The sequence below is a fragment of the Protopterus annectens genome, chromosome 5.part0 (genome assembly GCF_019279795.1).
Source record: "Protopterus annectens isolate FY-2018-M chromosome 5.part0, PAN1.0, whole genome shotgun sequence".
Lineage (NCBI taxonomy): Eukaryota > Metazoa > Chordata > Ceratodontiformes > Protopteridae > Protopterus > Protopterus annectens.
This window is the reverse complement of record NC_056735.1, coordinates 786,999,112-787,071,200: the sequence shown is the minus strand read 5'-3', so window position 1 is coordinate 787,071,200 and position 72,089 is coordinate 786,999,112.

The following is a 72,089-nucleotide window of genomic DNA, read 5'->3' as shown; positions in this document are numbered from 1 at the left end:
CCAATACACACACACACACACACACACACACACACACACACACACACACACACAAACAAATACAAGAAAGCGCCTGCTCCTTGCACTACAAACACATATGCTCAGGTGTCTGATAATAATGCAGATTTTTATGAGTTCTGGAAAGTAAAGTCAAGATTCACCCCTCAAGCAATATTTGTAAGGTGAACATCTTAACATATGTGTCACAAATATGAACTGCTTATTATCAAGCATGCACCTGATCATAATCCTCTGTACAGAGCACACTATTAGATTACATAATATGAGTCTCAGATGGAAAGTGTAATGCATTCTGTGTGAGTGTTTTAGTATGTACAGCAAAAATTCCTGTTATTCTGCCTTCACTCTCCAGCTCACTAGCCCTACAAGCCATTGACATAAGATTTACATCTGATCTTAAGTACTCTGTTTTTGAAATGGATGCCATTGAGCTTTAGTACAAGAGCATGGTGGATTTTTTTGACATCTATATTTCAAAAGTGCACTGCATTTGCAAATGTCATACAAACAGCTGCCCATAATCCTCTGATGTAGACCATTAAGTTACACTGTCGTGGTTCTTGTTATTGTGCTCTAATCCACAACAGCACATTATTGCATTGTACTGCCAAGAGATTCGGAAGGTTCTTGTTCTTCTAATTTAATCTAATCTAATCTAATCTAATTTAATCATGGTTCTCAGCTATCCCTGTCTAATTCTGAAGAACATTTTACCCTGATTTGCAATTTTCTCTCTGAGGTTTTTAGTCATTTAATAATGCCAGATGTTAAACTTTCGTAATTTCTATTCACTAAGAAATGCATGTCGGTACAAAACTTGTTCTGTTAACTTTCCTCTACAGCAGACCATTACATTACCAACCTTATTTCATTTTCTTTCTCTCAGTCTCTCTCTCTCTCTCTCTCTCTCTCTCTCTCGTGTCAAATTTTAATTGATGTGTAGCAATGCATTTGATCTTTTAAATGTAATAATAAATAAATAAAGTGGCTATTGACCAAGTGAAGGCAGGACAGGCAGAGATAGGCTAGAAAAACAAGAAGCGATATCCTGGGGATCCAGAAGCTTTATTGTTCACACTAAATTACGATAAAAAATACGATAAAGAATTATAAACAATTCAACTTAACATCAAATACTGAGCGCTTTCACCCGCTGTAAATAATGCGGGTTTCTTCAGAGTACAAATGTAATATCTTTGCACCAGCCTTATATGGTAGTAAAATTAAATACATTGATTGAATAATTGTTTAATTTTTATGCAACGCTTTATTATTTCATTAATAATTAACCCTTAATTAAAACTGGTATTCCTTAAAGATATAAGAAGTTTGTGTAAGATTTGTATAAAGTTTGTAAAGACTGTTCATTCATAACGTACAATACATGAGGGTATGAAACTTAAAATTGCATATGTGTATATGTCTACTTGAAGAAGCTATCCACCGGGTAGCAACAAGCTAAGTTAAATTCATAGATATGCACAATGCTTGAATGTTAAAAATAATCACACACAAAAGTATTTCAAAAATGTTCCCACATATAATGTATCTTGTTTTTATAAAATTGTTGTATCTAATCACATAGAAATGTATATGTGGGCATTACTGTAGTGCAATTATATTAAATACATATTAAATGTGTGTGTATGCATTACTGTAATGCAATTGTATTAAATAGATATATATAAAAAAAGTTCTAAATATACTTTTGATTATATATATATATATATGTATATGAATAATAGTATTAAATGTATACATAAATAAATATATGAATAATTAAATAAATATAGGTTTGTAAATTACACATATAAATAACATATATATACAAATCCATAAATATTTAAACATAAATATGTGTAAAAAAATATGTATATAAAAAAACATTTTTTGTTATTAAAAATGATTTTTTGAATTCATAATTCTTATATATAGAGAAATAAGTATGTAAATATTTAATATTGAAATGTTGATATTACATAAATGTTTGTGATAGCAAGAATGCTGATACGTAACCATGTTCTTATTAATGTAATTCAAACTCATATGTAAAATGAAGTAAGATGTATTAATAAAAAATCATTTAAAATTTAATTAATAATGTAATGTGATAGTAGTATTGTAAAAGCTGAAATTAATATTTCAGCATTGATGTTAATAGATGAACAAAAAAATACCTTATGTATCATAAATAACACAATGTTTTCTGCTAACCACTCAATGTATAATGTTTTGTAGATTAATAATTGAAAAAACATATCAATGCTTTTCACAGTTTTACTTCACACACATATTTGTTCATAAAAATGTAATCATATGCATATTGATTTATACTTTAAAATACTAGCAATGCTAATGTGTCCATTCAATCTCGGTGTGGCGCTAGCATTAAGTCTAAGTTGCCACAGGCACTCTTTGGTTAGCAATAAATTGTCTAGGTCACCTTCCTTTTCCCAGGGGTTGTGTATTCTATCTATAATGAAAAAGATGAATCTTTTAAAGTTGCAAGAGATAGGCTAGACACTGAAAAGTGGTTGCCAAGTGGCAGAAGCTTCCATTGCACAGGATTCTGCATGACACTTATTATCTGAACACAAAAATGATAATATACTATGCAGCAGAATGGGTTTGTGTGTCAGCATTATCCACAAGACATTTCTTCATACCACAATATTTTGGTGAGCAAAGTCATAAGGATTAGCATAATAATAAAGCTGGGTGTACAGTAACGTTATGGCATGCTATGACATATTATACTGGAAGTTACTGCTCTGTTCTTTATATTTATAGCATCATTTAATCCAGGATATTTATTGCCTTGTAAATATAATTTAAAGGATATAAATTAAGGACCTAGGAAGAAGTTTAAAATTGGTAAAATTGTTTTCTTGATCTCATTTCATGACAAGACACAGGGTTTGATTTTTATCTTTGAGGGAAATTGATTAGGCTTAAAATAACGCACAACAGCAGCTAGCCTAGTCCTTAACTATGAACCTACATGATTAGTATTATTTTTTATTGCCATGTCTTTTTTTTTCTTCTCTCTAAACCTGAAAATACACTGGAACACTCTCAGATCTTTTTTTTTTCTTGTTTTGAAAAATGCATATTCCTGCTGAGCTTGAGACAAAGTCTGGTGAAGCTGCTGAAAATCAGTTCAGATAAAAGATATTTTTCAAAAAAAAAAATCCTTGTTTTCTTCTAAACTAAAGACAGAGTGCTACAGTTTCACAATAGAAATATTCAGCAGGACTATGGAACTAATCTGTCACACTGCCAGCTTATATAATGATCCTCCCACCACTACAAGATCCACAGATGGATAAATATACCAATAATAACAGCAAAAACATACAAGCGCCCCAGACAGTCATAAGAAGAATACTGTATATAGCAGCATGACAGCGTAGGATTGCTGGTTAGGATTGTTTTCCTTTATTCATCTGCATCAGACAAACAGCACATGAATAAGAAAATATATTGCTACAGCAAAGAATAAAAAAAGACATTGCACACTTTTCAGCTGAGCTAAGTATTGTGAATGATTTCTGACTAAATAATTGGTGGCTACTGTTGGGTAGAAGCTGTTTAAGTATCTGGTGGTCCTGCAACGGATAATCCGATATCTCATGCCTGAAGACAGTTGTATAAACCAGCCATATGCAGTGAAAGAGGGGTCAGGAATTATTTTGGGTGCACATTTAATGCTTATTGCTGTGAAGAGATCCTGGATTGATGGTAAGTTGGTGCCCAAGATTTTTTCGGCAGCACACACCATTCTCTGTAGCTTCTTTGTTTCAGCTATTGCACTGTTCCCAAACCAAACTGTGAAGCTACTAGTGAGAATGCTCTCAATTGCTCCTCTATAGAATGTTGTGAGAACAGTAGGTGGGAGCTTTGCTTTTTTGAGCCTTCTGAGAAAGTGGAGATGTTGTTGTGCTTTTCTGACAAACTATTCAGTGTTCACAGTCCTAGAGAGATCCTCTAAAATGTGAACCCCCAAAAACTTTGTAGATTTGACCCTTTCCACCTCTTTACCATTTATAATGAGCAGTGAGTGTGTTGTTGACATTTTCCTGAAGTCTATAATGATTTATTTTGTTTTATTGACATTCAAACCAAGGTTTTTCTTAGCACACCAGTCAGTCAATGAGTAGACCTCATCTCTATAAGCTCTTTCATTCTCCCCTTTGATGAGACCCATGACTGTAGTATCATCTGCAAACTTAATGATGTGATTGGTGTTGTATTTTGTAGAAGAGTCATGGGTGAGGATAGTGATCAACAGAGGGCTTAGCACATGACCTTGAGGAACACCCGTTAAATATTATGCATCCTGAGTTGTGGTTGCCAGCATGTTTTCTGCAGTCTATTCATCAAGAAGTCGAGGATCCACTTGCACATGAGCTTACTACCTCCAAGATGTACAAGCTGGTCAATAAGCTGCATATGAACCACTGTACTGAATGCCGAGCTGAACTCAATAAACAACAGCTCGACAAAGTTGTTTCTTCCCTCCAGATGATCGAGTGAGAGGTGGAGTGCCATTGAAATAGCATCTGCAGTGGCTATGTTAGTCCAATGAGCGAACTGTAGAGGGTCAAAGGTGGATGGAAGGTTTGCCGACAGATGCATTTAACTAGTCTCTCAAAGCATTCCATGACATTTGAAGTTAGAGCAACTGGCCTGTAGTCATTCAGGCAGGCTGGATTAGCTTTTTTGGGGAGAGGGACAATATTTATCACCTTGAAACAAGAGGGAACTTTACCAAGAATAAGGGAGGTGTTGAAAATATCAGTTAGAACTGAGCATAGTTGGTCTGCACAACCTTTAAGTACTTTATTCAGTATTTTATCAGGACCAGCAGCCTTCCTGGAATTCACCTTTTTAAGCTGCTATCTCACTTCATTGGAGTTAAGGCTGAGCACCCCCTCTTCTTGGTTGATAGGTAGCTTTGTAGCACTCACATTGTTCTTTTCATCAAATCTGCCAAAGAAGGAGTTCAACCTGCCCAGGAATTTACTGTTGTCTTCACAGTGAGCTGACCTGGTTTTACAGTCAGTAATCTGTTGCATCCCATGCCAGAGACTCCTGGTTATACAAGATATACAAGAGTTCCTGTTACAGAACAAAGAAACATTTTCAGAACTGCCTAATAAGATGAATCAAATCAAGCATTAAATTGAAACCAACTAGGGGAAAAGTTAAAGTAAACCTTTAGGATTCATAAATGTCAAAGGAATGTAGATCAAGATGAAATAAAAAAAAAGTCATGTATGGAGCATTGAATAATCTACCACTGAATGGAATAGCCTTATAATTTTAGTCCTAAGATCATATGGAACCATTAGGTCCTAAAATGACTTTTGCAAATTAAACATTGTTTCTGTGTTCAGTAGTTACCCTATGATTAGGGTTGATGAGCTAATTGAATGGCTATGGATGGCTAGTTTTCTAACTCTACTGGACTTAACAAAAGGCCACTAGCTGATTCATATTTTGAAGGAAGCTGAGAAGAAGACTGCTTTTGTTTTCTACTCCAATGGACTATTCCAATGGTTGTCGGACAGGATCCTCAGATCATATATCACTGTGTCATTACATACTTTGATAATCTCATCATATATGTTGAAAGTTGAGTTTCGCATCTAACCAAAGTACAGGCTGTATTAAGATCAATAAGGTAGACTTTTAGTATGGTTGGGAGATTCCCTCTGCTCAGTTTTAACCTCTCAGACACTGGGTGAAAGTGTTGTAAGTTCAAGAATTATACTTCGCAAACACTTTAATGCCAGTAATGAGAGAAAGGAAGAGTAAAATGAAGAAAATTAGACAGTACAGTGAAGGAAAGGAATTCATAGTGCGAAGCATGGGAATATAGATACTCCATTGCCCTACCACCGAGAAGAAGGACAGATTATGCTGAAGGACATCTTTTGAAAAATAAAATTTATGAACTCCAGATCTGACTCCTCCATTAAGAAGAATCATAACATGGTTGATGATATCACTGAAACTGTTGATAAGCATGTGGAGGCAATCCAGTCGATCATCCAGTTGATCATCCAGAAGATCATCCAAAAAACTGTCCTGTTGAAAGCTAAGCTGAATGTGGCCGATGCATATGTGGACTTAGTAGAAGATGTATAGGCAGAACAAGAAGATCGAGCCAGGTGCAAAAAAAATTAGATTATCAGGACTGCCCAAAAATGTAAAGGGCAAAAGCTGGTGAAGTGGACAAAAATCTCCAAGGGAGAACACCAAATAGAGCATGCTCACTGTACTCGTTGGCTTCCTTGGAGAGCTCCTCATGCTGGATGTAGGCAAATAATATTTATACTCAGCACATACATTATTAAAGAAAAAGTCTTGTCAGTCCTCTGGAAACTGGATCAACAATTTCTGCATGGTGGGGATGGTGTACTTTTGATGATGATGATTCTCACTTATTTGAAAAGAAATGGAGTATAGATTGCTTTACTGCAGCAAACACATATGAAGGAGAAGGAACACTGGAAGCTTGGTGGGAAAGACTAGGATGTTTTGGAGCAGTATGCATATAAGGGTGGAATGAAAAGAGGGGTCATAAGTCTTGCCTCAAAAAAGCTTCAAATAAGAGACAAATGTTATGGTTATACAAGGGGGTGGATGTCTGTCCATACAGAGGGGAAGGATGAGGGGGGGGACACAGTTAATACTAGCTTCAGTATGTATATCCCGCTGTAAGGTAAATACACCAATAGCGAGACTTATGTTACAAAAATCTATATGTTTTCAGGAAGGATTATTAATAACAGCAGGAGACTGGAACACGGCACTGGGAAATAATCAGAGAGAGGAAAGACAATCAGCTACAAGAATGTCAAAAGTAGAAAAGGATACAAACTACTTATTGAAAACTTGTGGACTGGTGAATGGATGTTCAATAATAAGGGAGGAAAGGGAGTGTCCAGCATATACTTATTTTAGCCCCATCTGGAAGAATTGATCTAGAATAAATATTTGTTTGTTTGTTTTGTTTTGAAGAAACAAACAAAGATAATGAAAGAATTAAGAGTCAGTCCAATAATGCATTCAGACCACATGTTGATCCAGGTAGAATATAAGCTGGAATTAAGGAAGCAACTCTCTAAACATCAGAAATTCCATATAGGCTGGCTAAATAATGAGAAATTTCAAGGATGGCTGCTGGAGTATTTAACTAATAAAATAAAGGTGCTTACAAGAGATTAATTTGGATACTGGGGACATACGGAAAGCAGAGGTGAAACAAGAAACAGGATGAGAAATGACAGAAATGAAACAGGAAGCCAGGATAAGAAGAGAAGTTGTTTGTCAGAGGACTAGGACACCACAATTAAAGAAGACAGCCACTAAGGAGGAGTTAAAGGAACTCATGAAAAATATACAAGGCATAGAAGATGATAGGATCTGAGAAGGGTGAGAACATTCACTGAGCTACAGAAGTCACATACACCTAGGGTGTTAAAGCCTTGGCTGGCAATTTAAGACAGAAATCAGTGGAATTAAATATATTCCAAATAAAACATGGAGAGGCCCAAAACCTAGTGAAGGAGGAGAGAGAGAAAGAGAGAGAGATTCCTCAAACATCCAGGAAATATTATGGGGAGATCTACATCAGTGATGAAAAGGAATGTATGGAAGGATTAGATCTCCACAAATTAAATGAGGTCTCACAAGAAGGGATGGAGAAGGAGATAATAGATGAATGCATAAGAATAGTTTTTAACAAACAAACAAGAAGAAGAAGAAGAAAGAAAGTAGTGGTATGGAAACTAATGACCCAAGAGGTAATCAAGATTTGGAAAAAGCTATTTAATGAGGTGTGGAAATGGGGTCCCTGCCAAGAGTCTTGGAAATAAGGAATAATAGTGGTAACAAGAAAGGAACGGAAGATCCAACTTTCACAGCATCATAATAGACCCATCAACATATTAAAGCATGATTATAAAATTTTCTTGGCCATGATTGCAAAGATATTTCTTATAGTGGTACAGAAACTAATAGAGCGGGACCAATCAGGCTTTACAAAGGGCCATACCTCTCAACTGTCCACATCTTCACAGAATTTCCAGATTTGTGCTTCACATTTGTGGTCTGCTTCACATAAAATTGTATTTTTCTAGCAAATCACCAGCAAATCATGGAGGACTGAAGTAAAAAAATAATGGCAGACATTTGATTTTTCAGACTTCATACCCTTCAGAAAATTCATGCTAATGTAAAACCTGCCATTTTATCAACTTTCTAAGTTTGTAAGAGCAATATTTTATGCCTCCCTATTTCTGGGCCTTTTTCCTCCCATTATTTGCTTTAAGAGGTTGAGAGGTATCAAAGGGCAGGTATACGTAAGGCAATATTATACGCACATTGCTAATGATCCAGGATGCTCAAAGTAATAGGAGGAAGTTGGCACTGTATTCCCTGGATGTTAAAATACATTTGATAGGGTAGATTGGAACTACATGCAGGAAGTATTAAAGGCATTTGCCTTTCCAGAGCAAATCAGGAAAGCAATAGCGAACATCTATACAGAAGCTTTGGTTCAAATAAAGAGAGGGAGAAACTTATCAGACAAACTAGAGATTACAAGAGGTACATTGCAGGGCTGTCCCTGCCCTAATGTAAATGCTGCACATCCACAAGTCAAATGGCACAAGAGTCACTCACTCTAGGGATCCCAACTTATCTTGTGACATTAACAGAACATGCTGGAGAGACAGATATGTCTCTCAGAGACTGTCTGACATTTCTCTGGAATAGATTTCCTATTCATGTAAAACAGAGCTCCTCACAGACTCTAAACAAACTCAACCAAGATAATTGGATGGGAGACAGCCACGGCCGGTGTTAGCATTTTGGGGGCCCCCAGCAAATATCAAGTTAGGGCCCCCCCTGAGCACTTCTTGTCTAAGTATCACCCTGTCACTACTAGACTTCCTAGCCATCCCTTTAGCTCATGCTGCAAACTTTTAGGAGTAGTACACACAGTATGGCCTGTAGCTACCATGCTCTTACATTACAACAAGCTTATGTACCACAGTATGTTGGCCCTTCTCACATAGGGACATTCACAGTTATTGTCATTTAGATGCAACAAGGATACGTTACAACAACTCTGTACACTGCTGGACTTAGGTGAAATGATGCCCTATGGCACTGCCTACTGTTTCAGCCCCCCAAAATACACATACATCCTCCAGTGCTCCCCTTTGTTTCTCCCCATCTTGGGTTCCCCACACCATGCAAGTTACTTTTTTCTTCCATTTCTCATATTTTTCTTTTCTCTTCAGCTTTTTCAAGAAGCCATGACTTTATATATGTTCTGAAGTGCTTTTAGGTCTTTTTTTTTTTGCACAACTTTTTCATCTAATGACGACTTGAAGAAAAATTATGATTATAGAAAGAAATGCGGTGTTGCTGCTCAGCTTTAATTTTCTTTGTATCCTTTCAACATACCTTTCCTCACCAAGACAGTGATAACCATTTAGGAAATAACTCAAGCCACTCTCCCAGGAGCCATATGGGGTTATAAATGCTCTAGAATGCATTTCAAAGCATTTCCCAAATGTTTAATCCAACAGTAACTTAAACAAAATTCATGAGTAAGAAAAAATTTTAGTCTTACTTTTTATTTTAGTGAAGACATAAATTATGTCCAAGGCTTAATGTTCAAAGCTGATAAAATTGTAGCTCACAATAAACTAACAAGCCAGTTTGTTGTGAGGATACACAGATCCTGTCTTGGAATACTGCCTTCCTCCCTAATCTTCCCAAAAAGACAGTCACTGCCTATCCATCCCTCTGGTGTTAGATTGGGATGAAAGCAAAGGTTCAAATGACCACAGTCATGTATTTCAAGATGATTGCTGCAATATATATATATAGCATGCCTCCTCACTCCTCAACCCTAACCCCCAAAGACAGCCACCTGTATACATGTCTGATGTGTTCATAGGTTCATAGGTTCATAGATTAGTACTAGGCTAACTGCTCTTGTGAGCCATTTTAAGCCTAGCCAATTATACCCTGTGAGATTCAAACTCTGTTGTAAGACAAACACCTTAACCATTAGGCCACCCTCCCAACCATGTGTGATTGTGAGGAAAGTGGATGCGGTTGACAGCAGAGGCCATTATCAGTTTTATCCTAACAAGGTCATATCACAGCCCTGTTCAGGTTAAAGAGCATAATCAGAAAATTAAATAATTTTTATTGCCTCATTTTTGCCCAACCAGAAGCAGCTTTTGTGGGGCCCCCACACAGTCAAGGATGAATAAGGGACCCCCTCTGTCTGTATCCATTTATACAGTCTGGGGAGTGGTGGGGGCACCAGATTCCTAGAAGATCTAAGTGTCTGAATGTTCTCTGATATATTTTATGCCTTACTTTTAAAATATAATTACCTGTTAGCTGCCTTTTTTACTGATACCCTGCAGAAAAATGTGTGTGGCCCGGCATTATTAGATGTGTGCACTGATACAAATAAGTGATATTGTTTTATACACACACACACATGCATAAATCACAACAATAATAGTTTTGTACTTATTTCAGAAAATAATACATTGTGCAACACTGGTACTGCCACATCAGATCAGTGACTGCTGTTTAGCAGTCACCAAACAGCAGGAGTAAGTCACTTTATCTCATTGAGAAGTAAATGAATACTTGTCACTGTCCCTGATTTCACAGATATTCCTTGATTTTGCCTCATAGTTTTGCTCTGTCCTTCATAAAATAAATAAATAAAAAGTTTTATTTATAGGCAAATCATTTAAGATTACAAACGGTCAGTAAATCCAGGCATCGTAGTTTTATACTTCTTATTGTCCAAAAAATGCATGTTGATGCAAAATGTGCTATTCTAGCAACTTTTTAAGTGGATTAAAGCAATATTTAAAATGTGATCCTCATTCTGGGCCTTTATTCTGCTATTATTTTTGGCACTGAGCAGAATTCTTCAGCAAAGACATTGACAGTTACAGTATCTGGTTTTCTGGCAGCATTTATTAAACTCCCTGAAAGAGAAACATCCCTGAAGATCAGAAGCATTAGCTCTTCTGAAACTCTGTGGTGTACACTGAGATCAGTCACTTGGGCTGCTGATCTCTCTCTAGTTCTGACAATATTCATGTTTACTATCAGCTTTATCCTAACAGGGTCATATCACAGCCCGGTTCAGATTAAACACTACAAGCAAAAATTAATTACATTTTTTTCTCCTCATTTTTCCCCAACCAACAGCAACTTTTGTGGGCCCCCCCACACAGTCAGGGATGACTAAGGGGCCCCCCTGCAGCCAGAGGTAGCTAGGTTTTAGTGGAGAGGATGTCTACCAGCAGGGTTTAACTAAGCTAGGGGAATTACTTCAGTAGTAAAACATTTAATGGAATTGTGAAGCTTGTTAAGTGACAAAACACTGTTACTATAACTAAAGATATTTGACTTTTGAAGGAGATAAAAATAAGAGTTATTACCCCCCCTCCCCCATTTATTAAGAATACAAGATTGCTGTACTAGCTTTTGTGGTTTAACAGACATGTTACAAAATAAGACAACTTGCTGTGGTTGTGGGCTCTCCAGAACCAGGGGGCCCCCAGCGACCACAGGGTTTGCTGGTGCCTAAAGCTGGCTATGGGAACAGCAAATTCGCCCCTGGGATACCACCCATGTCCCTCATGGACACATGTTTGCCAGTCTTGATCACAAACTAGATCTGCTCATAAATTCGCTCTGCAAACTACCTAAAAAGAACAAATGGGGATACTTGGGTTAACATCTCTAAGCTTATAAAGGCTATAGGACTGCTAGCCTAGTAAAGTCCTATGAACCTGACCATAATACTTAAGACAGAGAGAGATACAGTTGAAGGGAACTGAAGCAGGCTCCAATAGGTGTGAAAGAAGGAGAAGTCTAACCCTGCAGGTGGCAAGAGATTGCTGGAAAAAGACACCCCAGTAAAATATTGGCAGAGCATGTATGATGAGGAGCAGGTGATTTAATGGGAGCAGGCCAAGTGAATATACAAACTGTAGGAAAATTTTGAGCTACCATGCAATCTGTTAGGACAGAAAGATAAGCTCCAGCAGTGGGCTAAGATGCAACAAGGACACTGGCCCACAATCAGTAAATGTCTAGTCAGATTGTCAGAAGTGTGCATGAGGTGATTAGGAAAATAAAAAGACAAAAAAAATCTAATGAATTAATGGGAAACTGAGCAGAAATATTGGACTTAACTACAGAGGAAAAACAATAAATGATATTATGCAAAGGGATGTGGAAAACCATAAAGTTAAGGAAATTTAGGATATTCACCTAGAAGTACCAGTGCAAATACTTTTATATGCCAGAAAGACGCAACTGAATTCACTCAAGTGCAAATGCAGGTTGCTGGAGATGTAAAGAAGGACTTGTACATGACTAGATAAACATTTTGGGGGGAATGCACATTACTGCCACAAATTAAAAAAGAATTGAGTGAAAGTGTAGAATTTATAGATAGGGCAAAGACAGTGTTGACAAAAGTCCAGTGGTTTTCAGGCACAGACATAAAATGGGAAGCGAGGAAAGGGCAAGAAATGTTAATTGAGTTGCTACTCTTAGTCACTAAAAAGATAATTCATCCCACGATCATGGACCTAGTAAAAGCTATGAAATTATACAGAAAACAGAAGGAGTTACAACAACCTTGGGAAGAGAAAAGCAAGGACAAAATGTAGGAACTTTGGCAAGAATACTTGCCTATGGAGGTTGACCAGGAAGATTAGTGAAGGGGCAGGCTCCTGGAGTGGGACAAAGAGAGGTGTGGAGATATTGTGTGTAATGTAAACGATTTACAGGTGGGATTCATAAAATGTCATTTTATAATGTCATTTCAGAGAGCAGAGATTCTTTGTAAGTTGAAGGGAAAGTTACTCTATTTACAAAAAGCCGATATATAATGTAAAGTTGAAAGTGTGTTTTTCTATACTGTTTTATTTATTTATTTTAGTTTTAATTTGTAGCATGATGAGAATTTGAAACAAAAAAACAAGCCCAAGCAGCTGTAGAGTCATCACACTGATTTAATAAAATTCAACACTTGAAATTCAACACTTGAAGCGCTTTTCATCTGCAGATTTGCAAACCTCATCAAAAGTATAAAAACACATCAATAAACATTCTTTAAGTAGTCACTTGATCCAAAAAACGCGGGACAATTAATTAGTTACTTAAAAAAAAATTCCAAAACTACATATAATATAACAAGATTTGTGTAGCAGACATTGCATTTGTATAAGTACCATAGACTAGATTAACAAAGGTACAATTAAGAACTTTGTACATAGTAAAAACTTTACGTGAACTTAAAAACTAAAAATTATATCAAGAGTTTAAATAACAAGATTTTACCTCTGTAAACTCTTAAGTTTAAGAATGCTACTTATAGAGCTTGCCTCATTTAAACCAGGAACGTTGTATGCATTGAGTTTAATCTGCCACTTTAATTCTAATTCTTCAAGTTTGAGAGGGAAAGGACCCCCTCTAATATCGTGCCTAACACAATCAATGGCCAAAAATTTAAAATAATGATTCGCATTCATGTGAATATGTTTTGCTAGTGCATTATCAAGCGTATTGTGATTAATAGCATACAAATATTCATACATTCTATCCCAGAGTCTACGCTCCGTTTTCCCCACATAAAATGGAGGACAGTGTGTACATCTTGCCAAGTAGACTATAAATCTAGAATTGCAATTAAACCTTGATCTTAATCTATGTTGGTAACCATTAACAGTAAATGAGTTAGTCACATCTACATGTTTACAATTGCAATTCTCGCATTTGATCATACCCACTATTCTAGGGGGCTTATAATGTTGCTTTTCTAGTAGATCTTTAAGATTTCTACCACGTTTAAATACTATATTTGGGAAATTACCAAGTTTGTTAAACAGTGTCTGATTACATCTAAACAATTCCCAATTTTTCTTTACTATTTTAACACAAAAGCTACTTAGTGCACTAAATGTAGTTATAAAACTACAACATAATGGTTGAATATTATGTGGTACTAGTTCACTTTGAATTGATGCCATTGATGTGTCTAAGACCCCTAAGCTGTCATTACCAGTTGGTCTAACAACCAAAATGGGCTTAAAAGTAAAATTTGCTCTTTTATAATTTACTTCCTCTATTAGAGTATCCAACAAAGGTTCTAGATAAGCACGATGTAAAAACTGTTTTTTTTCTAAAAAGATACATTCCTCGTGAAAATCTTCATCCTGAGTAATGATACAGGAAGCCCTAACCAGTTGACCTTTTATGACCGACCTTTTTTGATGAAAAAGATGACAACTGGAAAAGTGAAGAAAAGAATTAGAATAAGTGTTTTTCCTTAAAATTTTAGCAGTATAGCAACCCAATGTTCTATTTTTAGAAAGCCAAATGTCCAAATATGGTATAGCATCAGTGCTGAAATTAGAAGTAAAATGCAAAAATTCAGATGACTCGTTAAACTTATCCAGTAACTCACGTCCTACCTGTTCGTCCCCTTTTAGTAAAACAAATATGTCATCCAAATATCTAGTGTAATAAGCCAAAAATCTGGAGACATATTTATCTTTAAGAACAAATTCAGATTCCCAGTGTGCCATAACTAAATTGGCTACACTTGCTTCACGTGGGGAGCCCATTGCTAACCCTACTTTTTGCAAATAAAACTGATTGTTAAACATGAAAAAATTATTAGAGAGAACCAGATCTAACAGTTCCATCACTAATGAAATATCTGAACATGAGGCACCATGTTTCTTCATCATTAAAGCTACCCATTCTGTGCAAACATGGTGTGGGATACATGTATAAAGGTCCCTGACATCAATTGTCTGGAAATTGTGGTTTTCAGAATAATCCAAGGTGTTTATTTTGGCCAAAAAAGACCAAGAGTCCTTACAGACGTGGTCTTCCAAAACCACATATTTCTGTAACATTGAGTCCATGACCTTGGCACAGGCATAGGTTGGAGAGCCTCGACTGTCTACTAGTGGCCTCATGGGTGGATTTACTAAGTCCTTGTGAATTTTTGGAATACCGAACAAGGACAGGTAGATAGGAAATAAAGTAATCATAAAATTTAATAATGCTTAATCTATACAGCCTTCAATAAATAAGTTGTTAATACATTCCTTAATTAAGTTGTAAGCCTTGTTAACTTCAGACCTAGAACTCATCTGATAAGCATCATTACTCAATAACCTGTCCATCCGTTCAGTATAATCATTAATATCAAAGACTACTAACCCAGCCCCTTTATCAGGTTTGCAAACACGTTATGTCCTGTGATTGAATGTATTTTAAATAATCATGTTCATCATAGTTAATGTTTGAACTAGCATTAGTTCTTATACCGTGCCCCACCATGTGCCTTAGATCCAGTTCGCACAATTGTCCAAAAGTCTGCAAAACTGGGTGCAATGGGGGATTAAATGTACTAGATGTACGAAACACATGAGCCACATCTGAATTTGAACTGTTCTGAAACAATAGCTGGAAATTTAACTTTCTAGTGAAAGATTTTAACTAAATAATTGTTTTAACAATGTCCATCTGGTGTTGGGGTACATAAGGGTAACCTTTAGCTAAAAAGTTCATCCAAGTCAGATGATATTACACTTGTAGAAAAATTGTACACTTTAAAGTCATTGTCTTTGTTAGAAATAACAGAAGGACCTATTCTTGGATGTTGTAGCTCCTCAACACTATCAGACAGGTGAGCCATAATATTGACATCATTGTCCACAAGGACTTGGGAACATGTTACAAAAGACAATGATGGACAGGAAGAAACACCAGCAGAGGAAGCAACTACCTCATTAGGAGAATCTTCCTTGTTCATTAAATTGGATTCCCGGTTAATTTGGGTTTGCTCCTGTTGCCTTGAAAGGTTCTTTGTTGTTTTGGCTTGGCACCTGCATGGTTGACTTGCTGAAAAACCTGATGTTCGTTGACATTATGGTTAAGTTGCTGTCTGTTGTTATTGTTATAATACAAACGGGGGCCATTTGGAAGCCTCTCACTCCTTCTAATTTCTGGCAATACAGGGCTGTTAACACCAAGGTCACCAATATTAGCAGTCCCCACCATACCACTGTTAGAAACATTAACACCTGGAGTCAACTGTACCCCACTAAAATGGGCCAGTTGGCTTGTATTAGAGCAGCTAAGCTGGTTCATATCTGCCCCTTGTTGTTTAGGCACAGACTGGTTAGTGTGCCATACTTGAGCAGAAGAAGGTGGTGGATTAGCTGCTCCTTGGCTATAAGCCTTACTGTCCCAATCCAGCTTTTTGATTTTGTTCCCTTTGAGCTTGCTCATATGCTGATCAATGGTGGTAAAAACCTTGCTGTATTCGAATTTGTATCTTACAAACTCTAAGTCGTTAAGCACTTCTTTATAAAGTTCCAGCACTGTATTTGATATAGTATTAACAAAAATAGAGTAATGCTTAATCATTAACTCTAAGAGTTCAAAACCTTGCCTGTCAAAAAGCTGAATTAATTCGACATGAAAGGGCGAGTCTTTGACTAACCCTGTAGGGTACTGAACTCTGTGCAAGCCTTTTGGAATCACCTTCTGAACCAAGCATTCTTTAAAGTAAGATATCTCAAGTTGTGTTTTCTTAAGTTTCAACAAGTGAGCATCTAACCGTTTCAAGTTATTAACAATATCAGAGGAATCAGAATTATTATTGTTACCTCTCGTTGTTTGAAACCCATCAGTAAAAGGTTGATCTGACCTAGAGAACGAATAGTTATCCGAAATCCAAGCTGCCAAAACCAGTAAATCACCGGCCTGATTTTGTAAAAAAAACGAACTGTCTTGTCGGTCAGCAGGTACAACTGATTGAATATTCCTTTGGTTGTTGTAACCCTGAGATGACCCTTGCAGTAGTTGATTAGACGGCTGGCCTACTATCGACCTGGAAAGTACAGTGGACCCAGCAATTAGTCCTTGTGCTGGAGGTGGCGTACTTACATCCGACTGGTTACCATCGTTAACAGCTGCCTGCTGTCTTAACTGCTCAGTGTTCTCAATAGCCAATATCGGAACAAGAGAACCACCTTCTTGATGATTAACTCTGTTGCCACTAGTATCAGCTAGTGGCAACATATTAGCAATATTCGTATTGAAAGGAATTAGATCTTTTAAAGCCCGCTGATTATGATCAAGTTGGTTGAGTCTCATGCATATGGACTCGATCTTGCTTGCCAATAATAAAAGTACATTACTGTTTGTTAAAATAGAATTTGCATCCAAAACTGGAAGGCCGGATTCATTCATATCACTTAAAGGAGCTGCAATAACTGCAGATTCTTCCTGTGTGAACAAACTTTGACTCAAAGCCGGACCAGACGCCATCACAAACTAAGAAAAATCAAGGCACAGGCAACTATTCAAAACAAAAAAAAAAACAAGCCAAAGCAGCTGTAGAGTCATCACACTGATTTAACAAAATTCAACACTTGAAATTCAGCACAAAGTGCTTTTCGTCTGCAGATTTGCAAACTTCATCAGAAGTATAAAAACACATCAATAAACATTCTTTAAGTAGTCACTTGATCCAAACAACGTGTGACAATTAATTAGTTACTTAAAAAGACATTTCCAAAACTACATATACTATAACAAGATTTGTATAGAAGAAATTGCATTTGTATAAGTACCATAGACTAGATTCTATAACTAAGAAAGGTACAATGAAGAACTTTGTACATAGTAAAAACTTTACGTGAACTTAAAAATTAAAAATTATATCAAGAGTTTAAATAACAAGATTTTACCTCTGTAAACTCTTGAGTTTAAGAATGCTACTTATAGAGCTTGCCTCATTTAAACTGGGAACGTTGTATGCATTGAGTTTTATCTGCCACTTTAATTCTAATTCTTCAAGTTTGAGAGGGAAAGGACCCCCTCTAATATCATGCCTAACACAATCAATGGCCAAAAATTTAAAATAATGATTCACATTCATGTGAACATGTTTTGCTAGTGTATTATCAAGCTTATTATGACTAATAGAATACAAATGTTCATACATTCTATCCCGGAGTCTACGCTCCGTTTTCCCCACAAAAAATGCAGGACAGTGTGTACATCTCACCAAGTAGACTATAAATCTAGAATTGCAATTAAATCCTGATCTTAATCTATGTTGGTAACCATTAACAGTAAATGAGTTAGTCAAGTGTTGAATTTTATTAAATCAGTGTGCCGACTCTACAGCTGTTTGGGTTTGTTTTTTGTTTAGAATAGTTGCTTGTGCCTTGATTTTTCTTAGATGATGAGAATTTGACTTGGGGATTTTATTTTTTATTTATTTATTTTACATTTGTTGACCGGGATAGTCCGACTGGATGCATGTCCATTTTCAGCAGAGGCACCGGGAGAAAAGCTCCAAGGGTAAGCAGATACAGCATTACATATTACAAACAGACTATTTACAGAGATTACATAAGTAAGCAAGTTAAACAAGTTCCACAGGTTACAGTTAATCCTGAGCTCAAGTCAGGATTTAAATTAAATTACACAGTAAACTGGTTAGCAGATTTTTACACATTCTAGAGAGAGTTAGCCAGGCTTGATACATTGACTTAGCCAGTTAAGTGACAAATGTTGTTTTACTCTAGTTTTAAATTGACCTAAGGTGGAAAGTAAGGTAATATCAGCTGGAAGAGAGTTCCAGGATCTACTTACAGAGTTTGCAAAGAGAGAATCATCGGCTGTGTTATTAATTTTGCTAGTCTGAATTAGTAGTTTGGGATCGAAGTGGTCTAGGATTGTTATAGGGGGTGGTAATATTTTTAAGTGCAGGAGTATTGTCCGGATTAGAGATGATTTCATAGGCCATAATCAGTTGGTTAAACTGGATTAGGCTGGGTAGTTCAAGCCACCCAAGCTGATTTAGATTGATGCAATGATGTGACCTAAAAGGCAGCCCAGTGGCAAACCTGGCAATGTGGTTGTAGCAAATTGAGAGTTTGTTAAGGACAGTCTTGTTTAAATTCGAGAGTAGAGGGGATGCATACAGAAGGGTTGAAAGAAGGAGAGAGCGAGCTATGGCAATTTTAGCTGGAGAGGTTAGGAAGGCTTTTATTCTGTAAAGTGACCCTAGTTTTTTATTGATGGTTTTGATAGTTTGGTTAACATGTAAGTCAAATTTTATATTATTGTCTATGATGACAGCTAATAGTTTTGTAGAGGGGTCAGGGGAGATTATTGTGCCATCATTTGATTTTATGGTAAAGGTCAAAGCGGTAGACCTATGTCTACCTACGTGTTGGTGAAAATAACAACATTTTAGTTTTTTTTGGGATTTAGGCTCAGACGATGTTCAGAAAGCCAGTTTTCTATCTATTAAAGGTGGTCTGGGTAGCTGACCATAACTCTACTGGAGATGTGGCTGAGCAAATCAGAGTAGAGTCATCATCATACTGGATACAGCTGACTTTTGGGATGACAGTATAAAGGTTGTTAATGAAGATGGAGAACAGCAAGGGTCCTAGTATAGAACCTTGTGGTACTCCAAGAGTGTTAGGTAGAAGGTTAGAGAGTTTGTTCTGCCAGAGGACAGCTTGCTATCAACCATTCAGGTAGGATTGAAACCATTGAAGGGCTATAGTATCTAGACAGAATGTTTGCAGGGTGTGGATTAAAAGTTGGTGATCAACCATATCGAATGCCTTGGAAAGATCCAAGAAGAGGGCTGAGGATATATAATTATTGTTGTGATTATGGTTTATGGTGTTGGTAAAGGCTAAGAGGGCTGAAGTAGTGCTAGCATGAGGACGGAAGCCATGCTGAGTGTCTGCCATAAGGTGATTCTGGATTAGGTGGTGCATGAGTTGTCTATGAATACATTTTTCCATAATCTTTGCAAGTGGAGAGAGTATAGCTATTTGCTTATAATTGGATAATTCAGTAGAGCTGCCTCCTTTGTAAAGTGGGATTACATAGGATATTTTCCAGATGGTGGGAATTTTAGTTTCTACTATGGTTCGACTGATTAGTATTGAGACGGGGTAAGCGATAGCATCAGCTGATTTTTGTAGGTACTCAGCAGGAAGTTGATCAGCAGAAAGTGTAGTGGCTTTTAATTTTTTGATCAAGGTACGGATAAGTAAAGTGGCGACTGGTTGGAAGCTGAACTCGAGTAGGTTTCTACGAGTGCTACTTTCAGGACCAGGGGAGCTAGTAGGTAGTTGGCTAGCTAGGGCTTGAATTGTCTCAGTAAAGAATCGGATAAAACTGTCAGAAACATCTTCAGGGGTTTTATCAATAGTAGCAGCAGGGACTGGGGTTGAAGTTTGTCCAGGATGTAGTAGATTATTTAAACCTGCCCAAAACGTCTGAGGGTTATTTTGATTTACTGTCTGTAAATTACAGTAGTATTGTTTTTTGTCTTGTAAAATTGATTTTTTGGTTTTGTTCCTGGATTGCCTGTATTTAATGTGATCTTGAGGGTCTTTAGAAGAATGCCATAAAGCCCATGCTTTGTTTTTAAGGGTAATTTTGAGTTTAGACTCTTTAGAAAGCCATGGCGCAGTTTTTACCTTGGTTCTCTTTGAACGAACAGGTGCATGCAAATCAAGGATTTCAAGGAATTTGTTGTTAAAAGTATGCTACTGCTTCCTCTAAGGGGAGGTGTTTTAGAATAGACCAATTACATGAGTTTAGTTCTTGATGGAATTTGGCAGGGTCAATGTTTTTATTGTTTTTAACCTTTCTGATTAAGGGTTGTTGGGAATTAATGGTTTTGTGCTTAATTACATATGTGAGAAGGTGATCGCTTAGGCCATCAAAGATGGTACCAAAGGTGTACAGTTGGGGGTGACTATTTATGAGTATCCAGTCAAGTATACTTTCTTTTTGGTTGGGTTTACCTATCCTGGTAAGAGTGGATATAATTTGTGTAAATGCATACAGGTTAATATGGGTGGTTGGGGATTCTGAGGAACAGGTGCCCCAGTCTATGTTTAAGTCTCCAAGTAGTAGAGTTTCTTGGGGGTAGTGACATGATAGCCAGTGCAGGATATCTTCAAATGTAGATATATTGTTACCCAGGGGATGTACATAAAGATGATATTAATGCATTTATTTTTACTAAGTTGCAATTTGGTGGCAAGAATCTCTGAGTTATTAATCTGAGGTAGTTGTATTACATCTATGGTGACATTCAACTCAGATTTACAGAGTACAGCTACCCCACCCCCTTCCTCGAAGCACGATCCAGCCTGTGTATGTTGTACCCAGGTGGTAACACTTCATTGTCTTTAGTGTTAGGTTTTAACCAGGTTTCAGATAAACAGAGAATCTCAGGGGAGTGGACATCCAGAAGTGCATGCAATTCATGTACCTTGTTATTAATGCTTCTAATATTGAGATGACAGGCTAGGAGAGAGTTAGCTGGCCTATTAATTGTAGGTTTGTAGCTTAGATTGCAAGTAGAGGGGGTATGTGTATCTGAAGTGAGTGGGCCAGGGTTGGGGTGAATATCACCACCAAGTATTAGGGTGAGTCTATACTTGGTGATGAACTTCAGGAATTTGTTTATTAGTTTGTGGTAGTGTTTGGATCTAGAGCTAATGTGCCTGGGGTTGAGATGTTGATAGACAGAACAAGATGTTGGATAGGATCTGGTACTGTAAGTATGGCTGAAGGTGGAAGGATCTACAGCTGGGGTAATAGTATGGCCTTTTGGGACCTGAAATCCTGTGAGAAACTGGTTTTCATACAAGGTAAGGAGGTACGGTGCGAACAAGAGGGGCAGTAAAGAGGAGTATATCATTATCTGTGATTTAGCTAGTGAGTTAAGGAACTGTTTTACCTGGTGATGCAATACCAGAAGATAGAGTGGTGAGGTAAAGGTACTGGAAGGAGGATGGGAGAATGCCAGATGAAAGCTAATAGGTGCTATTAAAATGTAGGTAGATGAATGGGGGTGGGTGGAATTATCCCAGATGAAAGCAGATAGGATCTAGAAAGTGGAGGAGTGGCTATAGTACTATAAATTTAGAGGTACTGGGGGTGGGAGGAAATTGGGGGCAGGAAGGGGAGCGAAGAGAGCCCGAGCATAGCGAGGGCGAACGTAGCAGGGCTATTGCAGTTTACAAGGTTTCCTAAGGTGTGTTAAAGCTATAAGGTAACTATTATAGCTCTTAATGTAAGAGTCAATTTACTTAAGTTACAGGGGAAGGAGGCAAACACTCAAGTAGAAAAAAAGAGCCCTATGGCTGACCAATATAGTGACCTGCTTAATTACACAGCACTGTAAGTGAAAGCTTAAAAAATGCTTTTTGTGTGTGCAACCTACTCTGTTTAAATGATGAGAGAAACTGATTGCAGTCTGTAGACACCGTTTTGTAGGAACTGCAGAGTTCAACTAGGAAAAGAGAAAAGCAGAGATTCTAGGGTAAGCATGAAGGCAACAACAGGCAGTTATTTTATAATAATGCATTCAAAGGTTTGGTGGGGGGTTAAAGTAGCATACTTCAGAATGAACTAAGATTTATAGCTAAGAAACCTAAGCAAGAGAGCAATGCAGTAAATAAACACTTGCCAGATTTTAAAGATATACCAGAAAAACTAAATCAATTGTTCACAATTGTACAACTGGAAAATTGCCAGTATAAGCACTTCAGGTATAGCTAGCCCATGTTATTCAAGTCATAAAAGCACTTCTTCAATGTGTGTGTGCAATTTAAACATTAAAACCACATGCAGCAAGTAGGAGCTCTGATTATACACTTTCTCTAGGTACAGGTTCAGTTTAAACACAAATATTACCACAGAAATTCAGTAAAGTCACTAGCTACTTATAGAGCCTCTGAAAAAAAATAGTGCAGTCTGTGCAGAATCAGAATTTAGCAGCAGGTCATTCAGTTACACAAAAACTCCATACAATGAAGAAACTTACTCTGAGTCACACCAGGTCAGCCAAGGGGGGAAGAGAGAGGGAAATCCTAAGCACCTAGATTTGAAAATGATGCCTGTTCTGAATTGTAGCAGTTTAACCTGTTTGAGGAAAGAGGGGGGGTGGGGGAAAAGAGAAGGCAGTAGGAGTGGTTACAGGGAATACCCTGATTGACTCAAGACACCACACCAGACGCACGATGAATGTAAGGACATAACATCTGCACTCAGCACTGTTTATTTGCACTCAGTACTTTAATTTTAATGTTACTCAGCACTGTAATTTCACTTATGTTTAGCAGGAAAGACAGACCAACAGTATACAATTTACTTAAGTTACAGGGGAAGGAGGCAAACACTCAAGTAGAAAAAAAGAGCCCTATGGCCAGGGTTGCCAGATTTCCAGCAAAAAAAGAAGAAGAAGACCAAAAAAAAAAAAAAAAAAGGTCTTTAATGCGGAACAGAGTTCCATTAAAGCTATACATATGGTAAGTATTAAACGGAGCTCGGTTCGTTTAATGCGAACACAAGAAGCTCCGTGTTTAGCAATTTTGATTGGCCCGCATGCCAGGTATGGACAATCAAAAAAAAAAAAAACAGGAGGCTGGCGATTTAAACCGGCAGGGGCGGGACTCGCGGAAAACCGGGGGCGGGACTCCGGATCAGGCTGCTGATCTCGGGACAGTCCCGCCCAAATAGGGATGTCTGGCAACCCTGCCTATGGCTGACCAATATGGTGACCTGCTTAATTACACAGCACTGTAAGTGAAAGCTTAACAAATGCTTTTTGTGTGTGCAACCTACTCTGTTTAAATGCTGAGAGAAACTGATTGCAGTCCTGTAGACACCATTTTGTAGGGAACTGTAGAGTTCAATCTGTTTAAATGATGAGAGAAACTGATCGCAGTCCTGTAGACACCATTTTGTAGGGAACTGTAAAGTTCAATCTGAGTCACACCAGGTCAGCCAAGAGGGGGAAGAGAGAGGGAAAATAGAATTTAAAAATATAAGACAATGGCAATAGGATTTATCAATGTTACAGCTGTGTACACTAGTTCTATGCAGGTCTCCAATGCATAACATGGATTGCAAGCTTCCCACCAGTGACCGTGGTTGGTACCATGCATGAAGAATGACAAAATTTGTTAAAGTTGGACAGCTGGCTAATAAAGAGAAAAAAATACCTAAGGCAGACAGACCTCATAGTAAATGCTCTAAAAAGTAAAATAGGGATAGCGGATGTAAAGTGCCTCAGCTGTGTAATAGGAAGGGGAATTATCAAACACAATAAGGAAAAAGCAGAGGTTGTAAATAATTGTCTGGTTCCACAGACTTAAAATAAACTGGTTAGGTCCTTTTTGGGGCTGACAAATATCTTAGAAAATTTCTGTACATTTTGCATTAACAGCATACTAACAGCATACCCTCTCACTAACTGGACTATGAGAAAGATGCCCACAAATATCAAGTGGAACGTCAAAGCAAAAACTAAATGACATTTTGTGCTTTAAACCTATGCTGGCATCTTACGATTTTACTAAGCAATTCATAGCATATTCAAACCTGTCCAATGTGGGCCTTGCAGCTGTTTTGTCCCAAAGGAATGATGGAAAAAAACATCTCAATTGTTATTTGAACAAGAAGCTGACCAAGACAGAGGCTAAGTATTCCTCCATTGAAAGTGACTGATTAGGTGTTAAGTGAGCCCTTGGATCACTGAGATATTACATGCTGGGTAGGACATTTACTCTCATAACTGATCATGCTCCCTTAAAGTGGCTTCACAAACATAAAGAGGGAATAAGAAATTTAAAGGCCTGGTTCCAGCCACAACAATGAAGATGGTCTGTTAACGGCACACATTCTTTTAAAATGATGAATTAGTAAACCATGTCTATAAAATGTCTATTTTACATTGTACTGACACATTTATACTAAGCTGTCTTCCCTCTTAATGTATTAGCTGAGGTGTCTTGGTCTAACTGGATGTTCGTGTGTGTGTGTGTGTGTGTGTGTGTGTGTGAGATTAATTGGTTTACTTAAGCAATGGGCATTATGTAAACAAGACAAATAGAAAGCATAAAAGTTCATTAGCTAAGGGCTCTGGGAGGTTTGAATATGACAGGAAATTAGTTCCAGAGCCTGAGGACAAATGTAGTAAAGGCCTAGCCCCAGTAGAAAGTTTGTATTTGGGAAATGTAAAATTCAGAAAAGAAGAGACATAAGAATGATTAGTCCTGGCTCACAAAAATTGAAAGATTAAGTTATCAGAATTATAGGTAGTTACTTTTTCTTTAAAATATTATGTCATTTTGCTAAGATAAAGTCTTAGAAATATTACTGGCAACTGAAAAACATGCAGTGGTACATATGGGCTTTAAGTGTTCGATGCACTTTTTATCTGACACAATTTTCATGCAAGAAACTCATTTAAATAGAAAAACAAGTTACAAAAAACAGGGTTCAAGAAAATGTAAGAAGGTGCAACTGTGCTGTCTAATATAATGGAAAGTAGATTTCCTTAGAAAAAGTGACAATTTTTTTCAGACTGAAACAGTTTCAAAGGTGGTACCTTACTACTGTCTGGATACTGAAGCATGACTCTCATTTCTAACAGAAATGTCCAGCCAGTCAGCACTGTGAAAACTCAAAGCCTTAAAAAGTCTGAAAAATGATTTAGTAATCAACTGCTAAATATACATAGAAACTAGGCTCAGCTCCTTAACAGCCAAATAGTTCCCATGGATGTCCCATAATGTTCCTGTTTTTTTTAGTAGAGGATATAAAACAATCCAACATCATGTTATATCTGTGTCAAGTTTCTACTCCTATACATATACATGCATTTTCTGAGTATATCATTTATTTTTTCATAGCTAAGAAAATCACTAGGTTTTAATAAACTACATTCTGCCACTCAGACTTGTTGCAATGTGAACAGTAACATACGTCACTGATATTTTACATCAAATTGTATGTTACATCAGTTAACTGGAAATAAACTTCCCCAAAAATCTACAGCTAGTGCCGTTAAAACTTGCTATAATCTTTGACATCTGCTGGAAACAGACCATGGCCTCTGCCAAATAGATGTTGTTGCTGGACATTTCTCTCCCATGTGATAAAGTTATTTCCTGTTTTTTAAGGCTGATTTAAAATAAAACAGTTGAAAACTAGGAATCCAAAGTATGTTTTAATTCCATTTTTTTAAATGTCATTCTCTTGCTTCTGGTTGATAAGTTATCAATCTTCCTGCAGAAATAAGGTCAATTAAGGTTGCTTTTCTTTTTGCTGTTCCTAGTCAGTATTAAGTAATTGAATGGTTTCATTTCTCAAGACAGCTCTGGAACAAGTTGTTACAGAACACAAGCTTTACAACTGTACATAAATCAGACATTCCCACAAAATAACACACAACACAAGTTTTACAACTGCACATAAATCAGACATTCCCACAAAATAACACATTTCAGATTCATTTAGCTTGTGCAGTATCTACTTTCTTGTTTTCTAAAGCATTTTGTAATAATTTTCCATGAGATACTCCAGTCTGTTGAATACAGAATGTTTGATAATTAAGCCTAAATGCAATAGAAGCAATGTATAACTTATGTTAACATCTGTTATGAGCACTGGTCCTTATATAAATACACAGCATGAAACTAATTAATAATATATACATTCAATATCATTTAACTTTTCATTTTCAGAACTAGGGTTTATGTAGCTACTGACAAAACTGTTCTACATTATCATTAAACAAAAATATCATATGAATGAACACTCACAGCATCACCCATGTAGTTGCATAACAGGTGATTATCATTTTCAAAGTCACAGTTACCACTTCCAAAAGACATAATGGGTCTGGTTCAGGCAAAACCAGTTGCTGATTTGTCTTGGACATTGCAGTACTTGTATCATACAAATTTCAGCAATTACTCCTATACAGGCTTGTATGTATGCATGCATGTATGCTTTTCCTTACTTATTTGCCTGTCTATCTGTCTGTCTATCTATATTGCAGTGTCCTTCATGTAGCTGACATTCCAATGCCATACAGTATAATGTCTCAATCTCAGGTTCTTCTGACTGTGACTGGTTGGTTTACTTTCTCACCCCTGGCTTTCACATGGCCCCTCCCCCACAGTTCGCAGACACATTAGGCATTAACCACTGGGAGGCAAGGAGGAGACCACCACATCCTACTGCACTGCCATCCATACTAGCACAGGACTTATTTTGCTAGCACGGGACTTTTCTTGTATGTCCTAACATTTCCCCAAGGAATTGTGTATACCACAGCATCAGGTGGGTGGGTGCACATACATGCTCCTATATATGATCCACTGTCATGCTTGCCCGCCCCCTTATTGCATATGTGTTCATTGCTAGACTGCACCACTCACAGGTCTCTACCAGAGTGTAGAACATTCTCAGACAACCCCTGCTCCTTTACAATGAAATAGGTATGCTGGCCATTGGCCACTAAGGCCTATTCCCATCCCACAGATTCTCTGGTTTCCTGGTCACTAACTAATCCAAGTCACCAGCAGCACAGGCAGTTGCATTGCCCATATCAGTTGTCTGGCCTACATTTTTTTTGAACTCCCACTATGCTTTCTGCCTTCAGATTTGCCTATCTCCTAGAGATTTTCTCATAAAAGTGTTTCTGTCTGCTGGTTTTTTTTTCACCAAGATTCCTTTATGCATAATTGTGTTTTTATTTTATTTTTTTCTCAACTATGAGTGGTATGACCATCAGCATAAGGTACTTGCCTGTCCTATCCCAAACTTCCCTCTACACCAGATGGCTTACTACGTCCGACCAGAGCCACAAACCTATGAGTACAACTGGTGGAGCAATCAAACATTTTCTGAGGGATGAAGAGGAAATCTGAGGGATGAAGAGGAAATCAAAGTATAACAACACTGCATCATTCACTCCTAAACACTGAGATTGTTTGTATGCCTCTCATTTTCCCAAGGAAAACGGCATGCATTGAAAAAAGCACATGCTCATGGTACTCCCATCACTGACACAATGGCATTTTGCACCCCTTCTTAAATATATGTTCACTTAGAAGAACTAATGTTGCACTCCACCCAGTAATACAGATCAAAAACCCATGCCTGTCCTCACAGCTAAGAGATATGACCATCAAACAGTCACTCTTATTCCTCCATGGGCAGCCTTCCATCTTCCCAGGTAAACAGCTGATCCTGGATAACCATTGTTGTAGGTGGCCACTTATACCCTATGCCAAAAGGATGACTTTTTACTTTATATTAATTTTTAGATATTAGCAATATTGTTGAAGTAAGTAATTTGCTTTTCAACAATCTTCCCACTAATAATTCAGCAAATGGTAGACTGAGTGCCACACAATGGAGTGTTTCTATATCCTGAAATTGTGAGATGATGATCCCTATATTGTTTGCCACTGCTCTTTCTCATGGGATTTTACACTTGATAGTTTTCTGAATTACTGCATTACTCTGTCTCTTCCTCCCTCATTGCTAAGTCATAAAACAAAAGGCACCCTTTTGCTTTAAAAGGTTCTCCGCAGAGCTGCATCTGATCTAGTGTCACCTGTCGACTACATAGAGGGAATCCTTGATTGGTCCTGACCCCCCTCCCTTTTACCTTACCAGCAATTCAGCCTTAAACTGAAAGAAAGTAAAAACAATTTCTGGCTGCTTGTGAGCAAGTCTGTCAAGACAAGTTATCCTGTTCAACTTTTTTAGTGAAACACTGAATTATGTGTTAAAATAAAATTATAATGGCTCAAACCTTCCATACCCCTCATTCTGGCAGAGTTAAGTTTAATAGCACATCCTCCTTACCCAACGAAACAGGCTGCATTTACTCATATGCCTGCAAGGGTACTCAGTCTCATGAGCTTGTTTAATCTGAAGCTCACAGTACACGTGTTTCTGATTGGGCTTAGTTTTACTTCCCCTCCTTTTTTATTGTTATTAAAACTATACACACACACACACATATATATATATATAGATATATATATATATATATATATATATATATATATATATATATATATATATGTGTGTGTGTGTGTGTGTGTGCATGTGCGTGTGTGTGTGTGTGTGTGTGTGTGTGTGTGTGTGTGTGTGTGTGTGTGTGTGCGTGCGTGTGTGTGTGTGTATTTTTTTGTCTGACAACTGCTGTGCTAGGGCTGTGTGACTTGTTTATCCCCTGCATTGATTGCTTACAACTGGTGGGTGTATCAAGGCTCAGCTCTCTTCAGTGTTATTCACTGCCTTTCACTTTCTCTGTGGATTGTCCTGCCCAACGAAGTCTTCTATACCAACCTCTCACATGTTAGTCAATGTAATTTTAACACCTACTCCACCTTATTTCAGTAAAGTTTTACAGCATAATCTTCCGTTACTCTGACTCCCCCCCATTGCTAGGTCATAGAACAAAAGGAATCCTTTGCTTTAAATTGCACTATGCAGAGCTGTAATGAGGTTTTTGTTTGTTTCATTTTATAAATTGTGACATGCATTTTATTATTAACAAACCTACTTTGTAATTCATGTAACTGCTGTATTGTCTAATGAGTGATTATCTCTCTATTTTCTATGGATGTACATAAGCATGTTTTTTCTGTCTATTTTATCTGAGTGCTAGGTCAGTTTATGTTTTATAGTGATTTTAGGTTACTGATAAGTTTGGGTTGAGAACAACAATAAGCTGTACCATCCATTTAGTTCTTCGTTAATGCTTTGCTTTTAACTATCTACTTCTTGCGTTTAGTTAGACAATGACAGTTACCAGATTTATGCAATGTTTTTAACTAGCTACTAGCTACTTCTTGTGCTAAGTTAGGTAATGATAGTTCCAGATTTTCTAAAGGCCACATTGTCTTTGTTAGCATTTGCAATATATGAAATAAGATGCCCAGATTACTTCTTATCATGATTTAAAATTACAGAAATTTCAAATACTGCAACTAATGCTATTTTCTCTGAGAGGAATGTACTGACCTTTGTTGAATGTACTGACCTTTGTTGAATGTACAGACCTTTGTTGATTGCATCCCTCTCTTCTTTCCTTTGTCATCTACGTCTCTCTCCCTACATGCACTAACACATACATATAATTATTTCATAACACTTTCTCTCACTAATTTGCATCCTTATCTTTCTTACAGGCACTTACCTCAAACCTCCTAATCACATTTATAAATTCACCCCTATCCTGTTATATTCCTCCACCTCAACCCAGGTTCCTCCCACCACACAACACCCATAACGTTTCTCAACGCTGATTCTCTCACCAGTGCATTAACTAACACCCAAAGCATCTCTAATAAACTTGAGCAGATAAAGATCTTCCTTACAACCCACTCACCTGACATTACAACTGTCAATGAAACATGGCACAAACAAAACAATCCTAATTTTCAGCATGTACTTCACTCTTACAAATACCTCCAAGACACCAAACCTGGCAGTACAAGGTGGAGATACTTTCATTCATTATAAAAACAACCTTAAGCCAACTACTATTGCACAAGCAAGTGCCTCTTCAGATTGGGAGAGTGGCCTAATGGTTAAGGTGTTTGCCTTAAAAACACAAGATACAGGGTTTGAGTCTCACAAGGGATAATTGGCTAGACTTAAAATGCCTCGCAAGGGCAATTAGCCTAATACTAATCTATGAACCCTATCCTATCTATGAATGCTATACTGAACCCAACAGGATCCTTCTAAAACTTCCCTCCTGGAAGAACAGCTACTGTCTAACAGCAATCACCTACCTTCTTCCTCCTGACGCTATTAACAAATTTAAACCTCTTGTTCTTACTATTCTATCACCTACCTGCAACTTAAAAATATTGTTATTCTAGGTGATTTTTAACCTAAACTACCTAGGTCATTTGAGAAATGACATTGCCAAATCCCGAGCTGAGCCTAAAATTGATCAGTATTGATCAGTGCACTACCCTGGTAAACAAATATAAAGAAATAAATACATTCCTAGCCAATATCAACCTTATGCAATTAGTCAAAAGCACAAATCTTCAAAATCTATGAACCAACAACCAATCCCTCCTAGATCTGCTAATAACTGACAACACCCCTATCATCTCCAGTCTATCTGTTTTTCCACCCTCATTCAGGGACCACTCTCCAATGACCTTGTAAGATTATCCACCAGTCACCAAAAGTGCCTCCAAACTAGTTTTCTTCAGATCCAGATCTGCCACCAATACAGCCAACCTCAAAAAAAAAAAAAAAGCTAGCAACTTTTGGCTGGTCTCCCATTACAAAATTATAGAACCTCAACTCAGCTGAACAGCCTCTTTCACATACTCTCCTTCAACTTCAAGACAAATTCTTCCCTATTACATTTTCAGATACAACAAAACCCCTGGGTAATCACTGAACTGAAAGCTCTGCTCAAACGTAGGGGCAATCCACGTTTTTCATAGAGACAAAATCTCTCACCAGAAACTCGTACTGTCTTTACCTCGCTAACCTAGCTAAGCAAGCCACAAGCAGACACAAAAGCAACTATTTAAAAAACTAATAACTTGCTCTGCTAGGCAAACCCAAACATTTCTGGCAGTAAGTAAGTCTTCTCACAGGTCAAAAAATCCACAGATCCTATCTCCACCTTTGTCACCTACATAGTACTGCAACTTCCACCATTCCCCCATTTCATCCAGCCACCTGCTTTTACCTCCTCTTCTGTTTTAAGAAAATTACAAACAAAGACCTTGACTGCCTACTAGAAAACATACTCCTGGATGCACCCCCACACCCATTGGAGATGACCTACTCCCTTGGTTTACATCACTCTGCAGAGGCATTATTATCACACCTCCTCTTCTCTATATTTATAATCTCTGCATAACTCAACATACAATGCCAAACATATGGAAAACTGCTGTTGGTAAACCCCTTCCCAACAAGCCTCATTCAGAAATGCCCCAATCTGCATCCTCCATACACTTGGGGAAAATAATTGAAAATGTAATTTACAGTCAACTGCCCACTTACATCCAACAGTACCACCGCTTCACTTTTAAACAGCATGGATTCTCTACTAACCAGAGCAGAATGACAGCATTATGATCACTTACAGATGAGATCCTTCTCAACATTGATAAAGAAAACCTTACAGGAGCTCTCTTCATTAATCTTACCAAAAACTTTTAATCTTATTAACTACTTCCTGCTTCTTTATTCTCTCCAAGAAATTGGGGTTTATCCCCAACACTGTCACCTGTTTCTGATATTTCTTAACAAATAGGAATTTCAGAGTCAAAATAGGGTCATCCTTATCACTTCCAGCACCCTTTACCATATGGGTGGCTCAGGGATCTATATTTGCCACAGTGTTGTTTTTAATCTTTATTGACAAACTACCATCTAATCTCCGTAACCTTTCTATCACTCTTTATGCAGATGGCATGCTTACTCTTCAATCTAGTCCCTCACATCCAGCTATTCAAACCCAGCTTCAGTGACCTCCTCTCCTTGAATTCTTGGCTAAAGTTAAACCATAAGCTTCACTTTTATTTTTTCTGAATTTCTCCACCAAGATTGTGCCTTCAAATTGTTTGTTGTGGTCGGAGTACTACCCTTGTTAAGCAAACAAACTAACTAACTAAATACCTCAAGAGACTACAGGAAGAATGAACTAGAAGGACTGTGTTACAAGTCTTATGAATTCCTGATCTTTGTAATGCTGAATACTTGCAGGTATGACAACATCAAGTACCCCATATCAATAAAATATATATTTTAAATCACTAATCACACTGTTACTTTTTCTGACAGTTTGATTATTTCAAGTAACTTTAAGTAATAATTTATATATGTGAGACACATGGCATATGTGGACTAGAAAACACATATCCTCCCTCCACTCCACAGTTGAAGTGGCACCTAGTATGTTAGCATCTTTTCCACTCTACTGTTGTTTAGTATGAACAGAATATTGCACATTTCTGAATGACTTTTTCTATTTCAGTTATTATTCCTGGCCAATAAATTATTCCTCTTGCTCTTTTTTGCATTTTCTGTTCCCAAAAAATGATTTGTGTATACTCTCATTAATTTTTTTTTTTTTTAAGTTGACTTGGGACTACTATTTTTACAGCTTTGAACATTAATCATTGAATTTAAATTATTTATTCCATAAAAGAATATAAGATTAAATTCCTTTCTATATTGATGCTTTTTCTCAACCTTTATTGTCATTGCAACTTCTTTCAGTGACTGTATTTCAAATCAGTCACCCGATTTTAGAAATTATTTCATATTTTTTTCTTCCATCAGTTGTGACGGCTTAATTACAAAAGGATTTTATACTACTCCTAAAATTATTCATGCTTCTCTGACAAACATATTCTACTCAACAGATCTGCTTCATGAAATTCCTTGCCTGGTCCATAATTCATTCTGAAGTCTTGCTTCCAGCAACATCCTTTGCATTCTTGGAGATGCCTAGTGTAAAGCCTTTCTGGATGTGTTTACAAGGTTTGTGGTCTGCTTCCATTTAACAATTATAACTGTAAATATATTTATGAAATTTCTCAAAGCTATACTATACTCTTATCAGTTTCTTTTCTAGCTCAGCATATTTCTTTGGAGCATCTGTTCAGGGGCGGCCCGTGCTATTGGACTGCCGGACTGCAGCCCCCTCAACTTTAAACTAAAAAAAGAAAAAGAAAAAAAAATATTTTAAAATTTCGCGCATGCGCACTAGTCCAGACTGCTGCTGAGACAGCATGGAGCATGCGCAGATTGTCTCAGCAGCAGTCCTGATTGAGAAACATGGACAGGAGCAGCAGTCCTGATTGAGAAATATGGACAGGAGTGCTCCCACAAGTCTATGCAGTTTTAAACTGCATAGACTGCCTGGGAACTCACTGGGGAAATGCGTCGGGGTCGGATTGCGACGTCAGCAGTCAGGAGTTCGTCGGGGGAAGGATCTCGAGTCTGGATTGGAGTTTGCTGCAGGGGGAAGATCTCGCGACGGGCAGGGTCAGATTTGCATGGGTTTTCAGCTGCAGTCTCGTCGGGGGAAGATGCGTTTCATAGGATTTACTGGATTTATGGTGGTTTTGTGGACAGGGATTTATGGTGGCTTTACTACAAGACCAGGTAAGTGGACAGGGATTTGGATGTACAAGGGTGTGTGTGTGTGTGTGTGTGTGTGTGTGTGTGTGTGTGTGTGTGTGTGTGTGTGTGTGTGTGTGTGAAAATGTCCCAGGTGCAATATACTGGTGGTTAGACTCATGGTAGTGTGGTAGGGAATACCTCAGGCTTGAACCCTGTACCTTGTATGCAGGTGTTAAAGACCTGAATTCCCTACCCAACACCATTTGTAAAAACATTGCAGATTTTTGCCTTATATTTGATCTGATTTATTCCTCATAATATCTGTGGTTTGTAAATACTGCAATGCATGATATTTGATGGTGCAGTGGTAGCATTGTTGCCTCACAGATGCAGGTTTTTGGGTTTCATTCTTGGCTGGGGTGCCTTCTTTAGGGGGGGTCTGTATCTTCTTCCTGTGTTTGTGTGGGTTTGCTTTTGTGTCCCCCCATGTTACAAAGACATGTCTGCATTATTTATTCCTGGGCCTCTGCTGAGAATTGTTTTTTTTGTTCCAAGTCAGACTGTCCTGATTAACAAATGTTAAATAAAATTGACAGGCATTTGAATTTCAGACTTCAGGTTTCTGAATGTTTACTTCCTTACATATTTCATGGTGTAGTGCCAGTATTGTTGCCTCACAGCTATAGGTTTTCTGGTTTAATTCTTGGCTGGGGTGCCTTCTGTGTAGAGTCTGCATGTTATCCCTGTGTTTGTGTGGATTTGCTCTGGTGTCCTGCCATTTTACAAAGACATGTGTCTACAGTATTTCTCCCTGGGCCTCTGCTGAAAATTGTTTTTGTTCCGTCAGAAGTAAAATTGACAGGCATTTAAATTTCAGACTTCATATTCTTCCGAAAATACATAGTAAAACCACTTTTTATTCTAGCAATAAATATATAGTAACACAACCTTTTATTATAGCAATTTTTTAAGTTTATAAGATGGCTATTTGAAATTTGTCCTTAGTTTTTGGGACTGTAATACCCTGTTAGTGGCTTTGTCCAGGTTTTTTGTGCTAAGGTTGACAGCTATGGCAAGAACTGAATTCACTGAATATGTTTGAGGACTGTATTCCCTCATTACTGGATTTGTCCAGGTGTTTTGTGCTAAGAGGTTGACAGCTATGGTGAGAACTGAATTCATTAAATGATAGCCATTTAAGTTTCAGTCTTCCTCTCTTTCACAAAGCAGCTGATATGGCGTAGTGGTATGTTGCTCTTGACTGTTTTGCACAGGGACCTTGGCAGTAAAATGTATGGTGGTAACACAGCATTTTTCTTTCACAAAGCAGGTGATTTGGCATAGTGGTATGTTGTTCTGACTCTTTTGCACAGGGACCTTGGCAGTAAAATGTATGGTGGTAACACAGCATTATATTCTAGCAGCTTTCCAAGATTATACAAGCAATGTTTAATGTGTCCCTGTTTTTTGCCCTTTTGACCCACCCCAATAAATTTGGCTTTTTCCAGACTTCTTGTGCTGCAAAGTTGAGATGCAGTTGAGTATTGAGTAGATTTTACAAGGAGCTGAGAGCTGCAGGGGAAGAGAAGTTTAGTGCTGATTATGCTAAGTCAGCTCACATTGCTAATAACACAACAGGTTGTGTACTTGCTTTTGATGTAGAAGGTTGTTGGTTCTACTCCCATAAGGGGTGAATGCTGCCGTACTGAAAGTTAAGATACTAACTATGAGCCTGTTATCAGTTTGCCATCTATTTCCTATTGCAATATTACTAGCTTATTTTTAATGTAATTTAGGCAATTTATTCCTCAGGGGCATCAGACACTTTATTTTTCGATAAAACCATGAAATATAAAGGTGATTGCTAGCAGCAACCTCTTCATTACAGATTTACTTAACGTGGAATTATTTAGATTACTTTTTTACTACTTCAGAGATTGTGCATATTTACTGATAATGGTGGACTGTAGAATTGTGCATATTTACTGATAATAGTGGACTGTAGAAGTTTGAGTAGACTTTTATGATGGAAATGTTCTGAATTGGGCAGTTTTGTTTCATTGTTTACTGGAAAAATGTTCAAAGCAATAGGAAGGTGTATCAAAGAGCACATGTATGTTTCATATGCAAGGGGCCTATGATTTGAAAACAGCCCAGAATTAGTTTTTATCTGCCATGGGTAAAATGTATTTTCTTTGAATGTGGGTTTTAATGTTGTTTCAATTAATGTGAGTTTCAAGGGCAGAGAAGTTTTAATGCCAAGTTTGTTTAGCAGATGTCTTAGTGTTTGTGCTGTAAAATGCAAAATAAAACTTTCAAATGAAGTTCAAATCATCATAGAAGTAAATCAGTATGCACATTAGTGTTTATGGTAAATGGAGTGAAATAGCAAAGTAATGGATCATTGGAATGGCTGCAGGGGGAGGATCCATTTGACCATGGTTTTGTGAGGGGGAAGGGCGGCAAACTTAGACAGCCCCAGCTGAACTATACCTCCCAACTGTCCAGCTTTTCAAAGAATGAATAGATTTTTGCTTCTTATTTTTGGTTTGTTCCTCATAAAATTTGTGGTTTTCTGGCAAATCATTTAGGAATTAAGTCACTAAATAATGACACACTAGTTTCAGACTTCATAACCTTCAGAAAAATGCATGCTAAAGTAAGACCTGTTCTATCAACTGTCCCAGTTTATACAAGAGCAATTTTTAGTACTGTTTATATGTTCCCCCAATATATTTGACCTTGTCCAGATTTATGTCCCAGTTTATACAACAGCAATTTTTAGTACTGTTTATATGTTCCCCCAATATATTTGGCCTTGTCCAGATTTATTGCATTAACATGTTGAGAGGTACATGCAAATAAATCACTTTATAGAATTAGGCATAGCCAAACATCTGAACTGTCCCTGATTTTGCCTCAAAATGTTGCTCTTCCCCTAATGATCCCTCCACAAAATAGCAATTTTGGAAGAAAACATGGAGGGTTTATAATTAAGAAATAACTGTAATAACCAGATTACTTTTATTTCAGAAATGCATGTAGATTATTTTATTTTGTCAGCTGCTCAAGTTAGCAGTACTAATATTAAAGTGTCCCTTCTTTGACAGGTTCCCAGCTGTATTGTGTTGCTATTTTATATTTTTACATCACATTTTTGGTCCATTTTTCATAAAATTGCGTTTTTTTGGCAAATTAGTGACAAATAATTAAAGACTGAAGTTATAAAATAATGACAGACATTTGAGTTTCATAGGTTCATAGGTTCATACTAGGCTATCTGCCCTAGGGCATTTATAAGCCTAGCCAGAGTGTGTGTGGCTTTCACCACCCCTTAGGATGAGAATACTATACCCATTAGTTTGCTGTGCCTCTGTCCAGCAGTGATACAGAGATGATTCCCGTGAACCTACGATCTCCCATCCACTCGTCAAGATTTCTCTTGAACAGAGTCAGTGAGGGGCTCTGCCTCACATGGACTGGGATTCTGTTCCATAGTGTAGGGAGTCTCTGGGTGATGAATCTGTCCCTCCAGCACGTCCTATTTATATCCGTGTTGAGGTTTAAGTCTCTTGCTCTCGTGGCTCTGGTGGATTTGGATTTTTGAGGTGGAGCATGTCCATTAATTCCGGGTTGGACATGGCCTTGTATGTCAGGCACAGATCACCTCTGAGCAGACGGTATGCGACTGAATAGAGCTGGAGTTTCTTCAGTCGGGCATCGTATGACATATGTTTGAGCCCCTTTATCCTTTTGGTGAGGAACTTTTGGGGTCTTTCCAACTGCTGCAGGTGTCGGGTAAGGTACATTCGAATGGGCGTTGTACTCAATCATTGGTCTGATAAGTGAAGAGTACAGGGGTACAATGACCTCTCCTGATCTGGATGTGAATCCCTTCATGATCAGGTGGGCAATGTAGAAGGTCTTCCTAACCACTTTGGCAATGTGAGTGTCAAAAGAGAGGTTACTGTCAACTTGGGTCCCCAGGTCCCCGATAACTTCTTCTGTGTTTAATGGATTACCACCTATGTGGTAATTAGGAGTTACCTTGTTTTTCCCAAAGGGTATGACTATACATTTTTGGCATTTAGCTTAAGGCCATGGCTCTGGCACCAGTTATCCATTTCTATGAGACCTCTCTGGAGGATGTCTGTGTCTGATGGAGTGTCAATTATGGTGCCCAGTTTGCAGTCATCTGCAAATTTTGTCAGCCACAATCCCCCTATGTTTGCCTGCACTTCAGAAAAATAAATGCCGAACAAGAGGGGCCCAGGACTGAGCCCTGTGGGACACCACTCATGACCGCTTAGAGTCTGACATGGCACCAGCAACTCTAACCCTGTGTGTTCTGTCCTTGAGCCAGTTTGCAACCCATCTTGTGACATATGGGTTTACATCTAAGCTGGTGAGCTTTTCTATGATGCCCGAGTGGGGTATTGTGTCAACGCTTTTGCTAGGTCAAGGTAGGCTGTGTGAACTGCCTTACCCTCATCAATGGCCTTAGTGACTGTTTGAAAAGTCGACCAAGTTCAAGAGGCAGGATCTGCCCTTGACAAAGCCAAATTGGGTAGAATCCAGTGTCTGTAGGTCTCCAATGTCTTTATTTATGAGTTCCATTATGATCCTCTCCATAGCTTTGCAGACAAGGCTCATCAAGCTTATGGGCGTAATTTCAGGGTCCGTGAAGCACCGCCTTTGTGGAGTGGGACCACAGTTGCACTCCATTCTTTGGGCGTATCCTGTAGTAAGGCTAAGATTAAACAGCAGCCTTATGTGTGGGTTTAGTTCCTCATTGAGTTCGTAGCACACAGCCGGGGACACCGTCCGGTCCCATTGATGCTGTGTTTTTGCTTTAGAGAGAGCAGCTCTCACCTGGGCATCTGAGATGTTTGGGAGGCTAGACTCTGGTGGGATAGATATTTCTCCTTTGGGGAGGGAGGAGAAATTTGCACTGAACCTGTCTGCCAGTATGTTGGCAATGTCTGTGGGTTCAGTGATTTTTTATCATTTTGGACTAATTCTGAGCATATCTGGGAGTTTCCACCCAGGTTTCTAACATAGCTAAAGAAGGCTTTATGATTGTCTTTTGTGTCATTAGCGATTTTTCTCTCAAAGTTGGCCTTGGATGATTTTATGAGTGATCGTAGTTTTTGCTAGTATTGATCAGAGATGCCTTCCCATTTAGGATTTTGCTCTGTCATGTAGTAGCTTTCTCCTCTTGTTGTAGAGTTTGTTTATGGCTGAGTCCACCAGACCGGCCTGCCTTTGGTGCAAAGCCTCTTGACTATATTAGGGTTTGCTTGATCCATACATTCTTGGAGGTGCTCGTAGAAGGCATTTGTAAGGGTCTCAGCAGCGGGTTGTGGTTTCCACTGGCTCGGGGCCTTGAAGGATACCACTCCAGTCTTAAGAAGTGTGAAGTTTGCTTTTGAGAAGTTCTTCACTGTGGTCTTTTGCTGGGGTGGGGGCGGGATGTGGATCTCCAGTGAGATTAATTTATGGTCTGATCTCTCCAATGAGTGGAGCATTTTGTCCCCATGTTTGTGATGATCAGGTCTAGTATATTTTCTCCTCTTGTGGGAATGGTGACTAGTTGTTCCATAGCATTTGAGTTTATGAACTCAAGGAACCTTTGGGCTAGGGTGTTGGGGCTTGAGTAATGTTCCCAGTCTATGTTTGGGTAGTTGAAGTCACCCAATATGATGGTGTTTGGAGAGACATTCATACTCTCCAGTGTCTTCAGGAAGGCTGTGTGGGTTTCCTGAGTTTGAGAAGGTGGTCTGTAACATGTTGCAAACTGTAGGGCAGTTTTACCTATGGTTAATTGCACCTGGATGGTCTCCGATGCTTCGTATGCTGCCACTAACCTGGAGGTGTGGGTATCCTTTATGAATATGGATACTCCTCCTTTTGTGGTTCGTCCGGATTTTGGGGCCGAACGCATGATATGAGGTATAACCTGATAGTGCTGGGGTGCTCTCAGGAGCCTTGAACCAGGTTTCAGTCACAGCACAGACATCGATGTTCTCCATACTGAGGAGGGCTTCGAGGCTGCATCTTGAGGTTTAGACTTCTGGCACTGAGCAGTATTACCCTTAGTTTTTCTCCATTTTGTTTTCTAGGGTGGTAGGTTTATCATTTGAGCCTTGCCTAAAAAGGCACTATGGGGTGGCAAGAGCCTTTGCCAATATCCGGAAGCCCAGGGTGACAGGTGCAAGCCGCCCTTGAAGCAGCATGGCTTGTCAAGCATGTCATCCCAGGCAGACAGACATTGGATCCTTAGAATGACACCAGTAATTAAGCCAATTATTAAAGCTGATCATTTTGTCTCTGTATTGTGGCATCATTCTTGGTGAGGGTAGGATACTGCTCAGGGTCAGGGTCATACCGCCTGGGCTACATAATCTGAGAGCTCCTCTATGTCTCTTTTCATGTAGTCCAGGGAGGTACGTCTCAGGTCGTCACACCGGCATGGACAATGACTGAGTCATACTTGTACTTGCTGTGGAGTGACCTGAGTGCTTGCGCTATGTGGCGGATTCTAGCGCCTGACAGGCAGCTTACTGTGATCTTTTCCTTGTTCAGTCTGGTGAGTGGGACGTCAGTGTGTCTGACTATGGAGTCACCTATAACAAGTGTGTCTGGCATTGTGTTTGGCCTTAAGGGCTGTGACTGTTTAGCACACTGACTTTGAGAACTATGTGTTGCATGTCTTATGTCTTGAGGTGGCAGTTGCTTGGGTGTCTGCTTTGGAGGCCTCTGTAGTTTTGGTAGATTTTTGATCAGTGCCTCCGAGTATGTCTTTGTGTGTTTACGTGTTTGATATCAGATATCATACCATTCAGAAAATTCATACTAATGCAAGACCTCTGTTAGCTTTCTAAGTTTATAAGAGCAATATTTTAAAAATTGTCCTTATTTTTGGTCCTTTGCCCCATTTCTTTGGCTTTGTCCAGATTTCTTGCTCTGAGGTTGAGAGGTATGACAAATGTGTCAGGGCCATCACAAGTCAGCCAGAGACATTTCAAACTGTGACATACTTGTTACACCCCACTCCCCCATGTAGTGACTCTGGATGTGTCGAAGCAAGGCAAGGAGTAGTTATGCAGTGTAAATGTGCAGAGAATCCCACCCATCCAAGGTAGACACAAGTACTAGAGTGGCTTTTCATCTGTCCTTGATTTTTACAGAATGGTCTGGTTTCTGTCATATTTTTTGTACTGTTGATTTATTACTCAAAGTGCCTGCTGCTCTGTGTTTAAGTAGCAATACTTTAATGACCATCAGGTAAGCTTGGCTGAGATTGCAAGATGCAAGTAAGCTTTAATAAGCATACTGTTAAAGAATTTGCCAACATTGAAAGCCTTTCTGTTGCCATATAGAGAATACTTAACTAGATAATGTATAAGCCTTGGGTATTGAAATGCATATGCCAGTATTTGTAATAAAGGACAGAATTACATTATTTTAAGAGTCCCATTACACTTGGAGAATTCCAGTCATCTCTGCAGGCTTTACTTGTAAACCAAATGCCAATCGCATGGTCCATAACCTGTACAGTAATCCTTTTAAGCAATGTATCTTGAGCTTATTTCTTGTTTGCTTTTCATTTTTTACTTTGATTATGTTTTACCCATGAAACAAGTAGATGTCAGGCAGCAGGTCTTTTTTTGGATAAGGAACATTTTTACAAGTGGGGGCATCAGAGATTTCTACTTTCAGCATGTTACTCGTTACTTTAATAAAGCTGAATATAAATTATAATTAGAACTGCAGTGCAAGAAGTGGTTTGAGTTGAGTGCTGCTTGTTATTCTTATACTTGATTTTGACTGACATTCCATTAATGTATTTTAAAAAAAAGTAATTTATTTTTTCATGCCTCACAACCTTTTTTGTTTCCATCTAGATATTAAGCTGTCATGCAGACAATGCACTGAAATATTTTTATTCTTCTACACTTCATTTTGGGCAGGATTCACGAAGGCTTGCACGGCGTGTAAGAGACGTGTAACACTCCATGCAAGCCTCGCGATCCAGGAACAGCCCTAAACTCCGTGTAACAGACCAGCTAAAACGCCTACACGGACTGGTGGATATGCTAAATACCTCACTTGAAGCAAAGGTATGCAAATGAGGTATATTAGCGATCCAAAGCAGAAACCAGCTCGTAAGAGCTTTAGCTGCAGAAATGTACTCAGTTGACAACTGAGTACGTTTCTGCAAAAATCACAATGGAGCCATGTCAGCTCCAAATAAAGGGTGCATATGTGTCAGGCTGCATGCCAATGGCCAAATATGTGGCCATTGGCAAGGTAACCCGATGCAGAAATATAATTTTTTTTTTCGGCGATCGCCGGTGTTTAAATGCAGCACAGCCCCGCGCAAATGGGCTGCACTGTATAAAACATAAAAATGAAGGTTATAAACCCACAAATGTGGGTTTTATGCAATACATGGAATGACAATGCAGGGACCAGCAGACCAAAAACAACATGGCCACCGTGTAGTGGTTGCTAAGGGGGGAAGCTGAGTCTAAGACGTAACTAAGCATTAGAAGGCAATCTCATGTAAATGAGGGTTAGGACACTGAATCCCACAGTCACATAGCAAATAAGCACAGTCTGAGTAGTGTAAGAGATACATAAGGGGGAGGAAAAGAGTAGGAGATAGGTGACATCACAGGGGGGAATGGTAGAAACAAATGCAGTTCATTGGAAGTCAGTGTAACATGACAGATGACAGACACAGATCAGGGAAAGAGGAGTGCCACAAGATAAGCATGGGAAAGTCAAGAAATGGAAGGTGTACACTGTTACTTACACCAAAGTTTCTTGCTGGGCGTGCATGCACACCTGTGCGTGCCATGAAGCGTGAGGAGGGCAGTGTGCGCGCGTATAAGGCAGACTGAGCATGTGGGAGCGTGTTGGTAGATGTTTAACACTGTTTGCGCTGTTGTGCACGCGTTTTAACCTGAATAGGCAGATCCTGAACCGTGTAAGCATGTGTGCGCACGTGTAAGCCACTGTGAGCGTGCTTCTGCTGGTATGCACGCTGCTCCCCCCTGAGGAAACAGAAAGGAAAAAGGAAGCAACAGAATTAGTAGGAAGCTAGCAGGGAATACTGCTGGAGCTAGCAGGTGAAAACAATTAGAAGCAGGCAATTACACAGGCAGAATAGTAGCCCAGCCCAGCACTTAAAACTCTGCAAACAGCAGTGCAGGATGTTTCTCTCCAGAGACACTGCAAGACAGGAGTAAGCTATTAGAAGTGAAAACTGAAAAAGCTGAACTCAGAGCAGAAATGTTAGGGGCTGCCATAGCCGTCATAATGAGACATAGGCGACTTGCTGAGGGTGGTGACAATGCAGATGGTGCCAGACAACCCACAGTGAGGAGACGGAGAAGAGTGTACAGGCCCAGGGTCACCTACCACGGGTTACATGAACTGGAGATAGTAGAGCGCTATAGAGTGGACAGAGAGCTCCTGCAGCAAATAGTTGAGCTGTGCAGGCCACGCCTCACACACAGAGCCAACAGAGGGGAAACCATCCCAGTGGAAACCAAGGTATGTGTTGGCCTAAGAATACTAGCAACAGGTACCTTCCAAAGACCAACTGGTGATATGATGGGGATATTACAGGCATCAGCCTCCAGGGTACTGCACCAGTTACTGGATGCCATGTCAGCACATGTCGGTGATCATGTATATTTCCTCAATGCCCGTGAGGTATTGGCCAGCAATATGCGTCTCTTCCAGCAAATAGCGGAATACCCTGAGGTAGTGGGTGCAATAGACTGCACGCACATATGCATCAAAGCACCAGCCAGTGAGCGGGGTAGGGCCTACATTAACCAAGGGCTTCCCCTCCATCAACTGCCAGGTTGTGTGTGATGCCCAGGGCATAATAATGAATGTGTGTGCTGGCTGCCCTGGGAGTTATCATGATTCCCACATCTGGCATTTGACGCAGCTGTAACAGACATTTGCCAATGGGGACATCCAACACGGACACCTAGTGGGGGATGCAGGTTATACACTGGAGCCATGGCTGATGACACCCATCAGAAACGCACACACACCTGAACAGAAACGCCATAATGGGGCACATGCACAAACACGTAATGTAATAGAGCATGTGTTTGGGCTGCTCAAGTCACGGTTCCGGTGTCTGGACACATCTGGTGGAGCCTTGCAGTACACACCAACTACATGTCCCCAAATTGTCATGGTATGTGCTATGCTACATAATATGATCTTGCGAAAACAGCTGCAGTAGGACCAGCATAGGGCTGGCCCAAACAGCCCCACACCATTGCCAAGGCCATCACAGGCAGAGCATGACTCGGAGGAGGAACAACCTGAGCCTGCCCCAGTAGGCAGAAGGAGGCATGCCCAGTATGTCCTGGCCTTGGCAAAGAGGCAACACATAGCACATACACTGGCTCCGTAGGGACCCTGGGAATGATACCCCCTCTGACTCACTCAATAATAACAGGGATGCCTAAAATGACATGACCTGCTAACAAACATGTACAGGGAGTGTAATATGCGTATCCGACAGAGGCAGCCCTGCAGCACCACCCAGTGGCGGCTGGTGACTTCAAATCAAAGGGGGGCTGCAGGAGACAGCTGAATGGGTGGAGTCAAGGGGAAGGGGTGTGGTCACCTAGAAAGGGGAGGAGCTATGCTCAAAACGACAAAAACTAACTTTAATTAAATATGCTGCCCTAGGTGGCAAACCATCATTATGAGAGTCCAATCAAGACAAAAATAAGTGTAGAAGAATAAAAATATTTCAATGCATTGGCTGCATGACAGCTTACTTAATATCTAGATGGAAACAAAAGGTTGTGAGACATAAAAAAATAAATTAATTTTTAAATACATTACTGGAATGCCAGTCAAAATCAAGTATAAGAAAAACCAGAAGCACTCAACTCAAACCACTTCTCCTTGCACTGCAGTTCTAATTATAATTTATATTCAGCTTTATTAAAGTACCAAGTAACATGCTGAAAGTAGAAATTTCTGTGATGCCCCCACTTGTAAAAATGTTTCTTATCCAAAACAGACCTGCTGCCTGACAACTATCTACTTGTTTAATGGGGAAAACATGAAAGTAAAAAATGAAAAGCAAACAAGAAGCAAGCTCAAGATACATTGCTTGGACCACACATGATTGGCATTCTGTTTAGTTTACGGGTAAAGTCTGTAGAGATGACTGGAAGTCTCCAACAAGTGTAATGAGCTTTTTAAAATTATGGAAGCCTGTCCTTTAATACCCAAGGTTTATACATTATCTAGTCAAGTATTCTCTGCATGGCAACAACAAAAAGGCTTTCAATGTTGGCAATTCTTTAACAGTATGCTTATTAAAGCTTACTTGCATCTTACGATCTCAGACAAGCTTACCTTATGGTCATTAAAGAATTGCTACTTAAACACAGAGCAACAGGCACTTTGAGTAATAAGCATAAATCAACAGTACAAAAATATGACAGAAATCAGACCGTTCTGCAAAATCAAGGACAGATGAAAAGCCACTGTAGTACTTGTGTCTTCCTTGGATGGGGGGGACACACTGCACATTTACACTGCATAACTACTCCTTGCCTTGCTTGGAAACATCCAGAGTCACTACATGGTGGAGTGGGGTGCAACAAGTATGTCACAATTTGAAATGTCTCTGGCTGACTATGATGGCCCTGGCACATTTGTCATACATCTCAACCTCAGAGCAAGAAATCTGGACAAAGCCATACACAGAAGTGGGACAAAGGCCCAAAAATAAGGACAACTTTTAAATATTGCTCTAATAAACTTAGAAAGATAATAGAATAGGTCTTGCGTTAGTATGACTTTTCTGAAGGGTATAAAATCTGAAACTCAAATGTCTGTCATTATTTTCTAACTTCAGTCTTTAGTGATTTGTCACTAATTTGCCAAAAAACACAATTTTATGAAAAATGGACCAAATGTGATGCAAAAATATAAAATAGCCACACAATACAGCTGGGAACCTGTCAAAGAAGGGACACTTTAATATTAGTACTGCTAACTTGAGCAGCTGACAAAATAAAAGAATCTACATGCATTTCAAGTAATCTATAACTTTGATTATTACAGTTATTTCTTAATTGTAAACCCTCCATGTTTTCTTCCAAAATTGCTATGTTGCGGAGGGATTATTAGAGGGAAGAGTAACATTTTCAGCCAAAATCGGGGACAGTTGAGAGGTTGGCTATGCCTAATTCTATAAAGCAATTTATTTGCATGTACCTATCAACGTGTTAATGCAGTAAATCTGAACAAGGCCAAATATATTGGGGGAACATATAAACTGTACTAAAAATTGCTCTTGTATAAATTGAGACAGTTGATAGAACAACAGTTCTTACTTTAGCATGCATTTTTCTGAAGGTTATGAAGTCTGAAACTCAGTGTATCATTATTTAGTGACTTAATTTCTAAATGATTTGCCAGAAAACTACAAATTTTATGAAGAACAAGCCAAAAATAAGAAGCAAAAATCTATTCATTCTTTGAAAATCTGGACAGTTGGGAGGTATAGTTCAGCTGGGCCTGTCTGAGCTTGCTGCCCTTCCCCCCTGACAAAATCATGGTTGAATGGAGCCTCTGCAGCCATTCCAATGAACCATTACTTGGCTATTTCATTCCATTTACCATAAACACTAATGTGCATACTGCTTTACTTCTATGATGAGTTGGACTTCATTTGAGAGTTTTATTTTGTATTTTACAGCACCAACACTAAGTCATCTACTAAACAAAGCAATGCAGTCTCACAATGAAAATTTAGCATTAAAACTTCTCTGCCCTTGAAACTCACATTCATTGCAACAGCATTGAAACCCACATTCAAAGAAAATACATTTTGCCAGTGGCAGATAAAGATTAATTTTGGGCTGTTTTCAAATCATAGGCCCCTTGCATATGAAACATACATGTGCTCTTTGATACACCTTCCTCATTGTACTAAATTATATTCCTTGTACAATATATTACAGTTGTTAGAGGGTGTTTTAAATTTGTTTTGAACATTTTTCCAGTAAGCAATGAAACAAAACGCATGCACCCATAATGGAAAACTGCCCAGTTCAGAACATTTATCATAAAAGTCTACTCAGACTTCCACAGTCCACCATTATTAGTAAATATGCACAATTCTACAGTCCACCATTATCAGTAAATATGCACAATTCTACAGTCCACCATTATCAGTAAATATGCACAATTCTACAGTCCACCATTATCAGTAAATAAGCACAGTTCTACAGTCCATTATCAGTAAATATGCACTATCTCTGAAGAAGTAAAAGTCATCTAAATAACTCCACATTAAAGAAATATGTAACTAATGAAGAGGCTGCTGCTAGCAAACACCTTTATATGTCATGGTTTCATCGAAAAATAAAGTGTCTGTTACCCCTCAGGAATAAATTGCCTATATTACATTAAAAAAATGATAAGCTAGTAATATTGCAAGAGGAAATGGATGACAAACTGATAATGGACTCATAGTTAGTATCTTCACCAAGGAGAACATTCTCAGTACGGCAGTATCCACCCCTTGTGGGAGTAGAACCCACAGCCTTCTGCATCAAAAGCAAGTACACAACCTGTTGTGCTATTAATAAGGCAAACCAACTTCACTTAAGCAACACTAAACTTCTGTTCCCCTGCAGCTCTCAGCTCATTGTAAAATCTACTCAATACTCAACTTTGCAGCACAAGAAAACTGGAAAAAGCCAAAATGTATCGGGGGGGGGGGTCAAAAGCCCAAAAACCAGGGACACAAACATTGCTTGTATAATCTTGGAAAGTTGCTAGAACCATACATTTTACTGCCAAGGTCCCTGTGCAAAACAGTCAGAGCAACATACCACTAAGCCAAATCAGCTGCTTTGTAAAAGAGGAAGACTGAAACTTAAATGGCTATCATTTAGTGAATTCAGTTCTCACCGTAGCTGTCAATCTCTTAGTACAAAACACCTGGACAAATCCAGTAATGAGGGAATGCAGCCCTCAAACATATTCAGTGAATTCAGTTCTTGCCATTGCTGTCAACCTTAGCACAAAAAACCTGGACAAAGCCAATAATGGGGGAATACAGTCCCAAAAATAGGGACAAATTTCAAATATTCATCTTATAAACTTAGAAAATTGCTAGAATAAAAGGTCGTGTTACGGTTGTGTTACTATGTATTTTCTGAAGAACATGAAGTCTGAAATTCAAATGCCTGTCAATTTTAATGCTGACAGAACAAAAACAATTTTCAGCAGAGACCCAGGGAGAAATAATGCAGACATGTCTTTGTAAAATGACAGGGCACCAGAGCAAATCCACGCAAACACAGGGAGGAGATGCAGACTCCACACAGAAGGCACCCCAGCCAAGAATCAAACCAGAAAACCTATAGCTGTGAGGCAACAATACTACCACTGCACCATCAAATATGCAATGAGTTAAACATTCAGAAACCTAAAGTCTGAAATTCAAATGCCTGTCAATTTTATTTATCATTTGTTAATCAGGACAGCCTGACTTGGAACAAAAAAAATTTCAGCAGAGGCCCAGGAAGAAATAATGAAGACATGTCTTTGTAACATGGGAGGACACAAAAGCAAACCCACACAAACACAGGGAGAAGATACAGACCCCACAAAGAAGGCACCCCAGCCAAGAAGCAAACCTGAGAACCTGCAGGTGTGAGACAACAATGCTACCACTACACCATCAAATATCAAGCATTGCATCATTTACAAACCACAGATATTATGAGGAACAGATCAGATCAAATATGAGGCAAAAATCTGCAATTTTTATTTTTTTTACAAATGGTGGTGGGTAGGGAATTCAGGTCTTTAACACCTGCATACAAGGTACAAGGTTCAAGCCTGAGGTATTCCCTACCACACATACACACACACACACACACACACACACACACACACACACACACACACACACACACACACACTTGTAGTAGCAAACCACAAAAACTAAATATACTGCACTGGGTGCCAAACCGTCATTATGAGAGTCCAATCCCTACAAAGGGCAGGATTCACGAAGCCTCTGTGTAAGAGATACATGGCTTACACGGAGGCTGCAGTTAAACGGTGTGACGTCAGCATGTCATGCATATGCATGAGGGCATGCTGAATCACACCGAAGGCTAACACGGTCCGTGGAAGACAGTAGGGGGCATGTCCGTAGGCCGAGCCCTGCAAGTGGACACACCCCCAGAAGACTAAAATTGCCCAAAGTAAACACCCACGACAGAGGCCATGGAAATGTGAATAAACACACCACAACACATGCCCCCACAGATTATGAACATAAAATATATAAATGAACATGTTATATATTTTTTTTAAATCGTAAAAATGTTTGCCTGTGAGTGCTCTCGTTTGCACGAGCGTGCCCATAGCTTAGCCACAGTTGGCAGTCAGTGGAAAAGGATATAAAAACTAAATATGCAAAGTAAGCCAAGAAGCAATAGCATAGCGGTAGAGACGTCGGCTGAAGAGCAGGCATTCATGGTTCGAGCCCCCACAGCACCAATTTTTATTTTTAGTAAAATAAGCATGAAACAAGTCCCTGACAAAAATGTACACATATAAAATCATAGTTCATGTAAAATGTAATGAAATTGTCCATTTATTTTGAAGAAATGTGAGATAACAAAATAATAAAAAATGCCAGATGTGTCTATAGCTGAGCTAAAGTTTAACAAGGTGAGGGCATCTGCCCGTAGGTGAGCAGTGGTTTAACAGGTGCAAAATGAGTGTCTGTAGGTGAGCAGTGGTTTAACGCACTGAAACTGTGTGCCCCTAGCTGAACTGAGCTTAATATGCGTGCTGACAGCCAAATGAAGCGTTAGCCAGCGTACCCCGTTTGCACGAAGCTGCGCACCGCGCCAACAAGCTAACCGACGGGCAATGTTGAGCAAGCCGTATCAAAACTGCCTTTACACAGACACACCCCTCAGCCTGTCTAGACAGTCATAAAAAATAAAAAGCGGTGGTCAGGTTCGAACCCAGGATACTATGCACCATAGTCAAGGTACTGAACCACTAAGCCATGACAGCAGTACCTATAAATGCAGTAATAGCAAATATATAGGAATGAATACAAAGTGGAGCATGACAAAGCAGGTTTTGTGAAGTTGATACAATTCCAAAATGGCCAATCACAGAAAAACGGCATATATAAGCCCCATAGGCGGGAATACACAGCATAAACGATTGTAGAACTGACTTGCAGCCAGAATGTCAGGAGTAGGAGAGGGTAGTTGCTTTCGAGCACAGAGGTGGGGTGTTGAGGAGTCCAGATACATGGTCTGGCTCCTAGTCCATAATCATGAGGCCCAACTCATGCAGGGCCAGGTCCTGTGGGTTGCATATAGGGCTGAGGCGTGGGACCGGTTGGCTCATGATCTCACCAGTGCCATAGGGATTCCAAGGACTGGTGAGCAGGTCCATCACCACCATGCGGACCTGAAGAAATGCAAGCAGGACCAATTGAACCTTTGGATCCAGGAGGCCCGGTAAATGCCCAACGCCCCACTACTGAGTAAGTTACATTTAATTATGTATGTAAGAAATTAAACTAGCTGATATTATGGAGATGTGTATTCCAATATTACTTCATTTATATTACAGCTGCAGGTGTCCGTTTTGCGAACCGCAGAGCCTATGGCGATAGGCTGGTGCAGTTGCGCCACCAGGCAAGTCAGTAATCCTCTCCCAGTAACGGTAAAGAAATATAAAAGTATGACAGTTAGCAAAAGAGTGCAGTGTAGTCACTAAGTAATAAAATGTGCAAGTAACAGTGTAAGAGTGTTTGCAAGTATTGCTTGATTACAAAAGTGTGTTGCAGTCTGTAATCCAAACAGAAAAATGAAAATGTCTGAAATAAAGTCTGAAATAAAGATGCCCCACCTGTAATATAATAGTACACAACCTGCAGCAGGCTGAAATGTACAGCTGCAGAAGATGAGCAAATCACATGTGTGAAATATACCCCTGTTGAAATACTGAAACATGACAGAAGTGAGACTGCTGGAAAGGATTGTAATAACTACAGGTAAAACATGTCAATAAAGCCTAGAAGTAAGTACCATCCTGAATAGTAAAATGAAAACAAGTGAGAGAGTGTGTGAAAGAGTTATGAATCCACCAATAAAGTAGTAATAACCCCTGAATAAAGTATACTGCAGTCAGTGCAGAATGAAATGAATGTGAGAAGCAGAACCAAACAGCGAAATCTGTTCAAAGTGTTGCTGCAGCTGGAATGTGTATCCCGAAATCTGGATATGTTGCTCTCAGTCTGCAATATGCAGATAGTATGATTGTCTGGCATACCAAACATCCACAGTTGTGTATAGCTATATAAAGCAAATGTGGCAGGATGATATAGCTGAACAAAGCCAGATATGGATGTGTATGAAGAACAATAAAATGTATATTGATGTAGCAGTAACAGTCCTATCACAAAATTGAAGTAGTTATCATATAGGAAACTGTAGTTAGAACAGTAGTGTGTATATATGTGCAGCTATTAGAAATGTACAGCATATGTATTGGTATTCGAAGGTGTTAATATTATTTTCTTCACCCCACCTTATAACCACATATAACCCATTCCACGTGAAAATGGTATGTGCAATCACAATTAACACCCCTGGACATTTGTCCTGTTGGGTCATAAATATCTGCATGTCTATTGATGCATCTGCCCTGTTCATACATCCAAACCTGATGGCCTGTTGCCATCAATCAACCCTGCATGTTGTTGGACTGTGTATTGCTGTTCAAATTATGCATGTGTTATGCTCGCTGTTCAATGGTGTGAATATCTGGGTGTTTGGTTAATGGGAATACTAATGCATGCTGTTACAACTAATTCCGAATGGTATTGTATGTTACTAACCCAAACTGTCATGACATAATGGAAAACATAGGACGACAGGGAAGGCGGGTTCCAGCGGACCCACCTCTCCCATCTCAGCTGGCGAGTGCACCTGGCACTAGTGCCCAGTCTGGACCCTCCTCCGGTGGCCCTGTGCCACCTGCGGGTGGAAGTGCTGCAGGGGATGGGGCCCGTCCCCCCTCTGCAAGTGTGGCCGGAGGAGAACCACCACTCACCCTCCGTTGCGTCCGGACTGTGGTGCGTAGGGAGATCCGGGACTCTGTTCTTGGGCCCCTACGCTAGCTTGAGGCACAGGTGGCACAACTTATGGGCATGCCTGTTGCCCGGCCTACACAGCCCCCAGCACAGCCCCATCCTGGGCAGCAAAGGAACAGTGGCAACTGCCCATGAATGGGGATATCAGTTCCACTGTTGCCATCTGTGGGCTCATGGGCTCTGGATATCCAAACATCCGTCCCCGTCAATTGTGTAACCCCCTCACACGTGTCATACACCGCCCCTGTATGCATCTTGTTTGTCTTGTCTGTTGACCTACCCAACCTACCTCCCCAGCTATACCGACTTCCTTCACCTGACATACCACTCTCACAAAAAAAAAGGGCACTCTGTACCCACAAAAAAATTACGCCCCATACATAGCTGCCCATTCCGCACACATGTCTGCTGGACATGGAAACTATCAATTACAATTGGCTGTACAACAAGTATTATTGTTGTCCTGACACCTCTCTCAGGGGTGGAAGGTTTCAAATGTCACACCAAATTACATACATATGCACAGCTGTTGCTGATGAAGAAATGGGCAGCTATGGGCCTTACCTACATCCCTCCTGCAAATCCCAAGCTTGTTTCCCTACTGTCTTACCCTCTTTGTGACCCCTTTTTCACCACTTTCCTGTCTCCCCATTTTCATTTCTTTCAAAGAAAACAGCGCGGGTGTGCGCCAGAGTAAGCACTGTTAAGCGGTTGTAAGCGGGTGTGCGCATGTGTGCGCAGAGCTGAACGCCAGTGCGTATGTGGGAGCTCCGTGCAAACCAGCACTAACCCGGTTACAACTGCTCAAAAGTGCCTTAGTCCCTCTGATTGACAGGTCCTGCAGTTACTTCAAAAGCAAAATAAAATCCCACTATCAGTCCCGAACCCAGGACCTTGGAAACAGTAGTCTGCATGACCTACCACTAAGCCATGACTCTTATACAAGAACATTGTGCTAAAATAAATATATCATGTAATAGTAGGAATGAATGTAAAGTGAATATAGGATGTGTAGTACACAAAGCATGTCGTTCATACTTACTGTCAGAACTAGTGGATTTCCATAATAGTAGTGTGTGAACAGAAACAGCCATGCTAGTTGGTAGCTAGTAGGTAATAATGTCAGTTAATGTACATGTATAAATGTATGTATATTTGCATATATAAATATATATATATATATAGTTGTAGGTGTCATTGTGCATACACACTTACTACAGGAAACAGGAGAGAGGAATGGAGAAATATGAATCTACAACACAGCCTGAATCATGAGAGAGATACTAACCTTTACACTCACAGAACAGTGTCCACAGCATACCAGCATGGTCCCCGCCCTTACAATCTGAAAGGGCAATGCCTATCTCACATACCCTTTTATAGCACTGTCCTGAAATCACAGTGAGAACTACAATCAGTACACAACTGGCTGCATGCAATTAGCAAATGCTGGCTTACAATTGGTGCAGAGGCCATCACATGGACTTATGCAGATACCTACAAAAGCATCCTGTACTCACACTCCACACATGCAATACATTCATTGCACTGTCTGGAGGCAGACAGAGAGAGAGAGAGACAGACAGAGACAGAGAGTGAGAGAAAAAAAAAAACAACAACACACGGTACACACGCTGAGTCTAAGCTGTCAGCAGTGACAGTAGCAAGCCATGCCAGCAGCAGCAGGAAGCAGAAGTAGTGGTAATGCAACCAGCTGCGACAAACACAGGTAATGTAAAGCAGCAGGTTAATAGTCTGCATACTGTGAACCCTCCAATTGTGTCATAGGTCTGTATCTATAGGTATAAGTCACCATGCACAAAACGCTGACCCCTGATGGCACCAGTTCCATGATAATTCCTCAGTAACAAGTAAAATGATAGAAATGTTCAAATGATCCAGATCAAATCCAATTTGGTATAAAAAGCTTTAATTGATCAACACTAGTAAGCGCTTTCACCCGAAGGCTTCATCAGACTTTTACAAAGTACAAATAATTCCTTGTAATTTAAATATCCCTCCATGTAACTTCATTGGTTAAAAAACTAATTGTCTGGGTATGTGTTCTTAAAGCACTATAACATGTGAAACAAAAACATCAAAAATCTTACTATAATCAAAGACAATACATAGAAACATATATATAAATATATGTAACCATTAAAAATATATGTATATATATATATATATATATATATATATATATATATATATATATATATATATATATATATATATATATATATATAATTACATAAAACTTTATTTTAATAAAAACTCTTTAAAAACTTGGTAGATGCTTCATTATTGTCACAAATGACCAGACAGCACTGAAAGGTGCTTATATCATAAAATAAATGTTAAAAATGTGACGTTTTAAAAACCACTAAATCTTATAGCAAATGGCCATTCAAACAATATATTATTGTTATTTAGGTCTGAAGGGTCTCATACTTTTCAAAAATGGTTTAATGTGTACTTTGTCATTCAATCCTGGTGGTACATCAGCCCTCCACCTGATAATCCATCTTGTTTCACATTCCAGGGTTCGATTAACCAGGTCACCACCCCTAAGGTCACTTTCCAGCTTTTGTACAATACTAAACTTAAAGGTATGATCTGAACCTGATTCTTTATGATGTTTAGCCAGAGCATTGAAATCTGAGCCTATCGTAATATGATAGGCATGTTCCCTTATTCGTTCTTTTAGGGTCCGGTTGGTTTTCCCTACATAAAATGTGGGACATATTACTCATCTGGCTAAATAAACAACATTTTTACTACAACAGTTGGTAGATGTGTTAAAATAAAATGTGCGTTTGGTGATCGGATGCACAAATGTTGTATCCTCATTAATATATATACACTGAGTATATTTACCACATGGTGTAGTGTTATTGTCTATCAAGTTTACCCTTCTCCTATGGTGGCTATTCTTAGGTCTACATAACAACCTCCTCAGGTTAGGTTTATTCTTAAACACCATACTGGGTTTGGGGCCTACAATTTTACTAATCTCATCATCTGATAACAAAATGTCCCAGTGTCTCTCCATAAGATGTTTTATATCAACAGCTTCTTGAGTGAAAAACATAGGAACTTTTACATTCACCGTAGTTGATGAAGTTATATCATCAACAAAACTAACAGTTTCAAAAAAATAAGGTCTCGCTCTAGTGGCTCTCAACCCATCAACCTCAATACGGGTCTGATCAACCTTCTCTGCATTATAACCCCTCTCCATAAACTTAATCTTCAAAGCATCTATCTCACTTTCATATCCCTGGTCCGATGGATTCAGCCTTGAAGCCCTTATAAACTGGCCTTTCATAACATTATTAAAAACAAACTGTGGGTGCATACTATTCCTATGAAGTAATGTATTCCTATAGCATGATTTCCTGTGGACAGAGGTGTTGAGTAGTCCATTGCTAAGCCTGAATACATTAACATCTAAGTAAGAAATCTCATGTTCTGAATATTTCAGAGTAAATTTCAAAAAACAAGTGGATTTATCTAAACATTCAACAAATCTTAAAAGTGTATCTACATCTCCTAACCAAACAAGGAAGATATCATCCACAAACCTTCGGTACATACCAACAAACTGCTTGAATAAATCTAATTTGAACAAAAATTTGTCCTCCCAAGCTGCCATTACGAGGTTGGCGTAGCTATTGGCACAGGATGTGCCCATAGCTGCGCCATCCTTCTGTAGGAAAATCTCATCTCCAAAAACAAAAATATTAGTAACCAAAATGGTTTCCAAGAAAAGTGTGAGCAAATCCACTTTCTCAGCCGAGAAATCGGAATGGTCTCGTAAATAATCATGAACAAACTTAATCCCCACATCATTAGGAATAACAGTAAATAAGCTTACAACATCTAACGTAACCAACAAATATTGTGTTCCATCCTGTAGTTGACTCATATAAGTATATAAATCTATTAAAAATTGTTTGCTGTCTCTCAAAATATTAATATTCTCATCAACCAACGGTCTTAGGAAGTATTCAGTGTATATAGAAAGAGGCTCAGTGACCCAGCCTTGGCCCACTACAATAGGTCTCATCGGTGGCTTAACCAAAGATTTATGGATCTTTGGTAACCCCTGTATGATTGGAATAAGAGGATTTGAGACTTTTAAGTATTCATACAATTCCTGGGTGATACTAGCAGACATAATAAGGTCATCTAGCATATAATACGTTTGAAAAACCTTCTCCTTGACTAGTGTCATATCTATTTTAAGATAGAAATTCCTATCACTCAAGAGTTGGAGCATGTTCTCATTATAATCAGCCACATCCATTAGAACTATAGGCCCTCCTTTGTCGGCTGGTCTAACAATAACTGTTTCATCATTCCTGAGATCCATTAAAGCTTTCCTTTGATAGTAACTAAGATTATTCCTATATTTCACTTTTTGATTGGACTCAAAGTAATCATATATATCATTCTCAAGGACCCTTCCAAAAGCACCAACAATAGGGTGCAGGGGTGGAACATAAGTACTATTAGTACGAAAATTCGGTCCATTATTCATATACATCCCTGTTCCAAAATCCAATTTAAGCTATATATTTCTTATGAACATTTTAGTATCAATAATTGTATCTACAACATCATTGTGTTTAGTGGGAATAAAATTAAGTCCCATATCCAAAACTTGTGTTTCATATTTTGACAAAACCCTACTGGATAAATTTACTACTAATGAGAGTTTTTCTCCCACATTTTCTTTAGTGTAGGGCCCTGATGTTCCTCGATGGAGCCCTTCCTTTTGTGTCTGCCCCTGCTGGCAGAACGTCTCCTTCCCAAAAACTGATTTTGTGCTATGGGGAAAGGAGTATGCGTGTTCCTGTTCACCAAGGGGTTTACATTAGTACAATTGGTGTTACCATTCAAAACAGTTTTAGGTCTTACGACCAATTCCGATTGTATCGGTATATCTTTAGTGTTAGGTATAGCATGCATTCCTTCAGTGTTAATATTATTACAATTATCTCCCTCTACTAAGGGAGTATTAGGCCCTTCAGAGTTGTTCACAGCTGCAGTGTCTATCGCTACAGGAGTAGTGTTAACATTATGAATCAGATGTGTAGTTTCACTAACACATTTCTTGTTATGTATGGTACTTCCTGAATTCATAACAGGAGGCACTGAGCCCTTAGAAGCTTCCTGAATAATACGTGGGTGACTATTACTGCCATTGCTAGAATTACTACTATAATCATCGTGCTGTCTGGGCCAAGTGAACACATGACTATTATTAAAATCTCTCACATCTCTAGTAATTTTACTTTTCTTTTGGTCAATCAAGCGTTTTTCTACCAGCAATACATCGTCTAACAATCTTTCTAATTTAACATCTATATTTATACCAGCATATTTTTTACTCAAGGCATAAAAACTTGTATTAACAAAATACTTTAAATCATTCTCCTCTGGTGCATGAAAATCTATGAGGAGTCTCATATAGTTAAAGCTAAGCTCAATATTGAGCTGTTGCCATTTAAAAAGTAAGTCAGGAAACCTGTTACCTGACGTGGGCATTTTTAAAATGCGTAGCCCACGAGGTACTATCTTCTTAGCAAGACATGCTTCAAAATAGTGTCTTTGAACTTCTAGCCGTTTAAGCTTAATAAAAGCAATTTCTAACTCTTGTAAGTCCTGAGTTAAGCTTATACTGTTCACATCATCCGTGGCGCGGTCATTCGACCCAATATCTGGTTCAAAATCCAACAACAGATTATTTGTGCTCGTCATGCAAACTTGAAAACGTTCAGCGTTCCTGCTAGTCGCATTCGTTGACACAGGCACATACGGAAGTTCTATACTTACATTCGTATTATCTGCCATCCTCTTGGGCTGTTGTGCAAAAATAAATACGTATAATAGAAACACAAGGGTGCACAACAAGCCGACAGAGCCCGGAATCAGCGCACAAACAAAATAAATGAAATAAGTCACCATGCACAAAACGCTGACCCCTGATGGCACCAGTTCCACGATAATTCCTCAGTAACAAGTAAAACGATAGAAATGTTCAAATGATCCAGATCAAATCCAATTTGGTATAAAAAGCTTTAATTGATCAAAACTAGTAAGCGCTTTCACCCGAAGGCTTCATCAGACTTTTACAAAGTACAAATAATTCCTTGTAATTTAACTATCCCCCCATGTAACTTCATTGGTTAAAAAACTAATTGTCTGGGTATGTGTTCTTAAAGCACTATAACAGGTGAATCAAAAACATCAAAAATCTTACTATAATCAAAGACAATACATAGAAACATATTTATAAATATATGTAACCATTAAAAATATATATATATATGTGTATATATATATAATTACATAAAAACTTTATTTTAATAAAAACTCTTTAAAAACTTGGTAGATGCTTCATTATTGTCACAAATGACCAGACAGCACTGAAAGGTGCTTATATCATAAAATAAATGTTAAAAATGTGACGTTTTAAAAACCACTAAATCTTATAGCAAATGGCCATTCAAACAATATATTATTGTTATTTAGGTCTGAAGGGTCTCCTACTTTTCAGAAATGGTTTAATGTGTACTTTGTCATTCAACCCTGGTGGTACATCAGCCCTCCACCTGATAATCCATCTTGTTTCACATTCCAGGGTTCGATTAACCAGGTCACCACCCCTAAGGTCACTTTCCAGCTTTTGTACAATACTAAACTTAAAGGTATGATCTGAACCTGATTCTTTATGATGTTTAGCCAGAGCATTGAAATCTGAGCCTATCCTAATATGATAGGCATGTTCCCTTATTCGTTCTTTTAGGGTCCGGTTGGTTTTCCCTACATAAAATGCGGGACATATTACGCATCTGGCTAAATAAACAACATTTTTACTACAACAGTTGGTAGATGTGTTAAAATAAAATGTGCGTTTGGTGATCGGATGCACAAATGTTGTATCCTCATTAATATATTTACACTGAGTACATTTACCACATGGTGTAGTGTTATTGTCTATCAAGTTTACCCTTCTCCTATGGTGGCTATTCTTAGGTCTACATAACAACCTCCTCAGGTTAGGTTTATTCTTAAACACCATACTGGGTTTGGGGCCTACAATTTTACTAATCTCATCATCTGATAACAAAATGTCCCAGTGTCTCTCCATAAGATGTTTTATATCAACAGCTTCTTGAGTGAAAAACATAGGAACCTTTACATTCACCGTAGTTGATGAAGTTCTATCATCAACAAAACTAACAGTTTCAGAAAAATAAGGTCTCGCTCTAGTGGCTCTCAACCCATCAACCTCAATACGGGTCTGATCAACCTTCTCTGCATTATAACCCCTCTCCATAAACTTAATCTTCAAAGCATCTATCTCACTTTCATATCCCTGGTCCGATGGATTCAGCCTTGAAGCCCTTATAAACTGGCCTTTCATAACATTATTAAAAACAAACTGTGGGTGCATACTATTCCTATGAAGTAATGTATTCCTATAGCATGATTTCCTGTGGACAGAGGTGTTGAGTAGTCCATTGCTAAGCCTGAATACATTAACATCTAAGTAAGAAATCTCATGTTCTGAATATTTCAGAGTAAAGAGCTGGAAAGTGACCTTAGGGGTGGTGACCTGGTTAATCGAACCCTGGAATGTGAAACAAGATGGATTATCAGGTGGAGGGCTGATGTACCACCAGGGTCGAATGACAAAGTACACATTAAACCATTTTTGAAAAGTAGGAGACCCTTCAGACCTAAATAACAATAATATATTGTTTGAATGGCCATTTGCTATAAGATTTAGTGGTTTTTAAAACGTCACATTTTTAACATTTATTTTATGATATAAGCACCTTTCAGTGCTGTCTGGTCATTTGTGACAATAATGAAGCATCTACCAAGTTTTTAAAGAGTTTTTATTAAAATAAAGTTTTTATGTAATTATATATATATATATATATACATATATATATATATATATTTTTAATGGTTACATATATTTATATATATGAAAAAAATAACGGTACCAACTGCAGTCCAGATATACGTTCTTACAAAACTTCTTTACTTCGTTAGCGCTTTCATGCAGACACTCTCCGCACTTCTTCAGACAAAGTTACAAACATGTATTGCAGTTTATATAGTCACATACACAATTGGTTCATTGAACAATTAGAGACAATTAATTTGATATGAATCAGATTTCACAATTTAAACATATACAGTACTAAAATCCGTTTAAAAGGATCAATGTTCAAAACCTTTTTTACATACATAAATACAAGTATTCTATACAAATACCAACACCATACTATAAGAATGTGCTCAGAAGACTATTTGTTCAACAAAGAATGTGAATTGCTTAAACAGATGTTCCTAAATAGAGGATACCCAAGAAAACTCATTAACAACTTGATTAATGAAATTAAATTAAAACGTCATAACGGTTTACTCCCACCTTTATTAACTCATCACAACACTGTGACATTAACACATGATATAGCGAGTCAATCCATTCAGGAGCAAGCAATTATGATGGCTGACAACCAAGATATTATTAATTATAGAACATGTATGATTACCCAATTTAACCAACATATTTTTGAGTTTAAAAATGTTTTAAATATAAATTGGGAATTAATTACACAGGACACACAATGTAGTGAAAGTTGTGGCCTTAAACCAAGAATTGTATTTAAAAGAACACCATGTCTTAAAACTTTACTGAGCGACTACAACAGCACTTAACAACAAAAGGGATGTTTAAATGTGGCTATTGCCATTATTGTAAATATATTCAAACCGGTTCCACTTTTAGCATTAAAGGAGAAAGGTACTACATTAATGGCAAATATAACTGCCAAACAGAAGGTGTAGTCTATGTAGCATTATGCCAATCATGTAATGCATTTTATTTTGGCAAAACTGAGCGGCCATTGCGACAACGCATATACGAACATTTATATGCCATTACCAAGAATAACACCTTTAATGCTTTAGCAATACATAGTATTACGCATATGGACCATAAATTTTTATTCTTGGTGGTTCAGCATATTAAAAAAGATAAGAGAGGGGGCCCTTGGAACTTGTTGCTAGAGGAACAAGAACTATTATGGCAACTTAAAACCAATGCCCAAGTTCACCCGGGTCTCAATGAGACCTGCTCGATTAAATGTCTGTTAAAACTTAAGGCCATCACAAGGTAGATATTACAAAGCAGATAATGAAATCTATAATTGAACCTGTTTTATTAATTTCAAAAATATCAGGAAACTTTAAGTAGATAATTCATTATACTTATATAATATATATTAGATAAACAAAGAATTTTTTTTAAAAAGTATATATAAAAATTAAATAGAATCAAAAATTATTTTTGTGAACAAGCATTTTATGCATTTCAAATTTATAGTATGGTGTTGGTATTTGTATAGAATACTTGTATTTATGTATGTAAAAAATGTTTTGAACATTGATCCTTTTAAACGGATTTTAGTACTGTATATGTTTAAATTGTGAAATCTGATTCATATCAAATTAATTGTCTCTAATTGTTCAATGAACCAATTGTGTATGTGACTATATAAACTGCAATACATGTTTGTAACTTTGTCTGAAGAAGTGCGGAGAGTGTCTGCATGAAAGCGCTAACGAAGTAAAGAAGTTTTGTAAGAACGTATATCTGGACTGCAGTTGGTACCGTTATTTTTTTCGTTTTACTGGTTTTATTTCTTTGTTTGGAGTTTATATTTATATATATGTTTCTATGTATTGTCTTTGATTATAGTAAGATTTTTGATGTTTTTGTTTCACCTGTTTAGTGCTTTAAGAACACATACCCAGACAATTAGTTTTTTAACCAATGAAGTTACATGGAGGGATATTTAAATTACAAGGAATTATTTGTACTTTGTAAAAGTCTGATGAAGCCTTCGGGTGAAAGCGCTTACTAGTGTTGATCAATTAAAGCTTTTTATACCAAATTGGATTTGATCTGGATCATTTGAACATTTCTATCGTTTTACTTGTTACTGAGGAATTATCGTGGAACTGGTGCCATCAGGGGTCAGCGTTTTGTGCATGGTGACTTATTTCATTTATTTTGTTTGTGCACTGATTCCGGGCTCTGTCGGCTTGTTGTGCACCCTTGTGTTTCTATTATATGTATCTATAGGTATGTCCATGTCATATGTTGTGTGCACGTAGTTCCACCAAAAGGGGATGACTATACATTACATGTCAGTCAGTGTTAGGCCATGATCCTGGCAGCAGTTTTCTGTTACAGTGAGGCCCGTCTGTACGATGTGTGTGTCAGCTGGTGTAACGACTATGGCGCTTAGTTAGCAGTCATCTGGGAACTTTGTCATCCACAACCCGCACATGTTCACCTCTACATCTAAGAAATAAATGCCAAACAAGAGGGGTCTTAGGACAGAGGCCTGTGGGATACCACATGTGACTGGCATTGAGTCTGACATGGCTCCTACAATATTGATATTATGGATTCTGTATGTCAACCAGTGTGCAACCCATCATGTGACATATGTAGTAACATGTAAGCTAATAAGCTTGTCTATGATGCCTGAGTGGAGTACTGTGTTGAAGGCCTTAGGTAGGCTGTATGGATTGCGTTACCCTCATCAATGACTGTAGTGACTGTTTTTAAAGGTCAACCAGGTTCAAAAGGCAGGATCAGCCCATCACAAAGGCAAACTGGCTGGGAACAAGTGTCTGCAGTTACCCAATATTGCTGTATATGCGTCCCATACTGAATCATTCCATAGCGTAGCAGACCAGGCCGGTTAAGCCCATGGTGCGATAGTTCCCAGGGTCAGTAGAGGTGCCTCCTTAGTGGAGTGGGACCACTGTTGCTGTATGCCAGTGTTCAGGTACATATCCTGTAGTACGGCCAAGGTTAAATATCAGTCTTATATGCGGTTGTATGTCCTCTTGGAGTGCACGTAGCACACATCCAGGGATACCATCAGGTCACAGTGATGCTGTGTGTTCTGCTTTGCTGAGGGCGGCCCTCACCTGGACATGTGAGATGATAGGGAGGTTACATTCAGCTGTGATAAGTATTTCTACTTGTGGGGGAGAAGGAGGGGGGATACATGCACCGAACCTGTCTGCAAGAATGTTGCCAATATCTGTGTGTTCGGTGAATGTTAAGTAGGTGTCTATTAACTCAGAGCATACCTGAGGCGTTTGGTCCATATGTGTAACATAACTGAAGAAGGCCTTGTGGTTATCTATAGTGTTTGTGGCCATTTCCCTCCCAGAGTAGGCCGTGGATGTTGTTATGAGAGACCGTAGCGTATTACCAGTGCTGACCACAGATGCCTTCCCTTAATGTGAATCTGTTCTGTCCTGCAGTAGCCTCCTTCTATTGTTATACAATCTGCCTTTGGCTGGGGTCCACTGGACAGGATGCCTAACCTTTGTGCATAGGGTCTGGGTTAGAAATGTGTGTGCATGTTCCATGCAATCTGTGGGATGTCCGTGGGAAGCATTCGCAAAGGGGTCAGCAGTGTGGGTTGTGGCTTCCACTGGCCCAGTGGGCTGCATGGATACCATCACAGTCCTAACAAGTGAATAACTGTCTAATCACATACATATCAAAGTAGTCTACTGTGCTGGTGGTGGTGGTGGGAAATGTATATCCAGGCCGAGTAACTTGTGTCCAGATCACACTAGTGGATGGCGTTCCACATACAGTACCTTGGTATGAACCCCCAGAGTGAGGTTGTGCATTGGACCTGTCGCAGTGTACTGACTGATGGGGCATGCTACTATGTTGTAGGGAATGTGGCAGGTATTGTTGCACAGGTGTTGGCTGAGCACTGATATCTGGCCATGTACTTGTGCACCCACCAAGAGACACACACATGCTACATATGGGAGTAGTAGTAGTATATCACTACATTTGAGTATCATGTATAGTATGTGTGCCATATATTGCTGACATAGTCTGCTGATATCCTGTTTGTGTTCTCTTCCAGGGAGATGGCGCGTCAGCGTAATCCCACCTACTCTACAGCAGAAGATGAGGAGATACACCAGAGCCTGGTGCAGGATTATGACATACTGTTTTCCCACACCAGCCAGAATCAGCAGGAGAGGGCTGCACTGTGGCAAGACCTTGTTCGTAGGGTAAATGACATTGGCACACATAATAGGACATATGAGCAGGTACGACATCACTGCAGTGATTTAATCAGAAATGTCCATCAGCGTGCGTCGGATATCCACAGGCAACAGGTTGTCACAGGAGGTGGGGTGGCCACACATCCCCCCCTCACCAGACTGGAGGGGCTACTCCTATGTGTTGTGGCTCCAGCCCCAGAACAGCAACAGCAATACACCTGCATCATGATGGAGGCTGGATCCACACAGCAGCACGACATGGAGAGTGCAGGTAATATGCCATATGTACACTTGACTGTTCTGTACACTGTTAGTTTATGCATGTGTAAGGTGTGTCTGTGGTATGTAGCTGTCAACATAGTATGTAATTGTGCAGGTGTGATATTGGCAATATCAGCAGCTGACGTGTGGAAGGCAACTGGTGTACTACTGCACTGTATCATATGCAGTATCAATGGCACAGTTGTGCCCACTGACATTAATCTCTTCATTTCTGCAGGTCCCTCTGGTGTTACAGCAAGGCAGGCCATCCATGCTGGTGAGTGTGTTTAGCAATACCTATAATAGTCCTGATAGTGCTAGTAATAGTAGTGTAACTCAGTAGTGCTCTGTGTGTATACTGCGGGGTGTGCATGTGTGCATGTGTGCCTGTGTCCACGTATGCATGTGTGCATGTGTGCCTGTGTCCACGTGTGCATGTGTGCCTGTGTCCACGTGTGCATGTGTCCACGTGTGCATGTGTGCATGTGTACACATGTCCACGTGTGCATGTGTCCACGTGTGCATGTGTGCCTGTGTGCCTGTGTGCATGTGTGCCTGTGTCCATATGTGCATGTGTGCATGTGTCCATGTGTGCATAAGTGCATCACTGGTAACATTGTGTGGACACTGTAAACTGTGTTTCCTGTCTTCCTCCCACAGGTTCTGGTGCTGCTCCGGTGTCCTGGTACTGGTAATGATGATATCTGTGTAATGGCACAGGAAGGTGTGTCAGGGTCTGCCATTGGTCAGCCAGTTGACAGTACACAGCTGTCAACCCCATCATTGCGCACAGTCATCCTGTCAGTACATCCTATGTCACCATTGTCCCTAGGTGATGGACAGGAGACAGTGGGCATTGACCAGGGTAATATGGTATCTGTGGCACATGCTTCCCCACACAGCAGCCATGGGCAGGGTCCTGCGATGGTACCACACAGACAGTTGCCCATGGGTTCTCGTGGGAGCATCCATGGGCGTACTGCCCCTGGCAGACGTGCCCAAAGAGGTCTGTCAACCTCAGCTATGTTTTGGGCTGTCATGCAGGCACAGTCGAGTATGGAAAGGTACACCAGACAGGGTCTGAGGGAGCTGAGAGCATGTTGCACAGCTGACATTATGCGTGACATCGCGGATACTATCCGTAATTTCACCGATGTCATAGACAGAGATTGTGGGGATATATTACAGCAGTTCCACAACCATATGTCCATGAGCCAGGGCAATGGTGGGCGATTGCGGCGTCGATGTGGCCGTATGCCAGCAACAGCAGCAGCTGGCAGTCGGCACTGATGACAACAGGCCCACGCACGCCCCCATAGTGCCAGCAGCAGCCCCAGCAATGCTGGGTCTGTGCTGCCTTCAGAACACCCCAGGAGACCACGTGCATGTGGCTCTGGACAGTCCCAACAGGGACCTGTGTCCAGTCAACACACTCCCACTTCTGATGACAGTACCCAGTCTGGCTTAGTACTGGATACGGTCCGTAGCACCCCTGCCAGGCACAGGTACCGTGTCCATGCCCACAGACACTGATCTGTATGACCTGCCAGGTGCAGTCTGTGGCTGTCCACAAACCCCTGTATATGGCAGCCATGAGGTAGAACTGTGTGCGTGCATACACACATGCAAAATGTTAACACCTAGGGCTAACACATACACGCACACACTGCACCAATAGTGCCCCACTCTGTACTGCTGTCCCTCACCAACACACATGCACACACATGTCAGTTAGTGGTATCAGTGGCAGACTCAGGCATACCTAATTCACACCCTGTGCATATGATGAAACTGTGCCACTTCCTGCAATCTCCAACATCAGTGCAGGAACAGGTAAACATGTTGCTGATGCACAGGGTGACTACATAGAAGTGTATTAGTAGTATCATGTTGGTAATAGTACAGTGTGCTGATATGACTGTGTGTATATCAAGCATGCCTGATGCAGTAACCGTATGACTGTCCTGAAATGCTATCTGCACCCATAGTACGTACCAAAGTGTAACAGCTGCACATTATTGCATACCGGTGGTAAGGATGTCAACAGATAGCCACATACATAGGTAGCACAGGGGGGAAGCTAATGAAAGTAGTGATATGCAATGATGGACCTGTACAGTAATGGTGGCAAGTTGCCCACAATGACTATGCAATGTGGATGTTTGTGCACGTTGATATGTGTGCAGTACCAATGTAATCCATATCACAATTAACTATGACATAATATCAGTTCTACCATGGGCATCTGCGCTGTGCATTCCTGGGTACATGTTGATAGTGCCTACATATTTGCACTGTAACCTACTGTTAGTGTTACCCCTTCTTTGTTGTACAATGAACTACTTCCAGCCCTGCTTACTGTAGCTTTGTTTGCATGCATGCTCGCTTGGGGTTCCCTGGAACACTGATTCCACCTGCAATGCAGAGTTACAGTGCTTCTGTGGACTCCTAGTGATGTCTGCATAGCGTACAATATGTATGTCATGTTTACACATGACAGAACATCACTGTCTGTCCTGTTCGCATGTACGTTGCCTGTGACACATTGCACATGTCTTACCTGGCATTTACCCACGTGTGCAGTCATATATGCCAGTGCTATGAAATCAGTAGCAGTACACCCACACATACACACCTTCAGTATGTTGTTCCCCCATTGGCCCTATGTGTTGGTAAGCACCATGGCAATCACACTTCTAGGGTAGCATGTGCAAAGGTAACCTGTGAATCACCACTATGATCCAGTTGTGGGTTATGTGAGTCATGTGGCAATGTCACTGCTGCCACATGTATGCAGACAACCATCACCCCTGGCTAGGAACGTACAACACATGTGTGGGATGCCACCACATAGCCAATCTGGGGACTGAGCACTCTGAACCCAGTAATGCCATACCCTGTCAGGTGGCATGACATACTACAGTGACTACAATATCAGTCAGACATAGACCCGCACTGACAGCAATCTGAACACACTGAGGCATACTTGGAGACTCAGAATAGCATCCTGCCTGAGCATCACACACCTCTGCAGCTGGCACACAGGCATACGTTACGTCGGAACAGAGCACATGCCACACATGGCACACACATCCTGTGTGCCACACATTCACAGCCTGTAGGGCTACCCAACACACCTGCTACAGATGTGTCAGGTACCTCTCTTGTCCGCTGCAGTGGGGTCCCGCTCAACAGGCTGTACATGGTGAAGGTCACAGTGATATGCCTGTGGGGCACTATGGTCCACCACAAAACACATGCATACAGGTCAGTCAGAGGCATGGACACATATGACTCAGTCATTGACCATGCCACTATGGATGACCTGAGACATACCTCCCTGGACTACATGATAGGGAACATAGAAGGGATCTGTCCACATGTGGCATGGGCCAGTATGAGCCTGATCTTGGTTGCCATCATATCCTCACCGGGTATGCTACCACTATATGTAGGAAGGGTGTTCTATGTCTACATTCTGCTCAATCTCCAGTGTCATTCATAGGGTATTCACTGGCTGTCAACGTGTGCTTACATGCTAGGGAAGCCACAATGATTTGCGAGGGGCAGCTTGCACGTGACACCCATGGGCCAATGTATATTGGCGAAGCCCCTTGATACACACATACTGCCTTATGCTGCAGGACACGGATTACATAGCCACCTCCATGGGTATCACACAGGATAGGACACTAACAGTGATGCTACACAACACCAGCAGTGTACACCGCAAGATGCATGCACTGGACACTGTCCTCAGCACGGTGAACTGCAATGTCTGTGCAGTACCAGAGTCCTGATCCATGGCTCACAGGTGCAACCCATCACTGCCAGGTTATACCTCATACCATGCCTGTCGACCCCTACACATGTAACACACATGGTCAGGGGGGTGGTATCCCAAGGCACCACAGATACACACACCTCCAGGTTGTTGGCACAGCACAAAGCATCAGGGCCTATTCATGTGCAGCTAACAGTGTCGGACTGCCTTCTGGTTCATAGCCTGGCACACACAACCCTCCCATACACAGGAAACCCACCTATCCTCCATAACAACACTGGCAATATGGCAGTCTCAAGAACTGTCTTTATATGGCTGGACTGCATCCAGCCAAACATTGTGCGTGAGCATTACTGTAGCTACAACACACTAGTTGAAGGGTTCCCAGCATGTGGTCACTGAAATGCAGTGGAATAAAATGTTACCACTCCCACAACAGGTGGGAACATGCAGCACCTGTACATCGTCTACATGTAGACTATATGGCCCAGACCAGATGTGTAAGCCCTGCTGTAGATATTGTACCATATACACCCACACTGTATAGACACATACTACGTGTGGCCCCTGCACAGTAAGACACAGTCATATTGTTATACATTGCAAATACCATTTATCCACTCGAGGCACGTGTCAGACATGGTAACTACAGCAGGTCACAGGTATTTATGTGTATGTGTCACACACATACATCATGTGTGCATTGCCGTTGCTGGTTTAGGCAATGGCATGCATTGTTATGCACAAAGACCCACACAAGGTCATAATGTGTGACACAACCACACGTGGCAGTTGTGGGTTTCCAAAACATACCTATCTGTACTCTGACAATGGTAATAGACCCAGTAGCAGAGCGCACTATCGGCATTACTGGCCAACTAGCCCTGTTTGGCTGTGCTGATAGTGTGGTGACATCCCCTGTGTTTACTGGGGGAATATGCAGCATCTGCTGTATTGTAGTATTTGCCAAAAGGACCTGTTTTCTCACACTTGCATTTACACACACTACTACCCCCACACATACTTGCCATTTGCAGGATTCATACCCCTACCTAACTATGTCATGACACGTGAGAGAGATGCATTAGCGAAGCGCACTATTCAGATTACTAGGAGGTTCTTCTTCTCTGGCTGTAGTTATAGGGTGCTGACATCATCAGTGTTTGGAAAGGGTAATGTGCATCATGTAGTGTGATCTCCTGATTGCAAAAAAGCACGTCTTTCATACAGAATTGCACGCACACAAACTCCCCACATCCAAACACACACACTTGCCATTTGCAGGTTTCAAACTCCTACCTAACTATGTTATGACACTTGAGAAAGACGCAGTAGCAGAGCGTGCTATTCGAATTACTGGGAGGTTTCTCTTCTCCTGCTGTACTTATAGGGTGCTGACATCATCCATGCTTAGATAGGGGAATGTGCATCCTGTAGAGTGCTTTCATAGTTGCCAAAAGGGATATCTCCTTCACACAGACTTGCACACACACTAACATCCCTCCACACACACTGGGCTGTTGCTGGATTTAAACCCCTACTTAACTATGTTATGACACTTGTGACAGATGCATTAGCAGAGCCCGCTATTCGAATTACTGGGAGGTTTTCCTTCTCCTGCTGTAGTTATAGAGTGCTGACATCATCCGTGTTTAGATAGGGGAATGTGCATCCTGTAGAGTGCTTTCACAGTTGCCAAAAGGGACATTTCCCTCACACAGACTTGCACACACACTAACCCCCCTCCACACACACTGGGTAGTTGCAGGATTCAACCCCCTACCTAACTATGTTATGACACTCGTGACAGATGCATTAGCAGAGCGAGCTATTCGAATTACTGGGAGGTGTTCCTTCTCCTGCTGTACTTATAGGGTTCTGACATCTTTATTTCTACAGAGGTATGTACATCTAGTACTACCTGTCAGTTGGGGGATAGCATATATATGCATTTGCAGCCACCGACGTCAGGGTCAGATATGCACATCGCACTGACAGGTTTTGTTCTATACCATGCTTTGTGACCACAGGACCTGTAACACACAACACAACCAGTCCAGAACACCACTCCCACATCCAGGACACACACTTAGCTTCCCTGGGAACAGTGCCGGGACATGCAGGTGTTCACATACACCATTCCAGTTGTTAACATCAGGTACAGGCATATTGTGTGTGGGAACTACTCAGGCCTCTACCACTTTACCCTTCAGCCACTACAATTTGTGGGTCCATGTGCTATGGCAGAACCACACACCACAGCCACATGGGAGAATACACATTGCACCTGTCCATCTGCAACATGGTACTCACTGTTCCACACCAGAGGTAGACCACCATTGTTAATATCTGGCCATACCCACCTTTCCCTGGACATCCATATCCCATCCCCACCCCCAGGCAAGGTTGTCACTGCACACAAACTGTGTTTAGCACAAGTAGACTCTACACTTGTGAAGACTGGGGTGGACGACTTCAAAGGACCCATGCTGGGGGACTATACTGGCCACTCTGCATAATCCTTGAAAATTGCATTATATGAGCATGTGTAAGGTTTGCATTGATCATGCTATCCCACATATACCCATGACTGCTCCACAACAAGACACCTGTCAGGTGTACACCAGCCATATATGAGCTGTCCAACAGACAGGGTGAGCTACTACATTGCAGAGCTGTAGCCCACAGAGGGAGGACATCTGTGAACAGTTCCAGCATGACACTTCATTCCCACATAATCATCACAACACAGTGTTGACAGTGGAATTGTCCAGACAATACAGATAGGGCTCCCCTCAGTCTGTTATTGATGGCCACTTACTGTTAGAGGTCCTCAGCAACCCTCTTCCAGCACACACCAACAACATGGCTGTGCCTTAGCACATTCAAACCCTGGGATCTCCACTGTGCCCCTGCTTGACTGAGGCACAGCTCACTAGCCTCACACGTTGCCTTATGTGACCTATTTTACAGTGGCACAGTAGCCTACTGTACTGGGGATGCAGATGCCAAGCACACTCTGGCTAAGCTGTCATACCCTAGGGCAACAAGCCTAGTATTGACCTCTACACCCATATGTTCAATTGTCAGATGCACAATAGTTGTTGTGCTGTTCTACTGTTTGCAGGTCTTGATTGCCATAGCATTCCCTGTTCCTATGAACAACTTGTGCATCTGTGGAAGATGTTTGAATATGAGGGCGATCCACTATATCACTTATGTCTCTGTAGTCATTTACTGTGTGCACAGGGCAGATTGCTGTGTTGTGGTTGGTTCCTGGAATGACACGTACAAATACCAGATATGTGTGGCCAACTGCTAAACAGAGATATCGCCGAAGTGTGTGAGCATGCCCAGTTCAGCCTTTCCATGGCATGTTGTCTGACATATGCCTCATTTATCAAAGTGTGCGGGCATGCCCAGTGTGAGCTTTCCATATGTTGCACTCTGAAGTCCACCACATATTTGGGTGTGTGTGAACTTAAACAATATCTCACATTTATGGTTGTGTGTTGGGTGTCATGTTGTGTACTAACTGGCCAACTGCTTCGTGTCTGCCACAACAGGGATTAT